Raw genomic sequence first — 60,584 nt, 5'->3', positions numbered from 1 at the left:
GCACATGGAACAGCGAATGTTCAAACTTGGGGAGGCAGGGAAGGCCCCACTCTCCTCCCAGCTCTTTGCCCTCAGTGGGTCCCGCCAAAACAGTGCCAGCTCCCTTGAGCCCCCAGGAGCTTCCTGTCACCTTGAAGCAATGGAGGGAGACGGGAGGGGGCTACAGGGAGGAAGAACAAGCCCGGGGGGCTGCCACCTTGCCCCCCACACACCCGGGAGCCTGAGGCAGCCCACCCGACTGCCTCACAAGCCGCGTCCCCTAGGGCCACTTGCTTCCTCTTTCTGGACTCGCTTTTCTCTTAAGGGGCAGTTAAACCAGTTAGTCCCTAAAGCCCCCAAACGGAGCGGGGAGCCTCCCCAAACACCCAGGGTGCTGCAAGCGGCCTGGACCCCTGGCTCTGCCCCCCGCCCCTGCCACCCCGGGCTCTCTCCCGTCCAGGATTCCACCTCCTGCCAGTGGCCAGAGGGAACCCGAGCCCTCTCCCCGCCACCGCCTGCCTGCTGGGGACTCAGACGACCACAGAGTGGGGGGCCGCCGGCCGGCTGAGGGCCCAGGCCGCCGTGAGCAGGAGGGCGCCGCTGAGCGCCTCCGAGGCGCAGGAGCCCCAGGCCAGCGCCACGGACCAGCCGAAGCTGATGCGGACGCTCTGCACGTGCTGCAGGCCGTACTGGCGGGCCGTCTCCGCGAAGGCCAGGTGCGAGTAGCTGATGTAGACGCTGATCCCCGCCAGGGTCAGGGCACCTGGGGGAGAGGGGCACACGGCTACTCCATGTGTCTGCACCAGGTGAGCTGGCCTTAGGCAGGTGCCCTTGGGGTGACATCCCTGCCTCAGAGCTCTCTGTGCCTGCCCTGGCCCTACCTGGACCACCTAGGGTGGCCCCTGGGAGTGGTGTGCAGCCGACCCCGTCCCACGGGGCCGCCGTGTGAGGGAAGCAGTGGCAGGAACCTGAGCAAGGGGAGCTGGTGGACTGTCCTTCAAACAGGCCAGCCTTGGACCCCACCTCCAGCCCTCAGAGGGGGACACCTCCTGCCTGGGGAGCCGCAGTGGGATGCCCCCCTGCCACCTGCAGATCCTCGCCCCCTTGCCAGTGGCTTTGTGGCCCATGACGTCTCCTAGTTATGAAACCAACCTAATTACTCCGTGGCTGGCTTCCAAGGGTCCTCTTAACTGGATTTTGAACAGTCATAGACAGTCTCCAGGGTCAGGGGCACAGCTGACATTTTGGTTCCCCTGATTTCTAGAGGAGACCTTGACTTCAATGCTGGTCTCATGTGGCCTGCGACCAAATCCAAGGCCACGGGCTTCCCCGCTGTAGGCTCCCAGTCAGCGCCCCACAAGGTGTCCCAAAGTCCAGGGAAGCAGGCCCGCCTGTAGGACGCCCATCCCCAGTGGTCTGGTCCCCGTGGCCACAGCTTGAGAGTGGAGCTGGCCCGAGACACCACCCAGCTCAGGCCTGGCCCTGGACAGCAGGCGAATCCTCGGACTCCTCCAAGCCTCCGATCTCTCCCGTGTGAGGTGGGACCGAGGAGCCCTGGGGAGCACTAGCCCAGCACCAGCAGGCGCTCAGTGCTGGGTCCGGGTCAGCTGGGGGACCCTCACTAGTAACACCTGGGCCTGGGCTGGGGTCAGTGCTAAGGACTCTGATGCCCCCTCTCACCCTGCCTGCCCTGCTCCTCCCAGGACAGTCTAGGAAGGAGAAGGGAGTGGTGGGGGCTGGCCCCACGCCCCCCCCACCATGATCTGACCCAGCAGAGCAGGTCCTGGGGTCCCTGTGTGGCTCCTGATGCCCCCACATCCCGGTACCAATCCTGTCCCTGGCTCTGACCCCACAACTAGAAGCCCCTGTCAGGCCCCAGGGCCACCCAGGTACCGCCCTGTGGCTCCATCCCCAGGTGGGCCTAGGTTCTGCACCAGCCCAGAGGGGAGTGGGCGACGGGGCAGAGGGGAGGCAGCACCCGCTCCCAGGACCCGCCCAGCTCCCATCCTCCCAGCTGACCGCCCAGGGGCCCCAGAACTCACCCCCCAGCAGGAAGTAGCAGCCTGTGAAAAGCAGCAGGGGGGCGCTCCGGGCCAGGGAGCTGAGCAGGCCGCAGACCCAGCCACACACGAGGAGGACCAGGCTCAGGGGCAGGACCACCATGACAGTGCGGTGCAGCGCTGCGGGAGAGGGGACTCAGGCGGACCCTGCCCCACAGGACAGTGGAGGCCAGCTCGGCGCCAGTCTGCCCGGCGACAGCAGATGTGGATGTGCTGCCCTCTCCCCGTGCACAGGAACCGCCAGCCCCTCCCAGCGGCCACCTCTCCACGGCACAGGCTTCCTGGGGCCAGGGGAGGCTGCCCAGGCACTTTCCCCACCCCCACCCCGGGCCTCTCTGGGGCAGCAGACACACACGTGTCCCCCGGCCCACCAGGGGGGAGACGCCAGCCAGGCAGACCAGCAGCCCATTTGGAAAGACAAAGGAGAGTTCCAAAGTGGGGCCACAAGACACAGCCACGCTCAGGACTGCCTCACTTCCCCCAGTGACAGAGGGGCGAGCCATTGCCACTGTAAGGGAAACTGAGGGACAGCGAGGGTGGGACAGGCTGGGAGTCAGGTGCCTGGGTGCCCACAGCAGAGCACCAAGGCGAGTGCGTATGGAAATGTCCCCTGGGAAGTGCAGGGGCCAGCCCGAAGCAGTTCTGCCGGTCTGGGATGGGGGTGCCTCAGAGCCTTGCCCAAAGGCTCTGGGAGGACAGGGACAGGCCGCCCCAGACTCACCGACGAGACGCTGCACTGCGGTGGAGACGTCCAGGCTCTCACTGGCGAAGGGGTCGACCAGCGGGATGCAGCTGTTCCGCCCTGGAAAGCAGGGATGCAGAGCCCGGCCAGACACCGGGGGACCCACCGGAGCTGAGGGCCGAGGGGCACCACAGGGCCAGCCTCTCCCGGGGACGCGGAGCTGGGGCTCCAAGGGGGATGGGGGGCCTGAGGACTTTCCTCTCCTTTATTTCCACACCCAAGCCAAGCCCGCATGGAGGCTCCTTTAGGGTCTCAAACACTCCATGGAGACCCCTCGGGAATCCCTCAGGCAGGGCGCCTATAACGTGTTCGAGTGTGGAAATCAGACCTGGCTTGAAAGGAAAAACATGTGCAAAATGGGCTCGCCGGGAAGCCTCACGCTAGGAATCTTCACGGCTCATGTCACTGGGCATGCGTGCTGACTGTCACATGTGCACAGTCACCTGCATATGCACACATGTGCACGTCAGGAGGCACAGTCTGCCAGAGGGAGGAACAGCTCAGTCCCTGGTCCCCAGCTGCCTCTACCACACACACACTTCACACACACATGCTCACTCACGTGCTCACACACTCACACGTTCATAGTCACACATGCACTCACACGCGCTCACACACATTCGTGTTCACATACACATTTGTTCACACACACACACATGCATATCTACACACACATTTGTTCACACATGCTCACACACACATTCATATCTGCATACACATTTGTTCACACATGCACAGTCACACACACGCTCACACACACATTCATATCTACATACACACTCATTTACACATGTACACACAGTCACACAGTCACACACACATTTATATCTACACACTTGTTCACATGCACACACACGATCACACACTTCATATCTGCATAGATTTGTTCACACACAGTCATATCTGCATACACATTTGTTCACACATGCACAGTCACATGCTCATACACACATTCATATCTGCATACACATTTGTTCACACATGCAAGTCACACATGCTCACACACACACTCATATCTACATACACACTCATTTACACATGTACACACAGTCACACACACATTTATATCTACATATATCTACATACACACTTGTTCACATGCACACACACGATCACACACATTCATATCTGCATACACATTTGTTCACACACGTCATACACAGGCTTACACACATTCATATCTACATACACGCTCCTTTACACATGCACACACAGTCACACACATGCTCACACACATTCATATCTACATACACACTCATTCGCACACACTCACCCGCATCCTTGCCACCCCAGCACCTGCCCTGTGCCTGGGAAGCCCCCAGGCTACCCCCACTTGGTGAGGAAGGAGCTGTGAGGGGCAGCAGTGGGGGGCACGTGGCCCCTCCAGCCGGCTGGGAACCCCTCCTCCCTCCTGGACCAAGTGTTTGAAACCCCCGCTGGGCACTCCTCAGGCGGGGAGGCTGCCGGGTCCAACCCCCAGGCAAGGTGAGCAAGAACCAACTCCTGGTCACTGGGTGGAAACCCTGCAGCTGCTCCAGAGGACCCCCAGCTACACACATGGGGCCTCCGTCCCTGACACGCACTGCCACAGCCCCCTTCTCCAGGAAGGGTGCACCAGGGTCTCCATGGAGACCTGAAGAACAGCCACCGCACCTGCACCCACCCGCACCCAGGGGCCCAGCCTTTCCCTCCCTCCTGCGATGACCCCGTCTCCCAGGGAGGCAGTGGCCTGGGCTCCTGCGGACGCACCCTTTTCTCCCCATCCCAGGGACTTGGAGGGTGAGTCCCTGAACAAGATCTCAGGTCACCCAGCAGCAAGTGGCAGAGCCCCTGCCAGCTTCAGGGGACAGCCCCAGGTCCCGGTTTCCGCTCTGGAAGGTTCTCATGACCCTGACCTTGACCCTTTCGGGGCCACACAGTGCCCGCCCACTTCCCGCCCCTGGCCTGCCTGGGCAGGAGCCCCTTCCTCCGCAGCGCCCCTCAGCCCGACTGTCGCGGCCACAGGGTGGGGGGCGCCCGGAGAGCCAGGGCGGTGGGGAGGGAGCCGAGAGCCCCGGGGCCGCGGCGCGGGGAGGTCTGGAGGAGGGGCGTCCGCGGGCGGCGCGGAGGGGAGGGTCGCTGGCGGGGCGGGCGGGGGCGGTTACCTTCGCAGATGCGCCACAGCCCCGAGTGCGAGGACAGCTGCTCGGCGAGCCCGGGCCCGCGGCTGCGGTTGCCGGCGTCCGCCACCTCCAGGATGTACCAGTAGTCGCTGGCCACCGCGGCGGCCAGCAGCGCGAAGCTGAGCAGCGCGCCCAGGGCGGCGGCCAGGAGCAGCGCGCCCAGCCGGGCCATGGGGCCGCGCCGGGCCGGGCGGGCGCGCAGAGGCTCCCCGGGCACGGCCGCTCCTGCCGCCGCGGCCTCGCGTGGCCCCCTCGGTTCGCCGGGAAGCCGCTGCCACCTCCCTGCGGTCGCCCGCCGAGCTCGTCCCTTGGGGAAGGAGCAGGAAGTCGCAGAGTCGCAGGTGGCCGTGCCGCAGTCTGGGTTCAAATCCCAGTGTCCCCACGGCTGGCCGGCCGCAGGTTTTCCCAGGCGTATCTCCTTTTTTGGTTTGGTTTTCTTTTGAGACGGGGTCTCGCTCTGTCGCCCAGGCTGGCGTGCAGTGGCGTCATCACAGCTCACTGCAGCCTTGAACTAACTCCTGGGCTCAAGCCATCCCCGCGCCTCGGCCTCCCCAGTGGCTGGGACTACAAACGCCCACCACTATGCCCTGGGCATATTTCTGTTTTCTTCTTCTTTTTCTTTTTTTTTTTTTTATAGGCAAGATTTATCTCTCAAAACCTCTGGTTCTCCAGCAGCGGAGGGGACGAGCCTGTCTGGCCAGGCTGTGCAGAGCTCGAGAGGAGGAGGAAGGGTCTGGCCTGAGACAGGCCCAGAGGATGCTCAGCAGGACCCCGGCCCCCGTGCTTCCTGGCAGCATCTGAGCCCCAACATGGCAGGGACATGTGGTGCTGGCTGGCCCTGGGGCCCTGGTCTTAGCCCTGAGCACCAACCAGATGGGACCCAAGGAAGTGCAGTGGGTGGGCCAGGGCCTAGGCAGGCTGGCCAGGAGGCTGCTTCAGAAGGAAAACGCCTTGCTTGAGATTAGTTCCTGATTACAAACGCACATCCAGCAAGGCCAGCCTCTGCCACATGGTCACTTCCGGACCAAACATGCATAAAGAACCTTCAAGAACAGGTGTGGAGGGAGGCAGAAGAGCCAAGAGGAGGCCTCCACCCAGGAGCAGGTCTCTGCCAGGAACCCATCATGGTGACAGTTGGGAAGGACGGGCCAGGCAGCCCTGGTGGGGAGTCTGGGGTTAAATCTCAGATGCTCCTCTGGGTTACTGCACTGGGCTGGGCGGAGCCTGCAGGTAGGGGGTCGACCCAGGGCTCTCATCCCAGAGTGTTTGTCTGTCCATTTTTTTCTCTGCTGGGCTCTTGTTGGTTTGAGGAATGTAGTCAGAAGGAAAAACAATCCCAGCGGTTATTGAAACAGTATTTCAAACAGAATTTAGATCGAGTAGCATAGACTTGCTGGGGTATTTTGTAGGCTGTCCCTCTTTCCACACTCCTGCCCCAAAGACCGTAGGGGCACGTGGGCCGCCCCGGGCTCTCCCGACAGCCCCTGGAGCTTGCGCTCCCTGCCCACAGCCCTTCTCTCTCGGGAGCCGCACCTGGAAGGTGTTCAGAGGGCAGCAGCCCCTACAAAGGCAGGAGGGGTGGGGGGCAGGGCAGCTTCTCCCTGGGCCTCCTTCCAGCCCCAGACTCTGTTACGGCTGGGGAAAGAATGGTGAATAATGAAAACTCTAGTCACCTAACGTTCACCCTGCAATAAAGCAATATAACAAGGATCAGTATTACTTTAGTTGGGTGGAAACCTCCTGTGTGTATGAGGGATGAACTGACTATGTTTCCGGAGAAAGAACGACAGGAACCTGTTTGGCTGCATGAGCCATGCGCCTCCCCAACGACCCCTGCCACTTGAGCTGAGCTGGTTTGAGAGGGTCTGTCCTTTGCACCCACATAAAGCTTAAGCAGGACAGAATCCAGTGGTCAAGACCCCAGACAGGCACTGTTTGAGGCCCTGCTACCTAGGGGGAGGTTTTAGCAACAGGCGACACAGAGCCACACGCCTCTGTGGAAGGGACGCGTGTTTCACGCATGCTGCAGGGTGGGTTAGTAGGCCACACCCTGTCTGCTTTGAAGGCTGGGTTCAGTGTTTTAAACTCAGATTAGATTGTCCCCTCAGCAGCAGCACTGCCTTGTCCTCAAGGGCTACTTTGATGAATTCCACTAGTTTACTTCCCTTGAGATAGACCCAAATTACACCTAGTGCAGTCTGAAAGGTACTGCTTTAGAACGACCCATTATTTTCCATTATCCATCCTTCTTTCATCAACCTAGATGAAACGCCAAGAGGCTGGCAGGACCGCTTCAAAGCCAGCGTCAGACCACTGCCACTGAAGTCAGGGGCAGGAATGGCCTTTTGAGGAGGACATTCCAATTACAAGTGACAAAACACAAGGCTGCATCCAGGCCTCTTTTCTTTAAAAACACATTTAACTACTGCATGCCAGCGGTCGGAGGAACAGGATGCCAGCCCTGGCCACGGCCATGGGCAGATGAGCCCTGCTTCAGCTGGTGACACGTCCCTGCCTCCAGCGAGGGGCTGGGGAAGCAGCCGAAACCATCAGCCAAACTCCTGCCCCTGCAGCTCAGCTCAGCTCAGCCACACGACCAACATCACTGCTTTTGGCAAACATCCTGCAACAGAAAACGAACCTCACTGAATGCCCCTACCTGACAGGTCAAAGTCATTCACTGAGAGGCTCTTACGCAGCTCATCCATCCTGGAAGCCTTGACACTGTTCTACTCAAAACGAAACATTCCAAAGGGCTCCCAGATGGCTGTGGTCACAGGTTGGAAACCTGCCTTCCCTTCTGCACAGACAGCCCTTTGACATGTGGCCATGACTGGGAGGCACAACTGGGTGGTCTCATCCCCAAGCACAACTCACAGGCCTGAGGGGCTCAACGCGGCCGCCCTGGCCTCACCTGTCCAGAGAGCCCGGCAACCTCCGATAGGGTTTTGCTAACGGGGGATCAGGCAGAGGCTCCTCGGGCCACATCCCTTCTCCCCTTACAGGAACGCACACCTGTCCCTTCCTGTCCACCCAGCAGCCTGCTCCATAGGTTTGGACAGACACAAGCTCAGTGAGATCCTGTCCTGTTGCCACCCAAAGCGGTTAATCGCTCTCGTCTTGGTATCCCGTAGGCCTTTGCTACCTGCTGACCTGTCTTCCCACCATTCGGAAAACAAGAACAAGAAACCCCTGAGCTGACTCCAAGACCCAGCTCTCCTGGGCTTCAATCCTGGATGCGGCACCTGTCGCACGGTGGGCCTGGAGGCAAACATCTGGGGGAACACATGGATCGTTGTCACCACTTCAGACATGCGGTGGAAACCCCAGAAGCCAAGGGCCCAGTCTGGTCCCATCCAGCTGAAAACAGGTACGAATACTGTAGGCCAAGTCCAGCGGAGAGAAGACCCACAGGCCAGTTGGTTCTCTGCTTCAAGAGCTAGATTCACCCAAGTCAAGACACGTGACTGGGTCAGGGCAAGCTGGGCTCCTCCTCTCAGCACGGACCGTGTGTGTCAAGTATGGATGTCGTGCTGTCACCGTGGTGGGGAAATTAGGGAAGGGTACGCAGGACCCCCCCCCCACCCCGCAAATACCTTCTTTACTTCATGTGAATCTTAAGTTCAAAATAAAAGGCTAAAATGTTGTACGGGAAGGATCTCTGGAAGCTGTGGAAAGTGGGCTTCTGTTCCATTTGACTTTCTGAAAACGGAATGGGGACACTTTAAACATAGCCCGCCCTCCCTGGAACCAGGCGGCTGACCACACCTGAGGCCAGTCATTGTCAAGCAGTGAGGGCCCAGCTCTACGACTGCCCGGTTCAAACTGCAGCCCTAAGACTGTTAATACTAGTTCTATAATCCTGGACAGTTATTTCACCTCTTTAGGCTCCATTTCTGCATTTTAAAATGCAGATAAAATCACATTAGGCCTTACTGGCAATTGTGTTCTTTTTAAGCGAGCACAGCCACAGTGTGTAGCTCCCGCTTGGCACGCTCTCAGCTGGCAGGCACGGTTTTGCACAACACCCTGCCACCTCTGCTCCCTGTGAGATGGAGGAGTCTGGCCCGTGGGGCTCTAACCTGCCATTCGAAACCGACTTGGCAGCCTGAGAGTCACCCTCCCAACTGCCAGCCCAGAGCCCCCACTTACAACCCTCCCAGACCCCACCGACTCAGAGAGCCTGAGAAGCGGACACATATTTGAAAGAAAGTTGAGGTGGTTGCCCTTAGACATGGGCCTCAGGCTTTATTAATAGATGTTGATTAACCTTTCAGACACTGGCAGTCATTGAGGTCTGGTGACAAATACGCCTTTAGAAAACAAGTTTCTCTTCAGGTCGTATATGGTGATCAAAAAGAAAAAGAAAAAGAAAACAAGTTTCTAGGCCGGCACAGTGGCTCACGCCTGTAATCCTACCACTCTGGGGCCAAGGCAGGAGGATCGCGTGAGATCAGCAGTTTGAGACCAGCCTGAGCAAGAGCGAGACCCATCTCTACTAAATAAATAGAAAGAAAAATTAGCTGGACAACTAAAAAGAAAAAAAAAAGAAAAAATTAGCTGGGCATCATGTTGCGCACCTCTACTTGGGAGGCTGAGGCAGGAGGATCGCTTGAGCCCAGGAGTCTTGCTGTGAGCTAGGCTGATGCCATGGCACTCTAGCCCAGGTGACAGAGCGAGATTCTGTCTCAAAAAAAAAAAAAAGAAAAGAAAAAGAAAACAAGTTTCTAGAAGAGGAAACGTGTGGGAGGGCGGACTGAGAGGGGCAGCTCCAGCTCAGCCTCACCCACGGCAGTCTGACAACAGCCGAAATCTGCATCATCGCCCAGCATGCAAGAGGACTGAGGACAAAAACGCTTTCTTCCAGCTTCTCTGCAAAGCCAATTTGTAAGCACCAGTTATTAAAGTCAAGTATGCACTTACAGACTGGCACAAATATAAAAAGCAAGCAGCTTAGATGAGCATAGTGGCCGGAGTGCATTTTTCTCCTAACAAAAACCACTGCGATATTCTCCAAGTTCAGAGGGAAAAATACATCTCACTCTCTGAGACGTGGCAAAAACACATAAGCCAGCGGTGGTGCATTTCCACAGGAGTCCAGACGATACGAATGGGTCTGGGGTCAAGTGACGCTGGCCGGGCGCCCAAGGCTGGCTTTGCTCCTGCATGGGAGGCATCCTCACTGCCACCGTCCAGGCGGGAGGCTCAGCTTGCAGGCTAAGAGGGCCGGCCACCAAAACCCGACAATATTTAAAAAACCCAGTAGGGTCTGCAGCCCTGTTTGAAATGACATGCTTTTATTTCTCAGAAACAACTGAGACAGTCTCCAGAGGTTTCCAGTGGAGCTGTAACAACCCACCCTGCAGCTTTACTTGAAGGAGGGTGAAACCAAATTATCTTAACATCAGGCCTCAGCCCGGGGGAGCTGCCTCCAGAGGCCCGTGGGGACAGGTGCAGGGCGCGCCTCCCACGGCCCGCTCTGTGACAGACATGCGGACGGAGCAGCAATGGAGGCGGCCAAACCTGCGCAGCCCCGTCCAGGCTGACAGTCACGCGGCCTGCAGCAGCCCTGCCGGTCTAAGTCATCTAAAAAGGATTCAGGCCACTGCCTTTTTCAGGGAGGGAACAGCTGGCATGTGCCCTACGGCTCACGAGGCCTGTCTAATCCTGCCGCAACTCATAAATGAGATCTGCTAGATGTTTCCTGCTACCTCACTTCATCTCCAGATCCACCTAGCGCTCGCCCTTGTTTCCCCAGGGACTTAGAACGGCTTTGTGCTCGCTCCCAGCTGCAGTCTGCACTGTTTTGTGAAATAATACTTCAAACAAAAATAGGAAAACCATGTTCAGACATTAGGAGGAGCTGGGGGCTGTGTCTCAATTCCCCCCTCATCACACAAAAATCAAGTAGGGGGTGGTGTGGGAAAAAGAAAGGAAGGAAGGAAACCCGCTGAAGCAGCACAGGCGTGTGACAGGTGAGGCACCTGCAGCTCAGATTCAACAAGCACCGCCAAGTCCACACTGGGGCTGAGAGTGACAGCGAGTCAAAGACCTGAGGTCACACAAACAAAGCCATCAGCCCTGGCTTCTTCCTCACCCGCGTCTTGCCTGCCAGGTCCAGGAATTAAAAAAGCAAAACCACCAAAGAAAGAGAGAGAATCGGTTACTGTAATTGGCAGCAGCAGCTGCACAGGCGGAAGCAGCCTCTGGTGCCACTTTACAAGAAAACAGAAATATAGTCGGAATATCTAAATTCAAAGTTCTGATGTTCTCTTTCCCAAGACATTGCTCAGGGGTCCCAAGGAACGGCTGGAGACACTGGGAAGAGGCCTTGGAAACGAGGACCTCGGGGACCAGGTGAGCAGGTCGCAGGCCTCACTACAGGGCAGCGAGCTGCTCAATGGCACAGCGCACTTTCTTTGCAGTTTCTTCAAATTCTTTCTTCTTGTTGCTGGTTTCCTTTGCCTAGAAATAAACGATAAACACACAAAACTGAAATAAGAGCTTCCAAATCACGCTCTGTAAGTAAGAGCAAAAAGAAAGAAACAAAAGGGAACACTTATTAGCACCTAAATAAACTGGGCGCTGAACAAGGGTAGACACCAAGCCATCTGGGCCCAAAGATCCGATTCACCTCAGCTGCCTGCAATTTAAGCTGCCTCCTAATCGTTCCGTACTGAAAACACGCACAGAACACTTCGTACGTGCCAAGCGCCGAGCCACCTGCCTCACCATCTTAGCTGTTTATTGCTCACAGCGTCCCCACGAGGAAGCGCTCTCACACTGTTACACAGCTGAGGAACCTGAGCCCAGGGTGACGCGGCCCACCCCAGGCTACTCTGCAGCTCTGCTCTCAGCCACCCCTACCTTGCTTCTGAACCCCCAGAGGGAAAGTCCAGAGCCTTCCTCCTCTTATCCAATTAAACAGAGCCTGTCAAACATCAGCTTTTTCCTCAAACAGAAATTCTTTATGCTTCCAGTCCCTCCAAGAATCTGGCTTCCAACCATTTCATTCTGCCAGCAGCGCTCTCTGAGGGGCAAATGACAATCACATTAGCAAACCCCAATCCAGGGAACTCCTCCCTAACCTACTTTTTATTCTCCCTAACTTCTCAGCCACATTAAAAAGCAAACCAAAAGACCTTTCTTGGGTTAAATTTTTTTCTTTCTTTTTTTTGAGATTGAGTCTCACTCTGTCACCCCAGCTAGAGTGCAGTGGCGTCAGCCTAGCTCACAGCAACCTCAAACTCCTGGGCTCAAGTGATCCTCCTGCCTCAGCCTCCCGAGTAGCTGGGACTACAGGCGTGTCATCACACCCAGCTGATTTTTTTATTTTTTGTAGAGATGGATCTCGATATTGCCCAGGCTGGCCTGGAACTCCCGGGCTCAAGCGATCCTCATGCCTCGGCCTCCCAGAGTGCTGGGATTACAGGTGTGAGCCACTGAGCCCGGCCCATTTCATACATTTTCTAATAAAGGGAGGGGAGTAAAGCAAAAACAGGAACTCTCACTATTGAAAAACAAAAATAAAACTCACAAAACCTCTGCCACCCAGGGCTATGACTGGCTTCTTTCAGGGCTTCATTTTGTCCCTGTCACAGATACTTACAAACTAAAGTCTTACGAAGTAAGTTTCTCTGTGGCCATATTTTGCAACAGGACTGTGTCAGAGCTCAGTGTCATCCCACTTGCAACAGCCACGGACCTACTCCTTTGCCCTTCTCAGTACTCCCCGAGCTGGCTGCCACCCTGCTGCACCACACCGCTGTCCCCCACTGAGCTCAGGCACCTGCCTTGTGACAGTTCCTCAGGGGCATAAGCTGCTCTGCCTCCTGGAACAGGGCTTGGCAAACCCGGGCCAACAGCCAAATCCATCCCGCCCATCAAGGCCTTTTCCTGCACAGCCCACAGGCTAAGAGTAAGAGTGGCTTTTACATTTTTAAATGGTTATGAAAAAACAACAAAGAATAACATACAACAGAGACTATGTGGCCTAGGGGTAGTTTGCTGACCCCTGACCCGGAAGGCTCCCCTTGCCCACTTTCCAACACTGCAGTTCCCAAAACCTCAATCGAGTAACTAGCTTCCCCACAACACACTTGACTGGCCACTGATTTCTTTCCCTCTTCCTGACAAAACACAATTTTAGTCCTCAGCATTTAAAAGCTACTATATTAGATGGAGTTATTTTATACTGATCTCTAAAAGGGTACACAATTTTCAAGCTGAAAAGGGACCACAGAAACCATGGGGTGGGGGTCAGGGGGTCCTATCCTCTATGTAGCAAGGAAAGTGCGACCAAGACTGGCTTAAACTTGCAAAGTCTGTAAGTAGCAGGAATAGAACTAGGGTGTCCCTGACTCCCTGCCCAGTGCTTCGCTACAAGGACATTACCCCCTCCCCATATCTGTTCTCTACAGAGCTGTCTGATTTAGCAAATAAGCGTCTAAGACCTCACAGGGCCTGGTGACTCGATGCCTATGATCCTAGCACTGTGGGAGGCCAAGATCTCTTGAGCCCAAGAGTTTGAGACCAGATTGGGCAACAGAGTGAGACTGTCTCTACTAAAGACAAAAATGAGCCAGATGTGGTGGCACGTGCCTGTAGTCCCAGCTACTCAGGAGGATGAGGAGGGAGGATCACTTGAGCCCAGGAGCTTGAGGTTACAGTAACTGTGCCCCTGCACTCCAGCCTCGGGGACAGAACAAGACTCTGTCTCTAAAAAAAGATACAAGCTAACTTTTTAGTAAATACCTACACAAAATGTGAGGATATACTTAATACTAAGAAATGATTCCCTGATTATCTGAAATCCCAATTTAACTGGGAGCCCTGGTTTTCTCTAGCATGCCTCATTCTCCACAGCCTGGCTGCTTGGGAGCCACCTCTTCGTGGACTCATGCCTCCTGCTCTCACGATAACCCAGTACCCCTGGGCAGGAGCTGACTCCCCCCGCAGAAACCCCTTCAGGTTCAGCTGCACTGCTGCCTCTCCCTCCCCCTCCCCCGTACTCCACTGTGCTTCCCCAAATCCTGTGCTCACACCACTAACACATGGACATACAACCACGTGACTCCCCATGCAGATGGTCACCAAGGCATGAAGGCAGTCCTAACACTACTGTGTCCCCACCAACCAAGGAACCTCACACTGAACACATCTTTCCTAAGGGAAGGTGTTCTTCTGACGGCACAAGCCCAAGATTACACTCCAGGGGCTTTAAAAAATCACACACACACACACACACACACACACACATCCTTGGGGCTTTAAAAATGCTTCCTGAGGAAAATACAGAGTCCTTCTAGTGTTTTGGAGGGACTGGGTAGTTTAGCACTAAGACGTCCAGCAGGGTTTGCTTTCAGTTCTTATTCCCAGTAATACATACAATCTTGTTCTTGGCTCTTTCTCTGTCCAGTTTCAAAAATTCACTGAGGGTTAATTCTTCAAACTGCTTCTTGACAGAAAGGAAAGCACAACCAGATGAATGCTTTTTATGTTCCTCTCTAGAAAAATGAAGACATGAGCACGTCAACAGAGGAAATCAGGTAAAGGGAGGAAAGCAGCCAGCGCCTCCCGTTGCCCACCCCCCTCAGGAGCACACCCTGTCCTGCTCCAAGAGTGAGGTGCTAGGTCTGAGCTTGATCGGATCAGTGCTGTGCCCCAAGCACATGCCCACATGGCTTGTCTCAGCTGCTAAGACTTAGCACATTCTCTCTCTGTGGACGTCTCCCCCATACCCTGTGGTTAATGTATTTTATCTGGACTCCTTTAGCAATAGTGGGAAAAGTGTTATATGGTGTAAGTCAAATCCCTCTACAGTCTTCAAGGAACTGTTTGAAGTGGTTTCATTTCCCTAGAATTTTACATAATCCACTGATTCAGAACAAGGGCATCATTGGCCAGGCTTCCCAGGGGACCCCTCTGCCTTATACCATCATTCTCTGTCATGGGAATCTCCCTGAACAGCTGCCTGTCGCCCTAACCAGAACAGTATTATTTAACAGAATGAAAATAGCCACATAAAGTCCACAAGGATGGCCAATAGTAACTATAATCTGAAAATATTATAACACTTAAGAAATTCACCCAGTGATCACTGGTATAATTACCACGCCATTCCAATCAACACTTGATCTTAATAGCAGAAAATATCAAGAAAAAAAATAGCAACTCTTTTCTGACCAAGAAGAGAAACAGTTTCTCTAGGGGAAAAAAAGTTGTGGAAACAATTGATTCTGACAGGAAAACAAGGTGAGAAAAGAACACGGCATTACACTACGGAGAGACAGATATAGCACATCAGAATGTATACACAGCATTTTTTCCTAAATAACTAGGTGTCTTGAAGAAAAAAGTACCTAACACTGAAAGTGTGCACTTTAAAAGGGTGATTTTTGTGCTGTGTGGATTACATCTCAATAAAGTTTGTTTTTCAAAAAATCTCAAGAAAAGCACTAGGAAATTCCTGGGAGTTCAGGACAACAAGATCTGCTAAAGTATTTCTGTTGAACCTTAAAGGCATCAAGGACCTGCATGAATGAGACTTTCTTCAACCTCCACCCCGGGACCTTCTGGCCAGATTTGAAGAGGGTGCGCGTCACCAAGGCACCACAGAGAGGTATCCGTTCACAACAGCGTCTAAGAAACAGCATGAGCCTGGGATGCCTTCGCTCCTGCACTAAGTGTCGCCAATGCAAAACGTTTTCGCGAGCCCAGTTCCGAAAACATAGGGCCAGGGAAGCCCATCGACGCTGGCTTCAAGGGACTTACATAGGGTCGTCATCGGGCTCCCAGCCCTCCAGCTCCTTGAAGCAGAAGAAACACTGGGCTAAATCGGGCTCGTTCTCAGTGGGACAGTGGATGAAGCCGGCCTCGGCCATCTGCAAGGGACAGCACAGTCGTGAGTGGACGCGGCGGCCCAGAGCCCCGGGGCCCAGCCACAGTGGCGCCGGCAGCCCCCGGGAAGGCCGGGGCGGGCCTGGAGGACCCCGAGGACCCGGGCAGTCTCACCCGCTCTGGGGTGCAGGCGCAGCCCTCCAAGAAGGGCCAGTTCTTGAACGTTGAGATGCGGTGGTCCTTGAGAAAGAGCTGCCAGGCCGGGGGCAACGTCGGGGCGCCCATGCCGCCGCCGCCGCCGAGCGGTCCCACGATTCAAATCCGGCTGTTAATGGCGCGCCGCGGAGCACGTCGGGAACGCCCAACCCCTTGAGCGAGCCGCTCCCGCGGCCTTCTGGGAAAGCGCGGCCAGGCGCGGGGCGTGCCGGGAGTTGCAGTCCGCCCGCCGCGCGGCTCCGCCCCCGCCCGCTGGAGACCACGCCCCTTCCCACGCTGAGTGACTCCCGGGTTGCTCTCAAAGAGGGGTGCGGAGGGGGAGGGGGACGTGCTGGCGTCCCCGCAGTGGGGCCGGGGATGGCCCTGTCCGGCGCATAAGTGCACCCCCTTTCGGCCTGCAAACTCGCCTTAGTTTTGGTTTTGGTTTTGGGGGCTCCCCACTCCTGGAACAGCCTCGTGCCGCTCCCCGCCCCTTGCTCCGCAGCCATGTGGAGATCCCGCTTCTGCGGGAAGGACGTCAGAGAGACTGAATAAATCCACAGCGAACCTTCACCCTCAAGAGAGCTACTAACTAGCTTATTGAGACTTTTCACTGAAGCTTCTTGAAGTCCAGAAGTTGACCCTTGGAGGTTTGTTCCTGCCTTCCCACCGGAATTCCACCAGAGTTAGCCATTCCTAAAGGTCGATAGCTGGAGCTCTCGCTGTGCCGCAGCAGCAGCACAGAGCCCAGATCCGAACACACTCAGTTATTCAATTAGAACCCCTTCAGCGGGCAAAGGACCCCTAAAGAGGGGTCCGATTTTGTGCCACTACAAATAACACTGCAGTAAATATCTTTGTATGAATAGTCTTGTGACTTGGCATTTTTGCTCCTATAGGCTAGTGTTTCAAATGTGGATTGCTAAACTGACTGTGCATTTAAAATGTTAATGCTGTGCATTTAAAATGTTAATGCTGGCTCAAGCCTGTAGGTCCACCACTTTGGGAGAAGAAGGCATGAGGATTACTTTAGCCAGGAGTTCAGACCAGCCTAGGCAGCATAGCGAGACCCTATCTCTACAAAAAAAATAAAAATTATCCCGGTGTGGTGGCAGAAGTCTGTAGCCCCAGCTACCCAGGAGGCTAAGGCAGAAGGATCACTTTATTTATTTATTTGTTTGTTTATTTATTTTTGAGACAGAGTCTCGCTGTTGCCCAGGCTAGAGTGCCGTGGCGTCAGCCTAGCTCACAGCAACTTCAAACTCCTGGGCTCAAGCAATCCTCCTGCCTCAGCCTCCCGAGTAGCTGGGACTACAGGCATGCACCACCATGCCCGGCCAATTTTTCTATATATATTTTTAGCTGTCCAAATCATTTCTTTCTATTTTTAGTAGAGACAGGGTCTTGCTCTTGCTCAGGCTGGTCTGGAACTCCTGAGCTCAAACCATCCTCCCGCCTCAGCCTCCCAGAGTGCTAGGATTACAGGCGTGAGCCACCACGCCCGGCCTACATTATTTCATTTCTATCCAGTTCCAATTGTCTGGGGGCCAAATTTTTAACATATAAATTTAGTAGCTAAAGAAACCTTGAGGTTTTTATCCTCTTTAGTAAAGACATTTACCATGTGCAGCTTTAGCTCTTACCAAATTAATTTTGTTTTGTTCATTTTTACCAGTAACAGTCATTATGCATCAGACGAGAGGCTGGTAGCTTATGCGAGGCTGAGGCAGGAGGGTCACCTGAGCCCAGGAGTCCCAGCCTGCAGTGAGCTAGGAGGCTGAGGCAGGAGGGTCACCTGAGCCCAGGAGTCCCAGCCTGCAGTGAGCTACGATTGCACCACAACATTCCAGCCCGGGCGACAGAGCCAACTGAGCAAGACCCCATCTCTAAAAAAAAACAAACTGGTAGCTTGGGTTTATTTATCAGCTTAATTGGCAAGACAATTGTGAGCGATTTTGTGAAACAGAATTGGGAAAGAAAACGAGGGAGAGAAAAACACAGAGATTGACAAAGAGAGACCCCAAACAGGGGTGGGAAGACAGCGCGAGGTCATATCTGTTCTGTTGGTTGCTGAGTTTTCAGGGTCCAAGTTCTCCCTGGTCAACCTGAAAAGGTCAAAACCACTCTTGAGAGCTCTTGTTTTCCCAAAATACAGACTAAGGGCTGGGCGCAGCGGCTCACGCCTGTAATCTCGGTACTTTGATGTTGGAGACCAGCCTGGGCAACATAGCAAGACCACATCTCTACAAAAAAATTTTTTATTAATAATTAGCCAGACGAGGTGGTGTGCGATTGTAGTTCCAGCTGATTGGGAGGCTGAGGCGGGAGGATCCCCTGAGCCCAGGGGTTGGAGGCTGCGGTGAGCTATGATTGCACCACTGCACTCCAGCCTGGGCAACAGGGTGAGCCTGTCTCTAAAAAAATTAAAAATTAAAAATTGAAAAAGAAAAACTGCTGGGTAAGCTAACAGCAAACAAAACAGCATGTGTTTAATTTGTCTTTCTTCACGTAAAAGGGAGGCTGATCACTTCTCAGCTTCACTGGTAACGGAACTTCATTTCTGCGAATTGCCCGTTCGTGCGTGTCCTTTGCCCACTTCTCTGCTAGATTAGGGACATTTTTCCAATTGCTTGCTAAGGGTTTTTATACAGAGGGACTTAGCTTCACTTGTTACGCCCCAATCCCGACCCCATTTGTTACTTGCCCTTTGACTTCGTGGTACGGTTTTTTTTTTTTTTTTAAGTACATTCCAGAGAAGGGCTGGGTCAACTCCCAGGAGTGGAGAGGACTGTGGTGTGGTTTTTCCCTACAAAAGGTTAAAAATTTTGTGCAGTCATATTATCAGCTTCTCTCTCTGAGTTTTGGTTTCTGTTTTCTGGCCGGTTCGTTGTGCCTTGTTTCTGCCCTGCCTTGGATGGGCTTTTCCACTCTAACATGCTTTAGAAAAGAGGTTCTTTCCTCTGGGTTTCTCCTGGTTTTGTTTTTTTCTTTTTCTCTTGTATAAACAGAGCCATAGCTTAAAAATCCTGGTTTTGGTTTTTGTGTTTGACGTCTGTCTCCACCCCTCTGGGAAGAACGTCAGTGGAAGGTGAGTGAAAAGGGTTCAGATTGACGTGTCCCAAGGTCTGGACAGTTTGTTCAGTAACCGGCTTTGTACAACAGGTTGAGCATGCGTGCTGTCCCGTGTGGGCTGGGCCTGTTCCCCAGTCCGGTCCCTCATCGATCTGTTTGCCGGCTCCTGCTCCAGCCACTTGTTTCATGGGGGCACGAATGGGGACCCCAGCCATGGGCAGAGATCTGGACGGTGCCAGGAGTTAGGGAGTGAACTCAGGTGCTGGGAGCAAGTCCTCAGGCAGTTCCTGGGCGCTGGGCCACCAGAGAGGGCAAGATGGGCCCTGCCCAAGCCAGACAGGCACGGTTTATAGCGCTCCACCTCCGTGGGAAGGAAAAGTCCCTGTGGGCGCAAAGGACTCATGGAAGGGAAGGAGTGCAATCGCTGACTGCAGAGACGTGGGTTTCCGAGAAGGCCAGGGTCCAGGTGCTGGGTCACCCCGTCACGAGCCGGGGCAAGAGTGGGCCAGGCTGGGCCGACCCACAGTGCAGATGCCCCCTTTCCTTCCTCCAAGCAGGAGGCCTCAGCATTGGTAAACCCTGCAGCCTGCTAAAAAGAAAACCTGTTGTTTAAAACAAAAAAAAAATCAGTGGTGTCCTCTGTTGGAACAGGGTGTTCTGAGAGTCACTTCCCCAGCCGGGAGGTGAAGGGGTCGGTCCGCCCATCCTCGCACTTCCGTGGCCAGAAATTTGTGGCCGCCCCACGTACCCTCTAGCCCCGTGGCCCACCGACCTCTATTCTTTTAATGTTTTAACTTTCTTGTAACTTTTTATTTTGATGTCACTTTAAGGAAAAGTTACAAGAAATAGTACAAGGATCGCTCACATGCCCTTCACCCAGATTTTCCGTTTATGTTTTTGCCATTTGCTCTATCACTGTCTCTCAGCCTTCTCTCTATCCACACACACATTCAGGTGTGTATATAGCATGTAATGCACATGTATATATATGTATCTGGGTTCTGCACCTGAAGCATTTATGAGTAAGTTCAAGGCCTTGTGACACTTTACCCCTAAATACTTCATTCTCTCACATAACCACAGTACATTTATCAAAATCAGAAACATTGACACAGTTATCAAATCCAGTATATTTAATATAACTCTATATTAAATAAAAGTCCAGTGGAATGAAACAGTTGGCCAGGTACAGTGACTCAGCCTGTAATCCCAGCACTGTGGGAGGCCAAGGCGGGAGGATCTCTTGAGGCCAGGAGTTCAAGACCAGCCTGACCAATATTTTGAGACCCTGTTTCTACAAAAGGGAAAATTAAGGCTGGGCACCGTGGCTCATGCCTGTAATCCTAGCACTCTGGTAGGCAAAGGCAGGAGGATCGCTTGAAACCAGGAGTTCGAGACCAGGCTGAGCAAGAGCGAGACCTCATCTCTACAAAAAATAGAAAAATGAGTTGGGTGTGGTGGCTTATGCCTGTAGTCCCAGCTACCTGGGAGGCTAAGGCAGGAGGATCCCTTGAACCCAGGAGTTCACGGCTGCAGTGAGCTGTGATACCGCCACTAGAGCTTGGGTGACAGAGTGGGACCCTGTCTCCAAAAAGAAAGAAAGAAATATAAATAAGTTAACTAAAATATTGAAGCAATGGGCCTTGCTAAAAAAAAATTTAACAATCAAAAAATAAACTTAATGTAAAAATGTTTATTAAATAAAAGGAAGAAAATTTAAATTGCCCACCATGTCACCCTGGAGGTTCACACGTGCGTACCCTTCCAGTCTTGTCTTCTGTACCTACATACGTGGAAACATGCCTGCCACATGCCTGTACACATGTCTAGGTGTTCACTTGTCTTTTGCTTACCTGAGTGTTTAACCTCCCGGCACAGCCCAGGGAGCAAGGCTCAACCCAGGTGTGGTGAGGAGTGAGTTTCCCGCAGCCTGAGGTTCTCGCAGGCCAGTTGTTACAAATATTAAATGACGTCCTACAGTCTGTGAGTCATTTCCTTTAACACATTGACTGCCACACTAGAAAAAAATATTTTTTCCCTGGGGCCACGGTGTTTTATTGAAACAAAGCGATCCTTTTTAATTTGTTATTTTTTATTGTTTTCTGTGCAAGAGTTATGTGAAACACAATCCACATTTTTAGAATTAAATTGTCAATATTAATTGTAATAATAAGAACATCAACAAGTAAGAGTTTCACCAACCAACTGCAGGGTTTTGCTTCACGCCGCCCTGGGTTCAAAACTAGCCTGAGTTAAGTACAATTCACGTGGCAGTCGATGTGTTAAAAATCGAGAGTGAGGCTGTGGGGTCTGTATACCCTATATACACCATGTGTGTTCCTACAGATGTATGGCAGTCCTCCCTGATGTGTGGGGATATGCTCCAAGACCTCCACTTGGAACATATGCCTGAAACCAAAGACAGTATGGAACCCTGTATCATGTGGTATATAATCATATAATCAATAATGCCACAGGGGACATTTTTTTTTTTTTTTTGCTTTTTAAAGACAGTCTTGCTCTGTCACCCAGGCTGGAGTGCAGTGGAGTCATCATAGCTCACTGCAACCTCAAACTCCTGGGCTGAAGCGATCCTCCTGCCTCAGCCTCCTGAGTAGCTGGGACTACAGGTGTGCGCCATCACACCCAGCTAATTTTTCTACTTTTAGTAGAGACAGGCTCTTCCTCTTGCTCACGCTGGTTTCCAACTCCTGGCCTCAAGGGATCCTCCTGCCTTGGCCTCCCAGAGTGCTGGGATTATAGGTGTGAGCCACCATGCCCAGCCCACAGGGAAAATTCTTGAATTGCTGAGGAGGTGGGCTGGGCTGGGGTGGGGTGTGGGTGGGGATTGGGAGCCACATACTGGCTCCTTGGGAATTGCACGCAGACCTGGGGTGGGCAGAGGAAGCTCGTCCTACCTGTGGATGGCGCTGTCCTCACTGTCAAGGTGTTAGCCTGAAGGCTAAGATCCCAGGGTATTCAGGGACAGACCCAAATGTCAAGTAGGACCTAGGACAGAGCAGACAGAAGACAGAAGCAAAGCAAAACAAAAGCGGTTTGGGGAAGCCCTTCCTCACAGCAGCGTGTCCTGTAAAGGCCAGGATAGGCAGTGCCCTATGCGCTAGGGCCAGGCTTGAAGCTCTGCTTGAAGCTGTCACACAATATGTAAACGATTGAGCAGGGCTGTGTCCTATCAAAGAAAAAGAAGCCAAACTCTGTAACATAATTTTAAAGAGATTTATTCTGAGCCAGATTTGAGGACCATGACCCGGAGCCACGTCCAAGAAGCCTTGAGTAAGTGGACTCGCTGTGGTTGGGTTACAGTTTCAGGGAGACAGGGGTCACAGGTAAAGTCATAAATCAATACATGGGAGGCATACCTTGGTTTGGCCCTAAAAGGTGGGTCAAAGTGGGGCTTACAGGTTATAGGTGGGTTTAAAGACTCTTTGGCTTTTAATTGGTTAAAGACATAACTTTGTCTAAAGGCTTGGAATGTTAAGATAAAGTAAGTCTGTAAATCGGAGACAAGCCACTGGACATACATTTGTTGTGTAAATTGAGGACCTGCAGGTGTGTCTTGCATAGCCTTAGGCCTGTTAATGGGTTACAAAGGATGTCCCCAGGAAGGGAGGGGCCATGATGAGGCTGGCAATTTAGTTTTAGGATAGCCCCTTGGCCAGGAGGGGGGTCCATTCAGTCACTGGTTGGTGGGGGTGGGGGGGGGCCTTAAGATTTTATTTTAGTTCACAGTTCTAATACAACTTTATGCATGCTGAAATTTGAGTTTTACATAATTTTTACATGTTATGAAATTTTTGGTTCTTTCTGAACACTCTAAAAATGTAAAACCATTCTTAACCTAACGGTCATACAAAAACAGGTGGCAAGCTGGGGCTAAGTCATTTTTGACATGCCGTGTCAGAGAGGCAGCTCTGGGCGTGACCTGTGGACCTTCCCCAGAGCAGGATCCAGGCCAAGAGGAGGGAGGACATGGAGACTGTCACAAGTGTCCACAGAAGTGGGAAGAAGGAGCTCCTGCTGGGGAGCGCCCCCCCCCCCCGCCGCCATCCTGGGCGCCGTGAGAAGCCGGCTTCGCTCTGAAGGCCGCTTGAGTGGGTACCCGGAGTTGGGGTGCACTCGGGCCGGGGCCCGGGTGTTGTCAGAACTTCTGAAAGATTGTTTTCAATATAATCTGCAGCAGGAAGAGACAACACAAAAGCCTCAGAATTGGAGCTGCTCTCCCCAGGAATTAAAGAAATGGGGTGTCTTTCTTAGGCTCGTTCCTTTCTTATGTGGATTTTTAATACCACGGATAAATGTTTTTTCATATGCACACATGTACCTCCACCGGCCTAGCTGCTTACGTAGTATGAAACCAGGAATACACTAGATCAGTTGTTTCTCGGGTTTTCGCTCTCACAACATCTGCTCTGAACCAGTTTCTCATATCCTAAGTAGCTTTCACAAATGTGATCTTGTTGCCTGATTATATCATAATTCAGTCTTCCTGGATACTTAGGTTGTTTCCAAGTTCTAAACATTAACAAAGAATGTCCTTGAGTGTCTCATTGACAACACCCAAGTGCCATTCCAAGGGGTAGAATTACTGGGTCAGTGGGTTTGGATGCACTTTGCCACACTGAGCCCCAGACATGTTGGGCAAATTCAGGCTCCCAACAGCAGAACCCCGGGGAGCTCAGGGCACTCATTTTTCTTTTCTTTTCTTTCTTTTTTTTTTTTTTTGAGGCAGAGTCTTGTTCTGTCATCCTGGCTGGAGGACAGTGGTGTCAGCCTAGCTCACACAGCAACCTCAAACTCCTGGGCTCAAGTGATCCTCCCACCTCGGTCTCCCACAGTGCTAGGATTACAGGCCACCGCACTCATCGGGCCTTTGCTTTTATTCCTAGACACGGACAGGCCAACACTTTCTCCACCTGTCTCCCCGCCCCAGGTAGCCACGTGCAGATCCCCCGTGTGCCCAGGACCAGACCCCCCACAGATCAGCCGGGGCTGCTCCAGAGGGAGGTGAAGTGTGTAGGAAGCAAGTGCAGCATTCAACCCCGGCATCAGCACCCAGGGGTCCCCCAGCCTGCTGGATGCCAAAGTACCATGGGCTGGCCCCTTTGTGCAGCGCTGCCCACCATCCCTGCTTGTGTCTAAGGACTGGGACGGGAGCCCCACTGTCCACCGTGAGGGGGGCTGCTGGGCGGCTGGGAAGGGACAAGGCCCCACCTGCGTGAGCACGTCGTCCTTCTGGGTCAGATTCTCAATGATTTCAAAGTGATCCACATTGCGGAGCTCTTCAAACGAGGCTTTCCACCCCCCTCGGCGCAGGGTCTGGGCAGGAGAAACGTGGGAAGGGGAAGGGTGAGGCTGCAGGAGGGGAGGCTGGGGCCCTCCTCACCAGGCCCGGCCTGCTCAGGAGCTCAGTAAGTATTTGTTGAATGAACGACTGATAGTCTTCGGGTCCACTTGGGTGAAGGCAAGAAGTTAATGAGAAGATCACATGACCCTTGACCTCCAGCTGCAAACTGGGTGCTGGGAGTACCTGATAAAACTCCCTGGACTGTCGCTGGAATTCGGGGGAGTCGTGCTGGCCCACGATCACCAGCACATGGCAGGTGGGATCCGACGGCTGCGTCAGGGCCGTCAACAGCTGGGGGCTGTTCCTCTGAGCATCCTCTCTGGTGTGAGGGGTGGTAGGAGTCAGGGCAGGGGAGCAGCCAGGCTCCAGGTGAGCTGGGGCTGGGGTGGGTGGGGGACTCACAGTGTCAAGTGGAGAGGGGCGTTCTGCGAGGTGCACAGGATGGGCTCCAGGTCGTAGACCCCACTCACCAGGAAAAAGCCTGGGAAGGGGAAGAACAGTCCCATGGCCAGGCTCAGGTGGAGCGAGACAGGCAGCCCACCCTCCAGGCCAGAGGGGCAAACCTGGAGAGGGGCAAGAGGAAGCAGAGAAGGCCCTGCTCGCAGGGCTCAAAACCCTCATGGTCAAGCTACTCCCAGCTGTGGGGATTTGGAACAACTGGTCCAAACCCTCAGGCCCGTCTGGAGGGTGAAGGCCGCCCAGCCAGGCTGCAGTCCCCGTGGGAACCTTTGAGGTTGGGCGTGACTCCAAGCTTGGTCCAGTCGGCCAGGAGCATCATGGCGGCCAGCTGGGCCCCTGCTGAGTGTCCACACAGGTAAATTCCCCTGCAATGGGTCAGCAAACAGCTGCATTTGCATTAAGTTTCCCCAAAGTGTCAGGCTAGTACCGAGAGGTCCCACTTTGCCTTCTGCTTCACAGGCCAGTGGGGCAGTGTGGCTGCGTCCAGTGGGCATGGTCCTCCCACCCAGCATGGTCCAGCAAGCAGGAAACATGCAGCAACACCCACTCATTGCACGGGTACCGCTTCTGCACAAAGGCGGTGCTCCGCGCCACCTGGTCTACCATCCGGTCCAGGTTGCCTGCACAGAGAGCACGAGCCAGGTTGGGGGCTCCCTCCGCATCAAAGCCCACCTGCCCTCGGACCTTCAGCAACCACCCCTGTTACCTCTGGGGGCAATATCATAAGCCACTGTCACCACGGCCACTCCTTGTGCTGTCAGGGGCTCCACCATGAAGGCAGATTCGTCTTTACTGCAGAAAGAGACAGAGATGGGACAGCTGGAGGCAGCTTGACCACTGTGCTTCTTCCCCGTGTCCTGGGCACGCCACATGCCCGACGTTCGGCCATGCAGAGTGTGGCCTCTCTCACTGCAAGCGCACGTCCTGGGAGAACTCTGCTCGGTCACTCTGGCTTTTCCCTTGACTGGACAGTGGGCTGGACGTGCTTCTCACTGTGGGGACTGGGTTGAATTGTGTCCCCCAAAAAGACAAGTCCAAGTCTCAACCCCCAGAACTTATGAATGTGACTGTGTTTGGAAATAGGGTCTTTGCAGACGGCATTAAGAATCTTGAGGTGAGATCATCCTGGATTAGGGTGGGCCCTGAATCCAACGACTGGTGTCCTTGTAAGAAAAAAGAAGGGGGATTTCAGGCACAGAAACTCAGAGGGCAGCTGTGGATGGAGCAGACTGCAGGGTTGCAGCCGCAGGCCAGCGAGCACCTGGGCCAGCGGAAGCTCAGGGAGGCAGGAAGGGCCCTGCTGAGACCTTCGGAGGGCGCCCGGCCCTGCCCACCCCTTGGTGTCTGGCATCTGGCCTCCAGGATGTGGGAGGACACGCTTCTGTTGAAGCTGCCAGTGTGTCGTGTCGCAGTTTGTTGCAGCGGCTGCAGGAGACCAACCCAGCTGGGAAAGAACAATCTCCTTTTTGCTCCAGGATCCGAATGCCCCACTCACCTTCCACACTGCCAGTATCCTCCGTGGACAAACACGAAGATAGGCAAGGCTGTAAAACCAAGGGGGTGCGTGGGTGGGGCTGGCCCCCGAGCCCTGCGGCAGAACCCCCAGCCCCTGCGCTGACCTTCAGGTGCCTCGTGGGGAAGGTAGATGTCCAGTGTCTCCCCTTTGGCATCTCCGTAGGGGACGTGCAGCAGGCTCCTCCCGGTGGCCCGGGCCCTCCTGGTGGCTGTCTCGGAAACAGACACGTCACTGTCAGCACAAGCTCAAGCGGCGGCAATTTCTGATTCTGCTGGGGTAGAGCCCTTTTGGCTGAAAGCTTGGGTTGACAAGTCAGCTTCAGCTGTGAGCACCTCCCAGGAAAGAGGACTCCCCAGTCCTGGAGTCTGTCTCCGAGGGAACCGGGTTCTGGGAGAGACCTGCCAGCGCCTTGTTACCACGTGCTTATGGTCTGCACTTCGCTGTGCTGTGCGCTCTAGGAAGCACGAATGTTCCCAAATATTTAGAAAAATGATCTTCTAGGGAAACAGGATAGAAACTCACTTGAAACCAACAAAGAATGGAGCAATATGAATATATAATGAGTGCCGCAATGGAAGAGCTCAGAGCAATGCGGACATTGGCTGCGGCCCAGGTGGGGAGAAAGGACGAGGGCGCCGCGAGGGAAACAGGTGTGGAGGCGGGAGCAGCGCTGCTCATGTTTGAGTACGGAAGTGCCCTCCAGATGTTCCCCGACATCACCAAACCCAGGCAGATGAGCTCCTCCAACGCTGGGCCGGAGACAGTGTAGACTCTAAACTCTTCGGGAGGGCAACTTGGAAATATGCAACAAAGCCCCCAAGTCCTTATCTGCATTTATTATAAGGAAATAATCAGAAATATTGCCAAGGGTTTGTTTTAGGGATGCTCGCAGCAATGCTGTGTGTAAGAGCAACAGCGCTGGACACAGCCCACGTGACCTGGAACGGCCCCGTCACTACGGTACGGGGCACCCTCCCTCTGTGCTTTCCATCCGGGCATTCATCGTTCTTGACAGACACTCCTGTCCCCCACCATCACTGGAGCAAACTCTGCGAGGACAAGGGCTTTGTTTTGCCCACCTCTGTACACCCAGGACTGGATACACAGTAAGCATTTGAAAGAAAACTGTGTAAAAAGAAAAGGAAATTGTGTAATGAACCTGTACTTCAGTAAGCAAGGCTGGGTCAACTGAATATCCAAATGAAAAGAAAACGTTCTTGACCCCTACCTCAGCCCACACAGAGAGCCACTCCAGACCGGACCAGAAAGCTTTTAGAAAAGAAAACAGGAGATCTCCGTCACCTCCCAGTCAGCAAGGACTGCATGAGCAGGACTGCAAACGTGCTGATCAAAAAGGAAAAACGGGAGTATTTCGTTATGTAAAGTGTCAAAACGGGTCCCACAAATACCACATGGCATGAGCTGAAGATAAATTCTGAATCAATCTGGCCAGGCGCGGTGGCTCACGCCTGTCATCCTAGCACTCTGGGAGGCCGAGGCTGGAGGATCACGTGAGGCCGGGAGTTCGAGACCAGCCTGAGCAAGAGCAAGACCACCGTCTCTACTAAAAATAGAAATAATTAGCCAGGAATTACTAAAAATAGAAAAAATTAGCCAGGCATGGTGGTGCACACCTGTAGTCCCAGCTACTCGGGAGGCTGAGGCAGGAGGATTGTTTGAGTCCAGGAGTTTGAGGTTGCTGTGAGCTAGGCTGACGCCACTGCACTCTAGCCGGGCAACAGAACCAGACTCTATCTCAAAAAAAAAAAAATTCTGAATTTGACTGGGTGTGGGGTGGCAGCCAGCAGGTCAGGGGCAGATGCAGCATCTTTCTGAGTAACTTCCCTCTGCTCCCCCAGACTGCAGCTGGGCACAGCGACATTCATCACGGGGTGGGGGACACACAGAATCTGGAAAGGTCTGTTGCTGCAGCATCACCAGTTATGGACTGAACTGTGTCTGCCTCCCACCCCAAATTCCTGTCCTAACCCTGGTACCTCAGAACATGACCTTATTTAGAGATAGGGTTGTCGCAGATGTAATTAGTTAAGATAGTCATTAGAGTGGACCCGTAACCTAATATGGCTGGTGTCCTAATAAAATGAAGAAATTTGGACACACACACACACACACACACACACACACACACACACACGCACACACAGGAATAGGAGCTACCAGGATCTCAGAGGTTGAGGTCTTCCCTGGCGCCCTAAGAGGGAGCGCCGCCCTGCCAACACCTGATTTTGCACTTTTGGCCTCCAGCAGTATACGAGAATTCTCTAACACTTCTAGGACTCTGTAAAATTTTTTAAAAAATAAAACTAAATTAAAAAAACCCAGCACTGTGAGAGAATCCCTTTCCGTTGCTGAAGCTGCCCAGTTTGTGGTGCTTTGTTATGGCAGCCCCAGCAAACTGATAACCACCCCCCTTTTCTTCTCGGAGTGCACAACATTGTTCTGGAAGGCCGCACCCACTTCAGGGGGTGTTGGCAGATACAAGACTCTCTGGCTCTTGAGACAAATCTCCATCGGGGGGCCCCTGACCAGAATGTTGGCTTCCACCCCCTTCCCTGCAGCCCACCCCCACCTGGACTGAAGAAGGACACGCTGATAAAATGATCCCCAAGAGATGTTAGTAAGTGGGGCGCTGTCAGGGGACCCTTGGGGTGCTGGGTTGATCTCCCCAAGATACACAGTCCAGCTCCTAGCAGACACCTGCAACTTGGGGTCCCCGACCTCAGTGGCCACCGGGGGCCTCCAAAAACTATGCTTCCCTCAGGTAGGGGATTGATTCTGCAACTCCAGAGGGGTGAATGGTAGGAGGGGAGTAAGCATCAGACTGAGAGCTCACAGAAGTGGTGTTTGCGCCAGCGTGCACGAACTGTCACGGTGGCTGTCTGCACTCCAGCTGCACTGCCCAAAGCCAGGAGAAGTCAAAGTGACGGCAGATGCCAAGTTTCCCTGAGTCTGCCTTCCCAGGACACCAAAGCGGTTGCAAAACCAGTTTTGCCAGCACCAAGCACGTTAGCAGCCCCTGCCTTCAGAGGGGCTCTGAGTGAACCGATAAGGAGCTCTTTGTGTACTGATAAGGACAGGTCTCCAAGAAATACTAAGTGAAACAGGGTGGCAATGCCTTTACCATGCTGCCGTCTGGATTAAAGGGAGGGGAGCGTGTCCTTGTCAACAGCAGCCGCCTTGGAGGGGTGGGAGACGCTGGGCGGATGAAGAGGGCAGGGAACGCTTCAATGATACGCTTTTGTGTATTTTTTAACCGTGTAAACATATTATTTCTTCAAGAGAAAGTGGCATTCACTTATTTTTTAATCAGTGCTCAATTATTATATTATAGCTCATGACTTTCACAGGTGAAATTCCTCTAAACCTTTAAACATAGTTACAAAATAGGATTAAGTTCTAATAAACACTTCAAAGTATAATCACAGGTCAGTGTGGTGGTGGCTCAGGGCTTGGGTGGCCTGGGTGGGGAACCGCCTGAGGCCAGGAGCTGGAGACCAGCCTGGCCACACAGCAAGACCCGGTCTCTACAGTAAGTAAGAAGAAACTAGAATCACATACTGGATTCACTAAACAGAATCTTGTGGCTCTAATCAATTAAAACGTACCCACTTGGAAATGGCTTGATTGTGCTCAGGGTGTCCTGTGCATGAGGACGCACAGACAGCTTCTCTTTATTTCCTCTTTCCCAGTTACTCGATCCTCTGTTCATGGCTGCATGTTAATTTATTCAACCAGCCACTCTGGTTGTTCTGGACAAACACCCTGGGGTCACTGAAGACCCCGCTCTTTCTCAAACTACATCTGATCCCCGAGAAGTCCTGTTGGCTTTTATCCTGAATCCAGAGTCTCCTTCCCACCCTGGCTGGACCTCCCTTCACCTGTCCCCTGGAAGGCAGGGACCACCACCCTCCCCATGGCTGTCCCTGCCTCTACCTAGACTCCCTACAGCCACAGCGCCAGCGAGTTACAACGTGCTCAAACCCCTCCCGGGCCCTGTCTGAGTCAGCTCAGGCTGCCATAACAAAATACCACAGCCTGGGTGGCTCTAATGACCAGAAATCTATTTTCTCACAGTTCTGGAGACTAGAGAGCTAGTGTCTGGTGACGGCCGTTCCCTCGCCTTGCAGACTCGCAACCCATCCTTCGCTGAAGGCGTCTGGGCTGTCTCCAAGGCCACGAAATCACAAGCAACCCTGCCGTGAATAGCCTTGTGCATCCATTACTGCACCGTGAGCAAGCGTCTGTAGGAAGTGCTCTCAGGAGCGGCATTCTGGGTCAAAAGGTAGATGCATTCGTCATTTTGAGGCCATTGCCAACTGCCCTCCCTGAGGGTTTGCCAACAACCCTGCCCTGGCACATCGTGAAGGTGCCTGAGCCACACATTCTCGCAGGAACAGGGTAACCCGAAGGTAGTGATTTAATTAACACAAGAGTTCTCAAAGCATATGAACAGATTGTGTTAATGTGCTAAAAACTAAGAAAAGATCATGAAATTTATGTTCTAAATTGAATAGCAATTAAACCAGGCAGCTGTAGGAGTTCATTAGCACGTATAAATCTCCCCAGATATTAAAAACCTTTACTGACCCTGAGAAAGGTAAATCGCCTCTCTCTAGGAGGTGGCTCAGCGGGCAGCGGGTGGGAGGGCAGCTGGGGTGCAGAAACAGAAATGAGGTGACCTGTGGCCTCCCTCCAGAGTGTGACTCCTGCTAGCCCCCCGGGCCCTGAACACAAGGGCAGGAACACAGGAGGGCTTCAACGAGAAGCCCCAGAATAAACCTTATGGCAAACTTCCTTTCTCATTAAAGCAAAAATTGGGTTTCTATTATTCACAACCCAAAGCCTCCAAATTCTTACAGATAAAAACTCCAGGTCCTGAGAAGCAGTTTCCATGGGCCTGACCTGAGCATTGTGTTAGAGCTGTTAGGGGAAGTGGAGGCCAGAACCCCTGAGAGTAACCCAAGTATGGACCAGGGAGGCCAGGCAGATGGTCACAGAAGGCTGAAGCCCCAGGGTTTATTACCCCATCTGGTTTCAGAGGTAATCACTCCCAGTTTCCCAATTCGTTTAGGAAACAATTATTTACATAAGCATCAGCCACGGGCCTGCACTGCTCCAGATGTTCGAGATAGAGCGGTGACTAAAATAGTCCAGAATCCCTACTGTGCGCAGCTGGGTGCTTAGTGAGGGCGACAGGCCCTGAGAGATAGGATCAGGTAGGGCCATGGAAGACTGGGAAGGAGATGCTGGGCAGAGACCGGAGCCACCCTTGAGCAAGGAGGCCTCGGGGATCTCACCTCTCCCCGGGCAGAAGGGAGTGCCTTTGGCCTGAGCGTCTGCCAGGCCCCGGGGCCAAGCTGGACAGGCTGGGCGCCAGCTCAGGGCGGAGGGGAAGGTCTGGGGCTCAAGTCACAGTGAGTTCTTAGCCAAATCCCTGAGAACCAAAGTGAGAAAAGCGGAGTGTTCCGGGAGAAGGGGAGGAGCGCAGCAGAGGCTGGGAGGCAAGGGCTGCGGGACCAGGGGCAGGGGTCCGAGAAGACAGAGGCCTGGCCCCCAACAGCCAAAGTAGGGAACGACCCAGTGTCCGTGGGGTGAACAAAGTGTGGAACACGGCTTGGTCACAGGAAGGAGTGAAGCACTGACACGTGCCACAGGAAGGAGGAGCCTCGAAAACCCCGAGCCAGAGACGCCAGACACAGGCCACCCCGGCATAAGGATGGCATGGTCCCACTTACAGGACAGGCAAACCCGCGGGACTGAAAGCAAAGGGATCGTGGGGGGAGAGGGAGCGCCCGCGCATGAACGTGGGGTTTCCTCTGGGAGTGATGAAAATGTCCTGTAACTCGCTAGTGGCGACGGCTGCACAGCGCTGTCAATGTACGAAATGCTCCTGAATTTCCAAATGGTTAAAATGGTAAATCTTAAGTTATGAGTATTTTACTACGGTAAAAAAAAAAAAAAATGGGGTTTGTATTTCCTACGCCTTCCTTTCCTTCCTTTCGTTTTTCTAAAGAGATGCAACACGCCAAGGCAGGAAAAGTCTGGGGAGACCCGAGTCTGTCAATCATGAGGCCACGCCCACCACACCGGCGATTGGCTGTCCCGGGGAGGGGCGGGGCCTGAGCACGGGCATTCAGGGCCGTCGGCTCCCGGATCTCGGTGACCCGCGGGGGTCTCCCGTCCCGGGCGCCCTGCGGTTCGGGGACAGCGGGTCAGTTTATCCAGGGCCTCCCTAGAATGGCCCCAAGCCCCCACTTCCCACTGCGGGACAGGGGTCGCGGCGCGACACCAGCATCCCCGCGGCCCAGACCTGCCGGTGTGTCGCGAACCGGAGCTCGCCAAGCAACGTGATGAGCACCAAATAGTCTGAGAACGCGGTAGAAAATAACGCGTCGCCCATCAAGAAGAGTTTTGTGCAACCTTTTTAACGTATGCATGTGTATTAAAATAGCATGTAAACTACTTTTTAAATTGTGGTAAAATATACATAAAATTTACTATCTTAACCATTTTTAAGTGTACAGTTCAGTGGCATTAGGCACATTCGCATTATTGTGTGAACAACTCCAGAACCTTTTTCGTCTTGTAAGACTGAAACTGTCCCCATTCAACAATAACTCCCCATTCCTCCTGGCCTGCAGCCCCTGGCAACCATCCTACTTCCTGTCCTTATAAGTCTGACTCTTCCAGGAGCCTCATTTAAATGGAATCATACAGTGTTTGTCCTTTTGCATCTCAAAAAAATATATAAACTGCATTTCGTGTATTGTAAAGTGTATGTTTAGTAAAGGTCACGGTGAAACACATTTAAAAGCTATTGGTGTAGGAAATAGTTCTTAACACCACCCTTTGCTGGCTTCCTCCTGCTGTCTGTCCACTCAACAGCAATTAGACTCTGTCCCCCATGTCCCTGCCAAGGGAGGCCAGGCTTTGGTGGGGGATGAAGGGAGTCAGTGAAGAGAACATCCCCTGCTGCAAGCTAACACATCAACGTTTTAAGGATGAACGCAAATCAAAAATAAGAAAAAGATTTGCTTCTCTCTGGTACAAAAAAGGAATGGCATTTATATCCCCTCCCTTTTCTTAGAGCATTTATTTTAGGAAAGTTATTATTGTAAATCTTTTCTCTGCTTCTTTGAGAGGGACGTAAATATTTTTAAAAGCTAAATAAGTCTCTGGCCAGTTTTGCAGTCTAGGAATGTCTTTCTCAAGGACCTGGGGCCATTCTGAAATGCAATTCTCAAAGAAGATAACTTCAGATTCCGTGGGAGGGTAGGAGCAAAATTAATGCCAAAAAATCCACGATGAACAAAATATAAAAATTTTAAGCAGAGACAGGCTCCAACCTGGCACGTGCTTTACTTGCCTCACCCTAACCCCTGCCCTGTCGGGCTTGCAATCTTCATCTGTGAAACGGGCCAGTTGTCCTTGCAGCAGCCCCTGTCTGCCAGGGCTGCAGTGAAAGGAAGGCAGGCAAAAGCTGGTTAAATCACAGCACTCCCCGGCCTACCGAGATTACTAAACAGTGTTTCTGAGCACACAGGCAGCACACTCTTAGCTCCTGCTTTTTACATCGCCCTCCCTTTCTCAATGGGGTCAGCTTTTTTATCCCTCAAAACAATTAAGGTCGGCAAACAGGTTTCCTTCAAAATCATGTATGTTTCACCACATGAGCTTCCATCTCTATTAGGCAAATGGAGATGTATTTGGCACAGAGTTGGGCACAGCAAGGAACCCTTATCTATTGGGACAAGGGGGATGGTGGAATGTGCTGGAAGAAATCCCCAACAAGTCTGTTCCTCCTCCTGTGTTATCTCTGTTTAGAAAACCACTAATCCCAGGAGCCCAGGCAGCTGCCTCTGAAAGCCTGGTCCAGCCTGCTGAAGCACAGCAGACTCGCCAACACCCAGTGTTCCTGACTGAGCAAACACAGGCTGGCTGTGTACATAACCACGCTTCTTCCTTGGGGCCTGCTGCCCAACCCAGCACAAACACTTCCCCAAGTGTTCAAATCGTGGTGCAGCACTCTGCAGACACAGGGCAGAGATGAAAATTTTCCTTAAGATTTTACTAGTTTATGGGTTCCCAAGCCCTGATTTTATTAAAAAAAACAAAGGCTTCATTGCTTTTTATAAATGGCAACAGCATTCCACATCAGCAGTGGAGGGGGAATCTTCCTTTTTCCACTTTACCTTCCTATGAAACCATGGCATATGGCCTCATGGGCCTGGGTATGGTTGGCTGAGTAAGAGGGGAGGTCGAGCATGGTCAACCCAGCCCTGGACTCTACCCAGGCCTCCCCTGCTCCATTGGTCCCTGCATTGAAGGGCCCTGGGCACCCACCCATGAGCAGGGGAAGCTTACAAAGCACCTGGTGGCTGGGAAACGGTCCTCAAGGCTCAGGTGGTGCAGCACCTCCTCCCTCCCCAAAGCATTCTGAACCACTGCCACATGCACCCATGCCACCCAACTCGGCCACAGAGAGGTTACACTAGTACCCTCGATTCCTATCTGTGAGTGAGTCCTCAAGGCTTCCTCTGCTCCCAGTCGGATGACCCATCTGCTCGGGGAGTATTGATTCTCCAACTCCTGTAGGACACAGACACAGGCTCTGTAAGACCTTCATTCTCAACACAAGAGTGTGCCTCACCCCTGCACATGCCTGGATGTTCCTCTCTGCCTTTAGAAGTCCCCTCCCCAGTATCCCAGGCTCCTGAACACGCCCTCAGCTTCCTTCAATTCACTCCAACCTCTAGCCTGGCAATCGCTCCCCACCTTCCTCCCGCAGGGTGCCCCATTAGCTGCCTCAGACACAACATTAAAGATGCCCTCACATCCATGGTCTAGAGGTACCCCAGCAACAGCTGTGCCTTTAACCAGCCAACCGCCTTAAGAGGAGCGAAGGTTCCATAAATGTGTCCAGTTAATGCCATCGAGTGGGCACCACTCCTACTGCAGCTAGGACCATAGAAGGCCAGCCGGCTGGGGTGGCCACTGCAAAGAAGGAGCTCATCTTCCTGGAGGGGGTGCAATTCTGACTGCAGGAGGACCCAGCACAGTCAAAGGCACAAAAGTGAGGGGGAAGGAATCAAAGGTCAGTTTGCAAATGCTGAAGCAGTCTGGTAAGACTGGGAAGCTGAGGCTGGAGGAGGGAGGGCCGTGGATGTCAGGCCAATATGTTCAGCCTTAATGCAGAAAGTAACAAGGAACAGAGTTTGGGAGAAAGGCCTCAAAGCCCACATCATGGGAAAACTGAAGACAGGGGGCCTCCTGGAAAGGCCTGAGGCCAAACACCATCACTTCCTGGTGTTTTATCCTGGGCAAGTTAGGTAGTCTCTAGGACTCAGTACCCTTATTGGTAGAATGGACATAATGGCCGCCTCACAAAGTTACAGAGATAAGGGACAGAGAAGGGAAGCGAACACCCAAGTGTGGCTTGCCTCCTCGGCCAGTTGAACAGGGCTCTTGGTCAGAGGTCCTTGGATCTGCACAATCTATACCTGTGAAGTTTATTATCCGTAGGATGCTTACAGCCACACCTGACCTACTCCGTGACTGCTACTGTCATCTTTATTCCCATTATTTATGATAATGATAACGCAGTCGGTTTCTGAGAGTCCCCTGATCGTATAGGCAAGTGTGTGTGTGTGTGTGTGTGTGTGTGTGTGTGTGTGTGTTTGAGAGAGAGAGAGAGAGAGAGAGAGGGACAGAGAGGGACAGAGAGAGAGGGAGAGAGAGGGAGAGGAGAGAGACAGAATATGATTTCTGGGGGCAGGATCTATAGCTTTCGCCAGATTTTCAGATGTGTCCACGACTGGTAAAAGAACCACTGCCTAAAATGCAGGAACACTAGTTAGGAAATTATAATCGAATGATAATCAAAACAAGTGCCAGGTACCGTACCATGTACTCTGCGTCATTTCCAAAACAGACCTGAACACATTGCATAAGCTCAGCTCAAGATCGGAAACTTTGGCCTCTAACCTCCTGTGGGCCTGTGGATATTAACCAGGACTTCCATGTTCTCTATCCTTAAAATCGGGCTAACAAAAATCTGCCTGCGGCGAGAAGCAAAATAGATCACGGTGCTCAAGCACTGGCGACCTGGCACACAGTAGGCGCTCAACGTGCCCCAAGGAGTAATCTAGAAGACTGCTGAGTTTCCTTCTTGGAATTCCAATGTAATCACTGAGCCGATGACAGTAATCAGCTCCCAGGTCACCAATGAGTGGAGCTCGCGGCCCAGCCCCCCGCCCCTCCCTGCAGCCCGCCTACCTCTGCAGTCATGCTCTTCCAGGGAGCCTCGGGCCCGCGGCCCGCCCCGCGCACGTCCATCACGCGGTCCAGCCAGCGGCGCGCGTCCAGGCACTTTATCCTCGGCGGGTGAGGCGGGGCTCAGACCAGGCCCCGCCTCGGGCCACGCCCACTCCCGGAGCCCGTCCGGTCCTAGCGCGTTAACCCGCCCTCTCCTGTGGGCGGGACCAATATCCCGCCGCGCCCGCTGATTGGCCCTGAGCGGCGGCTCGCGATTGGCCAACGTTCGGTGCTTAAAGGCCGGCAGCGCGGGAAAATGCGATCCCCTGGGGCTCAGACAGGAGGGTCTCGGGTCCTGCGTGCTTCGCGGAGGTGCCATGAGCTGCATCAGCCTGCCTGCCGTGCTGCCCGGCTCCCCGAGCAAGACCCGGGGACAGATCCAGGTGCGCGAGCCGGGCGGGGCCGGGCCGGGGGGGCTGGGGATGCGGGGCCGGGCGGTGGCCCGTGCCCGGTGTCTGTGCGGAGCGGGCCCCGAAGTGACATCTTCTCTCCTAGGTGATTCTCGGGCCCATGTTCTCAGGAAAAAGGTAACGGCTTCTTGGGGTGGGGCTGGGCCACCTCCTCTCCAGGGATCCCCGCCCTCCTCCCTGCCTGCTGCCCATCTCGGAAGAGATGCCCCTCCGCGCAGCCAGGCCCTGCCCGGGGTACTCCTCCCCCTGGAATCCGGTCCCGGAGGAAGCCCCGCCCAGGTCGAACCCTCCTCCGGTCGTAGACACGCGGTACCGCCCCAGCTGGTCACGCCCCCACCCTGGGCCGGGCATGCCTGTACACCCCCTTTCAGTGTGACAGTCTCCTTACGTGGCCGAGAACCACTCCCTGACTGAGGCGGGGCTGGTGAGCCCCCTGAATAAACCCCGTACCCCAAACCCCTTTCTCAGGAGGTGAGGCTCGGGTTGGACTTCTTGGACCCAGAAACAAGGGCTTTGGATGTTGCTCACAAAAGCCTTGTGAGATTAATTCAGAAAAGCTCTGAGCTCTTTGAACAATTCTGTGATGAGATTACCTTGGAATGCGATCTGCAGGCACCCTCTGCATGTGACCTTTGCCTCTGGCCACCTTCCCCATCGTATCCCTGAAAAACTTACTCCTCCCACCCTTCCTGGGACCATCTGAGGGCCATTCCTGGCCACCCTCCCCAAACCCATTCCGGGGAGTATTATACGCAGCACACTGTGCCTGGCTGCCTCTCCGCGCTTTGGGGTTGGGCAGCTTGTGCCCTGTGGTCTTCCTCGTCCTCGATCCTGTGGTGGGCCTCACCAGACCCTCTACTCTTGCAGCTCGGAGCTGATGAGACGGGTCCGTCGCTTCCAGATTGCTCAGTACAAGTGCCTGGTCATCAAATATGCCAAAGACACTCGCTACAGCAGCAGCTTCTGCACACATGACCGGTCAGTCCTTGCCCCTTTGGTCCTCTCCAGGCACAGGACACACGGTCAGAGCTCTCTTTAGTGGGGTGGTAGACAGTGCTGATGCCTGGCACTGAACAGTTCAAATCAGCAAACTTTCCAGCGTGCCTGGCAAGGCAGCTGAGGACCCTGCTGTTCACAGGGCTCTAGCCCAGTGGTTCTCACCCAGGGGCGATTTTGCCACCCAGAGTCCATCTGACAGTATCTGGAGACATTTCTAGTTGTCACAACTAGAGGAGGAGGGGACTCTACTGGCCTTTAATGGGTAGAGCTCAGGGGTGATGCTGCTAACCATCTTGCAGTGCACAGGGCAGACCCCACAACAAAGAATGATCCGGCCCCAGATGTCAGTAGTGCCTGCCGGCGGGGAGAAACTCTGCTCTAGAGTTTATCCTATACAGAGGCTGCAAAGTGGTTTTGTTTGGCGTGCACGTTGATTTTTTTTTTATTTTGAGACAGTCTCGTTCTGTCGCCCTGGCTAGAGTGAAGAGGCGTCATCATAGCTCACTGCAACCTCAAATTTAGGATTAAATCTGAGTTCTGCCCATGTGTCACAGCTTATCTCCAACACAGGCTGCAGAGGCCGGCGGGCTGGCGGCATGGACACGGCGCCAGAGACACTGCCCTTGCGGAAGCCACAGCTGGCTTGCTGCCTGTCCTCTCTCTGGCTTTCTCCATCTGGGGAGGGAAGAGGGGACTTAAAACACATGAAATATTGTTTCATTCTCTTCCCAAATCTTGAAGTAGGATTATAGCAAGATAATAACTACGCAGTAGTTGTAAAGTATTTTTTTTTTTTTATAAATACAGCCACAAACTGCTGAGGTTTCAGGAAACTGCCTGTTGCTCTGAAGGCTAGTTCAGAAGAGCAAGCAAAAATGGGAACAAAAGAAAACAACATTGTAGGAAAACACAGAAGCTATTTAGAAAGGTTTAGAAAGGCAGAGGACAGAGCACAGCATTCCTCTTCAGAAAAGGCCCTGGGCGTGTGACCATAATCCCAGCTACTTGGGAGGCTGAGGTGGGAGCATTGCTTGAGACCAGGAGTTTGAGACCAACCTGGGCAACATAGTGAGACCCTCAAGTGTTAAAAAACAAAAAAGGCCCTGGGCCGGGCTTGGTGGCTCATGCCTGTAATCCCAGCACTATGGGAGGCCGAGGCGGGTGGATCGTTTGAGCTCAGGAGTTCGAGACCAGCCTGAGCAAGAGCGAGACCCCCGTCTCTACTAAAAATAGAAAGAAATGATTTGGACAGCTAAAAATATATATAGAAAAAATTAGCCGGGCATGGTGGCTCATGCCTGTAGTCCCAGCTACTCACGAGGCTGAGGCAGGAGGATCGCTTGAGCCCAGGAGTTTGAGGTTGCTGTGAGCTAGGCTGACGCCACGGCACTCACTCTGCTAGGCTGACGCCACGGCACTCACTCTAGCCTGGGCAACAGAGTGAGACTCTGTCTCAACAAAAAAAAAAAAAAAAAAAGGCCCTGGCTATGGGGATACAGTGGGGTTCAAAGTGTCATTTAATGGCACTGAACATTCTTACACACCACCTCTCACCTTCAACCTCTGCTGGGTAGGATTCTCCCTGCAGGCCGGGGGGCCCTATGACAGCAGACCCACATTCAAGTCCTGAAATCACACTAATTGCATCCTGGCTTTGCCAGTTAGTAGCTGTATGATCTTGGAGAAATCCTTTAATCTGCTGGGGGAGCCAAACAGGAATTCTTCTAGGTCATTGTTCTGCCTGTTGGGGCTCCAGGCTTATCTCTGCTGGGGCAGGGCTCCCATGGTCTGGAATCTGGTATTAAATGGACTGCCCAGGGCCAGCCCCCTCCGAGTCTCGCTCTGTCTCCTGGGCTGGAGTGCAGTGGCTTCATCACAGCTCCCTGCAGCCTCAAACTCGTGGGCTCAAGCCATCCTCCTGCCTCAGCCTCCGGGCAGCTGGGCTGGGTGGGGCTTTCTTTGATTCTGGACATTTTTGCCTGCATGGACCCCTTCCTCCATTAAAAAATTTTTTTTAATTCTATTTTTATCACAGCATTAATATAAAGACAAATATAATGCAGATCAAGTTATACTTACTTATTCTTCTGAATTTTAGAAGAAATGAAAGCATTTTGCTGGCTCCTAACGGCATCACCGGCCCTGGGCGCTGTGCCCGATAAGGAAGTAGGCCTTTTCTGTCCCCGTGTCCGCTTTGTCTGGACAGAAACATAGCAGAGTTTTTGAGTCTCTGTTGAGCTTTATATTGGACATTGCTAATTTCTAGTCTGAAGCATCAAGTGCAATAGCTTGTATTAAATAACTGGTTTTCTGAACAAGGGCCTTTGTTCTCCCCACGCCCTTTCCGTAGGCGCTAGCCTCTCAAAGCGCTGCTGTTCCCGGCCCCCATGCTGGTGTCTGGTCTCCCGGTCCCCCTTGCTCACGCTCTGGCTTCCTCCTCCCAGGAACACCATGGAGGCGCTGCCAGCCTGCCTGCTCCGGGATGTGGCCCAGGAGGCCCTGGGCGTGGCTGTCATAGGCATCGATGAAGGACAGTTTGTAAGTTGGCCTGGCCTGGCCTGGCCTTGTTCTTCCTATGAGCTCCTCCCTGTCCCTGCTTTCCCCCTGCTGGTTTGGAAGTTTTCCATTCTATTTCAGATCTTTTAGTAAAAGTAACAAGGTTAAGTTGCTTCAACCAGTGTCTGAACCCTCTTTGAATTCCCCTTGCTGCTTTCCATGTTATTGTCATATAGGATATATTTTACGTTTTTTTAGAAAAAAATATGTACAGTGGAAAAACAGAGATTTCTCAGGCCTGGTGCATAGGGGGTGTTTTGTTTGGTTCATTGTTGCTTTTGCTTGTTCCATATGGGTTATTTGGAAGCTTTGCCAATCTTTGCACGAAAATGTGTTCATTGTGTCTTCCAGTTTAAGCTGGTAGCAGATGTTAGGTTGAGCTGGTTACTTTGAAAAGTAAGGGGAAGGCTGCTATCAGTCCAGTGGTTACTCCCTGGGCAGATAATCGGTCTATTCTCAGAACAGTGTATCCAGGGGAGATTTTGCTTTTATTTATCCTGTTTTGTATTTGGTGGGTCTTTTCATTTCTGGGAAGGAAATTAAGCAATTATCACTTCAAATGTCTCTCCTCATCCCTCTGTGTACTATTTTCCAAAGTGTGTTCAATAACTCTATTTCTATATCTTCTACTCTAATTCAGAATACTCATTTTTGTTTAACAATTTACTGTTTTTTTTTTTAATTTATCCTATTCCTTCCATTAGTTTTCCAAAAATCTTGTTTCAGCCTTTTCCAGCTAACTCTTTCCATTTCTTTATGAGCACATTCTCTGGTTGAGTTTGTTGGTTGTCTTTTGTGGTCTTAATTTCTCTCCTGTGCTTTGGAGTTTTTTGTTTTTGCCAGTTTATCAAAACTAAAACCCACTCTCGAAGGGGCTTAGCTCACTTAACCCCTCAGGCAGTTTTAGGGTTGCCCCTGGCACACTGGGGAGGGCAAGAAGAGCTGCCATAACAAAAAACACCCCAAATTGCAGTAGCTTAACATGGTAGAAATTGTTTTAGAAATAATTGTCAAATAAAGAGTGAATACATTCCAGGTATACAGTGTGATGATTTGATACAAGTATACAACACAATGGGGATTTATTCCTTGCTCACCTACTGCTACGTGGTTCCACGGCAGTTGACGGGCAGCCCGGCCGAGAGGCTCACCACCACCGTTAGCACATGGCATCGGTGATCACCCTGGGTGGCTGCTCCAGATGGCAGGAGGGGACAGACGTGGTGGATCCCCTGGGTGTGAGGTTGTCATGAGCTAGGCTGGAAATTGTACACATCACCTCTGCTGACCCGAAGACTGGAACTTGGGCACATGGCCCCCCAACTGTACATTTAGTCTAGCTCCACACCCTGGAGGAAGAAGAAATCTGTTTGGTGAGTGGTTAGGAATCTCCACCTGCCCTGCCTCCCAGTACAGAATCAGGCGCTCCGACTGTAATATCCTACAGGGACGGAACAGGTCCTGTCCCCCGGGGCCAGTCCTGCCTTTCTGGCCCTGTTCTTGCCCAACATTCTCGATGAATCACAGCCCCAACTCCATCCCCACGGGGAGGCTGATGGGTCCCCTGCACCGTGCGGGGTGTCTCTGGGGAGATGGGCTCCAGGCCAGCCGGCAGCTGACACCTGCCCCCCGCTGTGGGTGCCCGTTCCATTTCGGATCCTCAGAGGTGTGCTCCTGGGCACCCCTGCGTCTGCACACACTGTTCCCAACAGTGAGCCCAGGCTGGGAATGAGGTCACAGCTCTTCCCTTTCTCTTCCAAACTGTGGCCTCCGAATGGATGCGGGATACTGCATCACCGCTTGGGGCATGGCCCTCTCGGAGCGCGGCGGCTCCGACTGTGGGCGGGCGCTCCCTTCAGACCTGCTGCTGCGAGTTGGCCCACAGCTCTGCTCTCCTGGCATTGCGTAAACCTCGTTCGCAGAGGCCGACCCGGACATCCCAGGCAGGGACCTTTCTCTTCTTACTCCTCGTTGGTTGATGTCCAAATGCCCCAGGAACAAGTGAACCAAGTCCTGTTCCCCATTGTAACCTGTAGGAGGGATTTATTTGTCTACTTCCTCCCTGGCAAGCAAACATAACCTGAGTTCATTCGGCGAGTGTTTATTATACCCACTGTGCAAACATCACCGTTCTCCCCATTCTGCCCTGGCCTCTGCCGGCCTTATTCTCGACCAGGTCAGAGTCTTCCTGTTGCTCCTAACACGGGGCCCAGCAAAAGGACTGCCCCTACCCCGCTTTACCCTCTGCGTGGACAGTGAACGAAGCCAAGCTTTGCCCGCGTTCTGGGTCTGCAGGGAAGGAAAGGCTTTTCACAGAGCAGTCGCCGTGCCCTTGGGTCGGAGCTTCAGTGCTTACTCGTGCCCCTGGGCAAGGCACAGCAGCACTCGCCCTTGCGCTGCTTTGTAGGAATTGTTGGCATCGGGAAGCGATTCATCTGGAGATCCCGCGGCCACAGGCTGAGGGCGCTGGGCCCCGGGGTCTGCCCCACGTACGTGTTCTTTAACCAGCTACATAGCACGGTGGTGGCAACAGTGGAAGCTATGATTTTTTAAAAACAGTTTTTTTGTGTTTTATTTCTGTTTTACTACACAAGTAATACAGGTTGAGTATCCCTTATCCAAAATGCTTGGGACCTGAAATGTTTAGGATTTCAGATTTTCTCAGGTCTTGGAACACTTGCATGTATATAATGATATCTTAGGGATGGGACCCAAGTCTAAACACAGAATTCATGTATGTTGTATATACACCTTATACACATGGTCTGAAGGTAATTTTATACAACGTTTAATAATTTTGTGCATGAACTAAAGTTCTGACTGACCCGTCACATGAGGTCAGGTGTGGAATTTTCCACTTGTCTTGTGTTGGTCGTGCTCAGAAAATTTCAGATTTTAGAGCATTTGGGATTAGGGATGTTCAACCAGTAACAGAAGTTAGGACTACACATAAGAAAAAAAAGTCCGTAATTTGCCACAAAGTCTTCTAGAGACCACCAGGAATTCCCCTCACTTGGGTTTATTCCTCGGGGCACCATGGGGAGGGTGAGATGGGGCTCCGAGGACTTGGCTGCTGCGGCCGTTCTGCGGAGGGTGCGCGAGGCTGGCTGTGCTGTCGGGCAGGCGTCCTGGGCAAGGTGATTCGTACCTTAAGCCGTATCCGCGGGGAGGGCAGGTGAGAACCAGGCTGTCGCTGCAGTCAGCAGCAGCAGCTCCTCGGCCAGGAGCGGGGGGTGTTCGCTGCTTTGTGGCTCGGACACTGCCGTATTTTTGTCTGTGCTCAGACGTGATTGTGGAGGGGTCTCGTTTTCGTCTTGACTCCTGGTCACAGAATGGCCTTGCCTGATGCTGGTCCCCCGTGACATTGAGGACATCCCGTCAAGCCAGGGCCCACCCTGAGTGCCAGGCCAGCCGCTGGCTGCTGGGGCTGCTCTCTGCTCTTTCTCCCCTCCCAGAAAAACAACAAAACCCCCATAACATGTTGGCTTAGATCCTTCTAATCTTTATACGTGTATTTTTTTAATAGATCAGGCGCCTATCACACGCTGTGACTATTTTTCCATGTCCACAAATACCCATCCCCACGAATACACCATTTCTTGTCCACGCTTCCTTGTCTGTGGCGTTTAGACACACAGACGTCTGACGCTGCTGCCTGATGCACGGGGACGCACCTGCTGAATGGAATGGCTAGGCCAGGGGGGCAGTCTCTTTCATTGAGTCAGTTTTTCAACCTCGTACCGTACGGCAGCAACATCCTAGGTACTGGGGGTGAAAACCAGAGCCCCCGCCCTCGAGCGTACACTCTAGCTAGGGGAGAAAGTATGTGTCAGGTGGTGACAACTGCTATACATTAGAGGAAAAGGCAGAGTGAGGGGCACACAGTTAAGGTGGGGGGATGCTTCATGGGCCTGGGGCCAGCAGGAATCTGGGTGCCACAAGCAGGGGCCCGAGGCAGGAACGAGCCTGTGGGAGCCAGTGAGGTGGAGAGGTAGCCAGGGCCCGGTGCCCGGGAAAGATGTGGGCTTAACCCTGGGGGAGACCCAGAGGGCAGTGGTGGGACCAGCAAGGCCAACACCTTTTCCCACATTTTATCAGCTACTTATATTTATTTCTCCCTCTGCAAATTGCCTGTTTCGGGCTTCCACTCATTTTTCTCTTAGTTTATCTTTTTTCTAGTAGACATGGGAGCATTAGAGTCGCTCCAGGCTAATCTGAGTGGCTGGAGTTGTCGGACCCGGCAGCATCTTCTCTGAGGCCCCAGGAGCTGCTCAGGGAGACGCTCACGCTCTTCCTCCACCCGCTCTCCCCAGTTCCCCGACATCGTGGACTTCTGTGAGACCATGGCCAATGCCGGGAAGATCGTGATCGTGGCTGCACTGGACGGGACCTTCCAGAGGAAGGTAAGGGGTCTCATCCAGGTCTTGGGGTGGGATCGGAGGGAGGAAGGGGCTTCTCGGTGGGTGCAGGGACGTGCACAGAGACACCAGCCCAGCACGCCCTTCCCCGTCTCAACTCAGCGCTCCCTGGGTGACCTGGGCTCGCCACTAAGGGGCATAGCCGAGCTGCTCAATCCAGGCCTTGCCCAAGCCCAGGGACTCCCTGGTCTGCTCAGGAGTGAGTCTGTCCAGACCAGGTGCCATCTGCCGTGGCAGGTGCTTTGAGCTGGCAAAGGGACAGAGCAGGGCTTGGTGCTCTTTGGGGGACCAAAGTCAAAGCAAGCTTTCCTGGCTTCAGTGCTTGTGAATCAGAGGGTTTAAAAGAGAAACCCACCCGGCTGTCTTTCCGCGGGAGTGCAGGCTTTCGGGGCCATCCTGAACCTGGTGCCCCTGGCCGAGAGCGTGGTGAAGCTGACCGCGGTGTGCATGGAGTGCTTCCGGGAAGCCGCCTACACCAAGAGGCTGGGCACGGAGAAAGAGGTAGCTCCACCTGCCTTCTCCCCGCGGGGCGGGCAGGGGCACAGCTCTGCCTCCTTCCAAGTCCAGGCCCTTCACGTCCTTTCTGTGTCCCTGTGGCCAGGTTGAGGTGATCGGTGGAGCAGATAAGTACCACTCCGTGTGTCGCCTCTGCTACTTCAAGGCCTCGGGCCAGCCCGCTGGGCCAGACAACAAAGAGAACTGCCCAGTGCTGGGAAGGCCGGGGGAGGCGGCTGCAGCGGCCACCAGGAAGCTCTTTGCCCCTCAGCAGATCCTGCAGTGCAGCCCTGTCAACTGAGACGGGCCACCTGCTCCCCCTCCTGCTGCCACCTAGCGGACGCCTGCGCCCAGCCTGCTGTGTGGCCCGCTAGGGAGGAAGTCAGGGAGGGCTACCGTGCCTGGGGGACTTTCTGAGGCTGCCCCACACGTCACATGTCCCTCCTTGCCTGCCCACCGGCCCTGTCTTGGTTCCCTTGCTGGCGCTGGGATGATCCGCCCCAGGCTGGAGCTGGCCTACGGCTGGCCCGGGGTCTGTCTGCTGCACACCCACCCCTCCTCCTCTGGGGTGCGGAGCAGAGCCACATGCTGCTGTGACATCAGCGCTGCTGGCTTCTTCCCCCTTTGTGGCTTTCACTGTTGAGTTTCTGTTCTCCCTGGGAAGCCTGGGCACCTGCACTTTGAGCCTCAGCCCTCTGCAGGGCCGGCTCGAGCCCTCCTGCTCCCCTTGGGCTCAAAGCACTTCCTACACTCTGCTGGTGGCTTTCTCCAGAACTGCAGCACCTTCCACCTTGGTGGCACTGTCCCTGCTGGGGGCAGGGCCCGTGCTTCTGCTGTAGTGTGTGGAATTAGTAATATTAAAATTCACTAGCTGGTGAAAGCACATTTAACTTGGGTTTCCCCGGGTCTCATTTTGGACGGCTCAGATGTGATTTGGGTGGGGATTATTTTCCAGATCTTTCTGTAGTACTAGTGATCTCTTAACCACCACCCCTTTTAACTGAGAAAGGATCGTGGAGTGCGTCCTAAGAGGAACGCTCACCTACCTTCCTGTCTGGGGCAAGGCTGGATCGAGGACGCTGCTGTCCCGCTGCCAGCTGGGGCTGCGAGGTCAGGTTTTGTTTGTGAAACAGACACTTGATAGTTGAGGAGCCGAGAAGATGCAGCTCAGCTGTGCCTCGGGAGATGGGCGGTTGGCAGCTGTTGGCAGCTCGCTTGGAGGTAGGAATCCACGGGGGCGGGCGGTGCTGAGACCAGGTGCCTGCCCATGTGTTCCCAGATGGCCTCCCCGCCACTCTTCTTGGCAACACCCCCATTGCTAGTGATCTGCCCCAGGCCACAGCTGTGGGGTCTCTTGCAGCAGTAAGGCCTGTAATTCCTGGAGTTGGGTCCTATTGGCTCGCACTCAGGATTTTGAAACTATGAGGGCCCACTGTTGACAGCTCCCTCTGCCATTGCTCAAAAGGGGAAGCTAGAGTTGCTTCAGGGGCCCTGGCCTCTCCCACCAGAGACTGGCTGGCGCGCTTGGGTGGGCTGGGCGGCCAAGCCCTCAACACCACGGCCTGGGAAGGGCCCCAGACCCCGGAAGTGCTGCACCCGGGAGGAAAGTGGAAACCTGGCACCCCCGGGGTACCCCTCACTCTGGAAAGCTGGCACCCCCAGGGTACCTCTGGAAACCTGGCACCCCCAGGGTACCCCTCACTCTGGAAACCTGGCACCCCCGGGGTACCCCTCACTCTGCTGTGAGAGGGGCAACTCCCAGGTGCCCTCCTCCAGCCCAGGGGAGGGAACAGGACTCTGGCAAGGCAGTCCAAAAAAATCATCTTGTTTACAAGCTGAGCACAGTTGCTATTTTAAGATGCTGATGAAAGGCCTGTAGGAATGGGACCCCAGACTGGGGAGGGGCTGCCACTGCTTTGTTCAAAACACAAGTTCCACAAAGCTGGCCCTCAACACCCCTCTGGGGTGTTCCCAGAGCGGAATCTCTTCCTCCCGTCCCAAGGCTAAGGCGCAGCCAATGACAATGGAGAAAACATTTATTCCATCTCCAGCCATCTAGCAGAATCCACTGAGGGAGGGCAGGGCATCTTCTCCAAGGCTTTATAATACATTCTGCACAGCCCCTGCCCCTCCCCACGTTAACGAGCAATGGCGGGATATTTACATAAAGCTGGGTGTCGTCAGGCAAAGCCCCTCCCTGCTGCCAGGGGGTGGGGGCAAGAAGGGCACCAGCCCCGCCCCCATGCCACCAAAGGCAACGCAAGGGCACTGGCACAGGGTGGTGACCCCAGACCAAACAGCAGTGAGCACGAGGCCCAGCCCGAGGCCAGGCAGGGGCAGCGGGGTGTGGGAGACAAACCTGAGTGAGGAGGAGGCAGGGAGCCGGAGCCCAGCACCAGCAGCAGGAGACAGGCGCGAGCCCCCAACCTCTGTCTTTGGCAGAGAACCCCCGCAACCGCAGCTGCCGCAGCCTTGACCTGGGCTCTGCTCCTTCACGCTGGGGGAGAAGCTAAGGCACTTGTCGAAATGGCACAGGGGGCACCTTCCCACTTCTAGCTACTCCAAGCAGGGCTGGGGTCATTTAAAGCAACAAGGAAACCCAACTAGTAAAAACCCTCTCCTAAAAAATGCCCTTGAGTGAGTGGGTGCCTGGGAAGCCCTCTAGGCACAGCACTTGGGGGCTCTTTAGCTGCGTGGCAGCCTCAGCAGGCACCGGGGAGGGCTGGCAGCTCCGGGGGGCAGGCCATGTGGGGAAAGTCCAGGGCGGAGGGCAGGCCCAGTGCTCCCTGTCCCCTCCCACCCCCTGCTCCTCAGTACACAGGGGGCGGCTGGTAGCCCTCGGTGGTCTCGGCGCTCTGGGTGAAGGGCGGCTGCTGGTAGGTGTCCACGGGTGCCCCCGGGTAGGAGGCATAGGCTGTGCTGGGGTCCGGAGTGGGGTCCACGTAGTTCTGGGTGAAGTCGTCCACGCCGGCCTTGTAGCGCTGGTAGGCCAGGGAGGCTAGCACTCCCTGCAGGGAGCCCCAAGGCCTGAGTTAGGGAGAAGGGGTGCAAGGGGAAGGGGACCTCGGGACTCCACAAACCTGCCCGCCGCAGGCCCACCTACCCAGGAGAATATGGAGAAGAAGCTGAAGGCGATGGCTGCCCGGGCTGAGTCGGCGCCCACCAGCACGTCTTCTGACCTGGTGGCTACCCACTGGTTGGTAAGGAAGCAGAAACCAACAAACCACAGGAAGGTCCAGAGAGCTGGGGAGAAGACAGGCAGGGCTGAGCTCCTCGGAGGAGCAGGGGCTTTCCAGGGCCTGGGGATGTGGACGCTGCAGAGGCAGGAGGGAGGCCCGGGTGGAGGGCTCCGCAGGGATTCCACCCCGTAGGCCTGACTCCCAAGCCCCGAACTCATGCCCCAACACCAGTGGGTTTCAGCAGATGCTCAGAATTCCTTATATGCCAGCCCAGGGAATAAAAGGGACATAGGCAAAGCCTGTCCACTCAAGTGGGTCTGGGGACCCCGAGCTGCTCCCAGTTCCTCCCAAGGGGGCCCCTCGATCTCAGAACCCTCGAGCTAATACCTCCCACTCCCGTTCACCTCCCAAGCTCAAACGTAGGTGCCACAGGTGGATACCTGAGAAGAGCAGGTCGCCAATGACCAGGTACTTGCGGTCAGTGACGTTGCTCATCTGGGGGAAATACACATCGACCACCAAGAAGAAGGCCGAGGCCAGGAAGGCCAGCACGCCAATGGCACTGCCGTAGCGGCAGGCGTCCTCGTTGTGGTTGAACACGCAGTACATCTGTTTCGACGCATGGGTGTTGCTGTAGCCCTCGCCGAAAATGCACGAGAACACGATCAAGGCAAAGACCTGTGGGAGAGGAGGGTCCAGTAGGGCTGCGTGGCCGCCGGACAGACCCCCATGGGGGCACACAGCAGGGACGCCTCCCGCGACTCAGACAGGGGACACTCGTCTCCACTACTGCTGTCCCCTTTTGGAGGCTGGCATCTTGGCCCCTCTGGACTGGCAGGCTGAGCTGGTGAGCACAGGACTTCCTGGTGCGCTACCCGATCTCGCTTCCATCACAAGGTGGGGGACCGGACCTCAGCGGCCTGCCCTGCCCCAGCTGCCTGCCTGCACGGTCGCCTTGTCTGGGAACCTGCGGGGATGAAGGGCAATCCCCCCACCCCCACTTTGAACCAGTTTGGAGATTTGTTTGTTTTGGGGGGTTTTTTATACATTCAGTTGCCTTTATTGAACCAGTTTTTTTTTTTTTTTTGAAACAGTCTTGTTCTGTTGCCCAGGCTAGAGTGCCGGGGCATCAGCCTAGCTCACAGCAACCTCAAACTCCTGGGCTCAAGCAATCCTCCTGCCTCAGCCTCCCAAGTAGCTGGGACTACAGGCGTGTGCCACCATGTCCAGCTAATTTTTTCAACTTTTAGTAGAAACGGGGTCTCACTCTTGCTCAGGCTGGTCTTAAACTCCTAACCTCAAGTGATCCTCCTGCCTCGGCCTCCCAGAGTGCTAGGATAACAGGCATGGGCCACCGTGCCCGGCCTATTGAACCAATTTTAAACAAGAGGGGCCACAAAGTCACAGAAACCCAAGCTTGGGGTCTCACCTCTGTAGTGCCTTGAGTCACCTCTGTAAGTGCCCAACCTCTGCCTGAACACCCTGGGGAACACCTCAGGAAAGCCACGCTCGTGCCCCTGGGGCTCCCACCTCCTGGAGCCCCCTCCCAGCCTCGGTACCCTCTGACACTCCCCACTTTGGCCAGCTTTCTTCATACAAGGACTTCCGGCCTCTTTGGCATCCCTGTCCCTCCTTGAGAGCCCCAGTTTGTCTCCACCCCACAGTGGGTCCTGCCTGGCCCCAGGTCTCATGGTGAGTGGGCGTCTGACCAGCAGGCCTAGGGACACAGCTGTGAACTCAGACCCCTGGAGGACCCGGGGTAGGGGTGGGGGAGTCCAACCCTTAGAAACAGACACATGCCACCTGTTGAAACTTCAAGGCCTACCCCACCTCAGCACATGCAGGAGGGACCCCTGCCCCTGCCGCACAGGGCTCTGGGCGGGCAGTCACAGGCCCCACCCCCAGCTGGAACTGAAGCCGGAACTCCGGGATGCTGGGAGCAGGGTGCCCATCCAAGACTCCTGGCACTGCTGTCCCGACCCACTGGGCATCTGTTCCTTGGGCACAGCCCAGGACAGAGGCTGTCAGACCCCACAGCCAGGCTGGGAGAAGATGTGGGTACTATGGGGGGCACCTCAAAGGCTCGGGTGTTAGGCTTGATCCCAGCAAAGGAGGCACACCCTCTGCCTGTCCCTTTCTGACACCGTGTCCAGCTTCCAGCGCTAGTTGTCCAAGAACGTGGACCAGCATTGAAGGGTTTGTCCCGCTTATGGGGAGGGGGTACGCCTTGGGGACACCCGATCTTGGGTGGGGAAGCAGACCCCTGGCTTTCTCCTTAAAAGGAAGGAGACCTTGTTTCAGGGCGCGAGGCCGCCCCCACCCCCACCCCCCGCACCCCACGTGGCTTCGGAAAGCCCCTTCCAGGTGAATTCCCCAAGCTGGGAGTCGCGGCGTGCGGGCCACCTGTCCAGGAGCTGCCCCCAGGCTCCTCCCACTCCGCTGCCAGCGGGGCGAGGGCCTGCTCCCCGCGGCGCCTCCCGACTCCCCGCGCCAGGGCGGCGGGGCCGGGACCGGGGAGTGGTGTAGGCTATGGGACCCGCGGCCGGGACCGGGGAGTGGGGTAGGCGGCGAGACCCGGGGCCGGGTGGGGGGCTGGAGAGCGCGACCCAGGGCTTAGAGGGAGGGAAGGCGGCGCCGGGACGCTGGACGCCGGCCCCACTCCGCCGCCAGGCCCGGGACGCGCGGCCGTCGCCACCTGTCGCGCCCGCGGGCCCGCAGACTCGAGGGCCCCGCCGGAAGCGTAAGGTGTCCCCGCGGCGCCCAACCCGCCCCCGGGGCTCACCATGCACACGACGCGCGCCACCACCTGCGGCTGCGTCAGGAAGCGCCGCAGGTCGAAGGAGCCGCCCGCCTTGGCCGCGCCGTAGGCCCCGCTCTCCATGTCGCCGCCGCCGCCACCGCCGCCGCGGAACGCAGAGGAACCGGCCGGACGGCCCGCGCGCCCCGCCCCTCGCCCCGCCCCTCGCCCCGCCCACGGGGCGTGGCCAGCGGCCGCCGCGGACCCAGGGCACAGCCGGGACCGAGCGCACCGCGAGGCTCTCGCGCGGCGGGCGGCCTGCGTCTCCAGCCGTGCTCGGCTCCACCCCGCCTCCTGGCCGGGGACGCGCCCTCCTGCTGCGCTGTCCCGCAGCACGGCCAGAAAGGGGCAGGGAGTCCCCCCTCGCCGTCTCGCCCCCACCTTCCCGTCTCCTCCTCCAGGAAGCCCGCCAGACGCCCGTTCCGGATCCCCCCAGCCCGGGACCCAGGCTCCCATCCCACTCAGAACCCCAGGGCACAGCCTGGGCCCCTCCGTGCCTGCCGATCACTCTTCCCTGCTCCCTGGGGTCAGCCTGGGGCACTCCTGCGAGGCTGGCCCCAGGCTGTGAAGGGCCGGGCGGCTTCGCGGTTCCAGGCTCCAAGATGGTGTGCAAACAGAAACCGAGCTCCCGGAGCCACGGGCAGGGGGCGGGTTTAATCCAGTTCTAACCGCCTCCCCCATCCCCCAAAACAGGTACAGAGTGTCTGGAACAGGGAAGCTGGGGCTGGGCTCTGTGTGTGTGTGGTGGGGGGTACGTTCTCCGGGGGCGCAGGCTGAGCTGGCAGGGAGGAGTCCAGACACCCTTGGCTAGTTGCAGGTCAGGATTGATGAGGGCAGGTGCGCCAGGTGGGGCTCAGTCCGGGTGAGGACAGCGTGAGCTGAGCCAGAGGACTGGGCCAGCAGGAGATGGGGTGCCCCTCCAGGGAAGAGGGGGAGAAGGCATGGGGGAGGGGCTGGACCTCTTCACAGTCTGCCCCCCACACCTGGGTAGCCGGTGACAAGCGGCTCAGAGGTGAGAACAGGGGCCCACACAGAGCCTCCTCCTTTCTGTGCACCTAAAAGCCTCACACCAACACCAGGTGTGCTTGCTAAAGACCACCAGGCCTCCACGACTCCCCACTGGGAGGTTTTCTGTTTGTTTTTAATAAATTTTACTGTGTATGTGCGAGATTTACAAGATGTATGGAATACATATAGATAGTAAAAAGGTTACTATAGTGAAGCAAATTAACATATGCATCATCTCACATAGTTAGCCTTTTTTTTTGTTTTTGTGGCAATAGAAGCTACAACATACTCATTTAGCACGAAGTCCAGATATGCACAGAAGAACAGCGTTACTACCTGCAGTCCCCGTGTTGTGCATCAGGTCTCTAGACCTGTTCGTCCTACATGTCTGCTGCTCTGTGTCCTCTGACCTGCGTCTCCCCATCCTCCCACCACCCTTGTCACTTGAATAGTGGGTCCTCCTGTAGGGTGGCCAGGCAAGGCCTGGGGTGCTCCTGGGGGGACTCTGCCAAGCCTGCATCTTCTGGTCACCACCTCGATGACAAAGGCGTTGAGACTCCAGATGCAGCCAGCCAAGCTCACCTCTCCCAAGGCCCCGGGCATTTTATGGGTCCGGCGCATCAGTGCCCAGGCAGGAGGAGGGGCGTGGGGCTTACTCACCCCACTAAAGGAACGGGGTGCTGAATCACCGAGAGGGCAAGCGCTGGCCCCTGGTCAGATGGCGAGTGGGAGCCAGGTCTCCGTACCCCATTTGATAGGAGGAAAAACAGAGGTTCAGAGGTGACATGGTGCCCATCACCTGGCCTCTGGAAAGGACAGACTTGATAGGAAGGGACCCAGAGGTGAGGCGAGGAGAGTACCAAGGAGAGACTCCTGGCAAAGCCCACTGGTGGGGCTGGCCACGGGGAGCCGGGGAGGAGGAAGACAGGACAGGGCAGTGTCTGTGAAACCAAGGGAGGTCAGAAGGTCAAGCAGGCAGAGGTGGCCACCACGAAAGGCCAGACAGGTGGAGCATGCAGAGGCCTGCGGTGCCTGGGGTCAGGCAACTGGAAGGCCTTGTCACTTTACATGTCAGTGAAGTGATGACCAGAGTGTCCTGGAGAGGCATCATCCCCGCATCCCTCCTCAGACCCTGAAAGCAACTTGGGAGAGTGCCCCACCCAGAAGCCAGCGGACTCCATGGCCGGCACTGGGAGCAGAAAAAGCCAGGACCGTGCAAGCCTCAGTCAGCATGCGGCACCCCGTAGGCCCTTAATAACTTATTTGAGTCACGTATAAGCGGTATGGCCCTGTCTGTGCCCCGGCGGCAGCCCTGCCTGCAAGCCCACTGCCCAGCCAGGGCCCCCTGTTGACCACTCACCTGTGTCTGGACCACGCGGGGCGGGGCCAGGCACGGGGCGGGGCGCCCTACCTGCAGTGTGTTCCACACAATTTCACATTTGCTTTTATTCTTGTGTAGTATATTTCAGGTTGCCAGATTTAGCAAATAAAAATATAGTTACATTTGAATTTCAGAAAAACAATTTTTTAGTATAAGTATGTCCTATGCAAAATTTATCTGGCAACCCTAATTATATTCTTTCAGTCTTGTCTATTTTACTGCAAGGCAAGTTCCTTTAGGGCAAGAACGGTCTCTTAGAAGATTCTAGATTCGAGGATCCCCAGACCTTCAGCCTGATGCACCAAACATTCTTATAGATTAGGAACAACCACCACCCTTGGTTTCATACTTGCCACCTCCTAAAAGCTTTCATTTAATCCTTTCCATACCCCCAGGGGCACCCCCTTTATCTTTGTTTTGCAGAGGAAGCAGTTGAGGTCCAGGGGTTGAGTGACAGCCAGTTAGTGTAAGGATTTGGACCCTCGACCTGTTGGGAGGAAGATCACGGGCTCCTCTCCCCACCCCCAACTGTGGTCTCAGTGTGTGGGGCAGAGTGGGTGGGGGGCCTTCGTCCCACCATAGGTCAGCAGCACTTCCTGGGTCCCACGCCCGCGGCTCCCTCCAGCCCTGAGCTAAGATGAGGATGGAAATGGGAAGAAGGCAGGTTTGGAGCTGGACAGAGTGGGGTTTGAGAACAGCCTTTGCCACTGGCCAGCCATGTGGCCTGGGGCCACTTTCTTTACCTCCCAGAGCTTTAGCTTCGACATCTATAGACCAACCCGGAACCTGGAACCCCACCCTCGGGCCTTCTGTGAAGATCAAATGAGATAAAGCACAAAAAGCGATTAGTTTATCAGCTTGTCTAGTTTATCAGCTTGTCCCCTGAGCTGGCAAATCAGGGCCCCAGGGGCCCTGGGTCACTTCTGCCCTCAGGCCACTGCCAGAGGACTGTGCGTGGCCCTGGGGGACTTTGAGGAAAACTTCCAGGACTTTGTAGGCCGTGGAGACCTTCAGGCTGATTTCTGGGAGGCAAATGGTCCGAGGAGGAAGAAAGAAACCAACATTTATCAAGTACTTAAGAAAATACTATTTGTTGGTTCCTGAAAAGGTTAAAGAATTACCATACGACCCAGGAATTCCACTCCTAGACAGGTACCGAAGGTACTGAAAACGGACACGTGTATGCACATGCTCTCGGTGGCATTATTCACAACGGCCCAAATGTCTGTCAACAGAGGCGTGGCAAACGCACGGTGCGCTGCCACACAGTGGGATATTGTTCAGCCTTAGGAAATGAAGCGCAGGTCCGGGCCGTCACGTTACTGGACCTTAACAACACGGTGCTAAGTCAAAGAAGTCAGACGTGGAGGCAGCCAGTGCGTGGTTCCGTGGGTGTGAGCTGCCCGGGCGGGCAAGCTCAGAGGCGGAAAGCAGGTCGGTGAGCGGGTCCCGGGGGAGGGGAAGCCGGCGTAACTGCACAATGAGCCTGAGGCTTCCTCCTGGGCTGATGAACGTGTTTTGGAACTAGACAGAGGTCGGCCGCGGTTGCACAACACTGTCAATGTGCTCAGCACCACGGCATCATCACTTTAAAATGGTTAACTTTTTGTTACGTGAATTTCACTTCAAAAAAAGAAAAAAGAAGAGAAAATACTGGGAAAAGGTCTAACTCCTGGGTTTAGGCTCTTTCTGCCCAGAATAGCTATAAAAATAAGATGCAGTTTGGATATGAGTAGTTTAGAGCACAGGTTAGGAGGGCTGAGACCCTGAATCAACAGCTTTACGGACTGTAAGCTGCCAGGGGCAGGTGCCGTGTCCCTGTCCCGTGTCACTGCATCTCTGGCCTGAGGTAGGAGACCAGAAATCTACTGTTTGTTGGCTGAACAACTCCTTTAAATTAAAAGGCAGTTACTCTCAAGTTGCATGCAGAAGCGGGGCCTGCACGCTGGGTCTAGGAATCTGTTTCCATGGTGAAGAGTCACACTTTGGATGCTGCAGTCAAGTGTTCTGGAGGAACACCGGAGCTGGGATGCCCTCATGGGATGGGGACAGTGAGAGACAAAGTGCGCCAGGGACCCCCTGAGCCGGAGCCAGCCCTGCCTTTGGGAACTCAAATCTGCGTCCACCCTCATGTATCAGAGGCCTGGTCATGTGGACCCGCCACGGGACTGGGGATGCACCCAGGGAGGTCAACATCTGGCATAAAAGGACAGTCCAGAGGCAGGGGGCAGAAGGGCATGACCAGGTCCCAGAGAGGCATTGCAGGAGAGGGATCCCAGCTGCGAAGGGGTGGGCTCAACTGGTCAGAAAGAGGCAACTTCAGGAAAGTAGGACTTTCGAAGAATGAGTCCCCTGTAGGAGAGCAGCGTGCTCACAGCACCCAAAGGACTGTCCTCCCCACTCCCGGGGGGGGGACCCGCCCTCCGGCCTGTTCCAGCAGACCTTCACCCACCTAGACCGGCTCCTGGCTTGCAAGTGACTGTTCTGTTTTGTAGGCAGATCCTGGAGTCGACTTCAGTGCAGAAAGTGTCTCTGAGATCTTCCTACTGGGCCTGGTGCCGCCTGTACTAATTCTCCAGACAGCGACTGGGGTTAAACAAAGATGCCTTCTGAATGGGGGCCGGCGGCAGAGGGTTGAACCGATGCTGGGGACCGACTTGCATGTTCAAGGACAGTGTGTGTAGGGGCAGAGCTTGGGTGGGGGCAGCGTAGAGAGAAGGGTCTATGAAATCTAAATGTCAAGAGACTTCATAAATCGCCCTTGCTGTGCTGGGCACGTCTGACCTGGAAACCTCACTGCAATCAGAAAACTGCTCGAGCAGGGAGTTGGAACAAACCAGGCTGTGATGTTCTTCGGAGACATTTCCTGGGGGTCCTGAAGTTTCTGACCGCTGAGCATGCTTCGTTCTAGACCAGCATCCAACCATGGGCGCGCTTCCCTCCAGGGGACCTTTGCGTCCAGAGACATCTTGGGTTGTCAAAATCGGGGGTGGGGGGTGGGGGGTGTCCTGGCACGTAGCGGGTAGAGGCCAGGGATGCGGGTACACGTCCTGCAGTGCACGGGACAGCCCCACGACAGACACTGTGCGGCCCACGTGGCCGAGACCCCCAGCAGCCCTGAGTCAGGACTCCTTCCCCTGCTCAAGGCTGCACGGACGCCAACGGTGCTTTCTCATTCGCGCCCTCTTTCAAAACCGCATGAGAACTCCCACTTGAGGGGCAGGAGGGATATATATATATTTTTCCAAACAGGCTTTCCTGCAAAATCTTTTTTATTTTTATTTAAATTATTTATTTACTTATTTTTTCCTCAAGGCTGCCTTCACAGGATTATGCAAAAATCTTGGGTGAAATTACGCTCTAGGGCACCCCTTTGCGCCTTCTACCGATAATCTCTCCCCTGCGGCCTCAGCCCTAAAGGGCTTCTCGGGGCTGAAGTGCCATTAGCCCTTTTTCTGTCCCTTCATGAGGGAAATGATCTCGACTTATACAAGTGGAAAGACAAAACCTCCCCGCCTCATCTCTGTGTCCGCGGACAGTAATAGAAGCTTGGTTTGCATAAGTTCCCAGGCGGGAGCGAGTTTGACGCGCGCCGTGCAGCGGGGCGTTCACCTTGACCCCAGCAAGGCCCTCGCGGTCCTTCCTTGCCATGATTTCCTTTACGGATCTAGCCCACCTGTGAAGCGTGGGCTGACGTTTAATTTAAAATTCATCTCCTGTGTCAGGACGTTTGAATGATGGCATGGCACGGTCTGAAATTTGATGAAGTGACAACCAGGCCACCTTCGGGACAGGAAGCTAAGCGAAGCGCCGGCTGGCTGAGGGGTCGCTGCACAGAGCTTCCTTCCCAGGGCAGGGCCCACAGGCCGCTGCAGGCACAGGCGGCTGCCCAGGGCCCGTGTCCAGGCCCCAGAGCGCGACGCGGGTGCCCGGCAGGGCTGGGCCCCGTGGGATTTCCCGCACCTCTTTCCAGACTTGTCTCTGGATAACTGGAAGCTCAGAAATCCTCACCCCAACCCTAGAGATTGCGGTTCCTCAGACCAGAGCGGGGTCCAGGGATCTGATGTTGAACAGGCCCAGCTATTGTGGGCTGAATCGTGTCCTCCACAAAGATGTGTTCGGGTCGTGAGCTCCAGTGCCCACCAACGGGCCTCGTTAGGAAAGAAGGGCTTCACGGATGTGACCAAGTTAAATGAGGAACTTAACTCCAGCAATCCCGGCTGCCTGCGGGTGGGGTCTAGCGAGCAGAGCACAGGAGACAGACTGCACGGGGACACCGGCCCAGCCGGCAGGACAGAGCCAGGAGCAGCTTTTCCCTCCAGAAGGCGCCAGCCCCGCCCACACTGTCAGCTCAGAGTTCTGGCTCCTGCCCCTGGGACAGGAATCCTTTGTGTCATTTTAAGTCACCCGGTTTGTAGTTCCTTAGGGGAGACCCAGGAAATTCACAGGCCACCCCTCGTATGTGATTCCTGTGCAATCTTAGAGTCTCCCTCTAAGAGATACTGAAATTGATCTCAGGAGCAAGAGCTGGACAGCCCCCCCCAGCCCCTCTGCACTCTCTCCAGGGAGGGAACTCTAGTTTAAATCTGTCCTCCAAACAGACATTCCTCCCTCGGAACGAGCGCATGGTCACTGTGTCCATATCAGTCCCACAAGAACCCCGGGCCCACAGGTCACTGCCAGCCTCCCCGCCCCAGCCCTGCTAGGGCTCTGCAGGTTCCTGTGTGCCACCTCCCACCTCCCCATCCTGAGGTCCTCCCTCTGTGTCCCCTGGAGTGTGGGCTCAGTCGGTGTCAAAGTCCCCTATGCCCTCAGTCTTTCAACCAACATCTTCTCGTCCACACCTCACGGAAACCAGCCCCGTCCTCCCCAGGGGCTGTACACCTGCCGCCCTCTCAGGTGGTGGTGGCCCCAGGGCCCTTGCGGCACTGGGCTGGGACACAGGGGTCAACATCCTCTTGCTACTTCTCCCTCCCTAAACCATCCCCACCCCCCAAACAGCACTCATGTCTTTCAGCACATTCCGTCCTGCTCCCTGGGCCACAGTGATCCACAGACATCATCGTTCCTGGCGATTCCCGTCCTTGGTTCCTGCCGGGCTTAATACCACACTGGCTGTGATTCCTGGAGATTTCAAAATACACAGAAATCATCTCTCCAGTATCCTGGCCCTTCAGTTTCTTAACTTCCAAAACCTCGTGTCCACCTTCCCACTCCCACTGAAGTTGTTCCAGCCCATAATATGCTGTTGTCAGGCTGCACCTTATTCAGCAAGTCCTTCCAGATGCTTGGGCCAAAAACCTTAGCCCCGCTTCAGTGGCTGTCCTCCCCACCCCAACCTGTCTGCCAGCAGATGCTCTGGGCCTCCAGAACGGGCCTCCACCCCGCCCCCGCCCCCGCCCCCCCTGCATGCTCTGCTCTGGTCCCGGGAACAGCCTCCTGGCTCCCTGGGATTCTAGAAGCCTTTGAGCCCCATCCCAGCACGGTGGCCAAATGACCCCATCAAGGGCAGATGAGATCGGGTGCTCTGCTCCACGCCCTCCCACAGCTGCACCCCACAGGGACCTCCCCGGTCAACCCCCTGCCCAGACCTCTGACCTCGCCCGACACCCTGACCCCGCTTCCTGCACTCTGGCCACACAGGGCCCTGGTCCAGGCACACTCCCCTCTGCTGCCTCCCTCCAGGCCTTGCCTTGTGGCCTCTTCTCAGTGACGAGGTCCCAAACTCTACCCTCTCTCCCTCCGCCCACCTTGTGTTCCCCTTCCCTCTCCCCTGCTTGCTTCTTCTAGAAATTCTAACACACTGCAGAACGTGCTGACTTTTAGCATCATCTGTCCCCCGGCCCCACTAGAATGTAAGACACACGAGGGTTTTGTTTCCACAATTTGCTGAGTCCTCAGGGCCTGGAACAGTGCCTGCCACCAAACATGTGCTTAACAAATCTGAGCAGAAGGCAGGAGCTGGGGGGCGGGGTGGGGGGAGGCGGCCCCTGCACGGGGACTTCCCCCAGGCCCCTGCCTCTGGCTCTCTTTTTAGTGGCCGCACCAACGACATGTTGGGTTTTAAAGCAAAAGAGGAAATGGCAGTTCAGCCTGTGCCTCATTCAAGCAAGACGGGTGTCACCACTACCCAGCACCTGCCCTTAAGTAGAGAGGAGGGGGATGCCCTGCTCTGTGGCCTGGTGACCCGGCGACACAGGGTAAGGGGCTGGATGGGACAAGACAGGGAGGTGACTGAGCACCTTTACCTTAACAGACACAGGGCTAAGCTAAGATGGGGCAGGGGAGGGGAGGGAAGGATGGGGCAGGGAAGTGTAGGCAGAAAGACGGAGCGGGCAAAGGTGGGGAGTGGGCCGGGCCAGGGGCTGTCAGGGACCTTCCCTGGCGTCCCCTCCTCCCTGGCCCTGTACTGCCCGGGCTCTCGGAGAGCGAGACCCAGATGCTCTTGAGTTGCCTCCAAGAGTAAGGCAGGCTTCCGCATGCCGGGCACTGCCTCTTCCCGGCCTGAGGCCAAGGTGCCCCGCCAGAACTCCCCAGCCCTCTCTGGGGTCCTGCCCACTGGCTGGCGGTGGGGCTTCCACAGGAGCTTGAGCTCCAGATCAGGGACCTGGGGTAAA

General features: G+C 54.7%; 5 protein-coding genes and 1 long non-coding RNA gene across 9 annotated transcripts in view; 1 reads left to right on the top strand and 5 right to left on the bottom strand.

The window, feature by feature from the left end:
• The window catches only part of TMEM235 (transmembrane protein 235), a 5,199-nt gene extending 84 nt beyond the window's left edge, over positions 1 to 5,115 (bottom strand). The window contains exons 1-4 of one of the 2 annotated variants that reach the window (XM_045569578.1): positions 4,926 to 5,115; positions 2,761 to 2,841; positions 2,022 to 2,159; positions 1 to 742 (exon numbers count right to left, since the gene is read on the bottom strand). The exon at positions 1 to 742 is cut by the window's left edge and continues 84 nt beyond it. In XM_045569578.1, coding sequence (XP_045425534.1) covers positions 510 to 742; positions 2,022 to 2,159; positions 2,761 to 2,841; positions 4,926 to 5,115 — 642 coding nt within the window. In that variant the 3' untranslated portion in view covers positions 1 to 509. The remainder of the gene's footprint in view (positions 743 to 2,021; positions 2,160 to 2,760; positions 2,842 to 4,925) is intronic. The other variant, XM_045569580.1, reaches the window with a different exon arrangement.
• A 5,104-nt stretch (positions 5,116 to 10,219) lies between these two features.
• Positions 10,220 to 16,177, bottom strand: BIRC5 (baculoviral IAP repeat containing 5). Its single transcript, XM_045569577.1, has 4 exons — positions 15,957 to 16,177; positions 15,717 to 15,826; positions 14,332 to 14,449; positions 10,220 to 11,408 (listed from the first exon to the last, which is right to left on the bottom strand). The coding sequence occupies exons 1-4, from the start codon at positions 16,065 to 16,067 to the stop codon at positions 11,322 to 11,324; spliced, it is 426 nt and encodes a 141-aa protein (XP_045425533.1). The 5' UTR covers positions 16,068 to 16,177; the 3' UTR covers positions 10,220 to 11,321.
• Positions 16,178 to 22,550: 6,373 nt separating this feature from the next.
• Positions 22,551 to 36,808, bottom strand: AFMID (arylformamidase). Of its 2 annotated transcripts, XM_045569566.1 has the most exons (11): positions 36,686 to 36,779; positions 34,909 to 34,999; positions 26,493 to 26,597; positions 26,369 to 26,417; positions 25,580 to 25,665; positions 25,421 to 25,493; positions 25,141 to 25,238; positions 24,817 to 24,895; positions 24,598 to 24,733; positions 24,282 to 24,386; positions 22,551 to 23,241 (listed from the first exon to the last, which is right to left on the bottom strand). In XM_045569566.1, the coding sequence occupies exons 1-11, from the start codon at positions 36,743 to 36,745 to the stop codon at positions 23,209 to 23,211; spliced, it is 915 nt and encodes a 304-aa protein (XP_045425522.1). In that variant the 5' UTR covers positions 36,746 to 36,779; the 3' UTR covers positions 22,551 to 23,208. The 2 variants fall into 2 exon arrangements, with proteins under 2 accessions (XP_045425522.1, XP_045425523.1); XM_045569567.1 differs by lacking the exons at positions 22,551 to 23,241; positions 24,598 to 24,733 and having other exon boundaries at positions 24,308 to 24,386; positions 36,686 to 36,808.
• Positions 36,809 to 36,998: 190 nt separating this feature from the next.
• TK1 (thymidine kinase 1) lies at positions 36,999 to 46,492 on the top strand. Its single transcript, XM_045569574.1, has 7 exons — positions 36,999 to 37,107; positions 37,220 to 37,251; positions 38,002 to 38,112; positions 40,578 to 40,671; positions 45,003 to 45,092; positions 45,489 to 45,608; positions 45,709 to 46,492. Exons 1-7 carry the CDS (start codon positions 37,042 to 37,044, stop codon positions 45,901 to 45,903), a joined length of 708 nt encoding a protein of 235 aa, XP_045425530.1. The 5' UTR covers positions 36,999 to 37,041; the 3' UTR covers positions 45,904 to 46,492.
• On the bottom strand, positions 38,579 to 43,262 carry LOC123650644. Its single transcript, XR_006739449.1, has 3 exons — positions 41,787 to 43,262; positions 40,213 to 40,331; positions 38,579 to 38,808 (listed from the first exon to the last, which is right to left on the bottom strand). It is a non-coding gene; the product is annotated as an uncharacterized LOC123650644 (long non-coding RNA).
• A 1,128-nt stretch (positions 46,493 to 47,620) lies between the features above and the next one.
• Positions 47,621 to 51,731, bottom strand: SYNGR2 (synaptogyrin 2). 2 transcript variants are annotated; one of them, XM_045569575.1, is made up of 4 exons: positions 51,564 to 51,731; positions 49,222 to 49,459; positions 48,706 to 48,845; positions 47,621 to 48,610 (listed from the first exon to the last, which is right to left on the bottom strand). In XM_045569575.1, exons 1-4 carry the CDS (start codon positions 51,660 to 51,662, stop codon positions 48,413 to 48,415), a joined length of 675 nt encoding a protein of 224 aa, XP_045425531.1. In that variant the 5' UTR covers positions 51,663 to 51,731; the 3' UTR covers positions 47,621 to 48,412. The 2 variants fall into 2 exon arrangements, with proteins under 2 accessions (XP_045425531.1, XP_045425532.1); XM_045569576.1 differs by lacking the exon at positions 48,706 to 48,845 and having other exon boundaries at positions 51,564 to 51,704.
• Positions 51,732 to 60,584: the final 8,853 nt, after the last annotated feature.

This window comes from Lemur catta, chromosome 15 (genome assembly GCF_020740605.2).
Source record: "Lemur catta isolate mLemCat1 chromosome 15, mLemCat1.pri, whole genome shotgun sequence".
NCBI lineage: Eukaryota > Metazoa > Chordata > Mammalia > Primates > Lemuridae > Lemur > Lemur catta.
Note: the sequence above shows the minus strand (reverse complement) of the source record. Positions and strands in the feature narration are given on the sequence as shown.

Bases quoted from the DNA above. Each gene is read 5' to 3' on its own strand.
- BIRC5 (XM_045569577.1), bottom strand. From the start codon at position 16,067: ATGGGCGCCCCGACGTTGCCCCCGGCCTGGCAGCTCTTTCTCAAGGAC. The intron at 15,827-15,956 runs GTGAGACTGCCC...TGTCCCTTGCAG, and splicing joins GCGCCTGCACCCCAGAGCGG to ATGGCCGAGGCCGGCTTCAT. The intron at 11,409-14,331 runs GTATGTATTACT...GTTTATTTCTAG, and splicing joins AAAGAGCCAAGAACAAGATT to GCAAAGGAAACCAGCAACAA.
- AFMID (XM_045569566.1), bottom strand. From the start codon at position 36,745: ATGGACGTGCGCGGGGCGGGCCGCGGGCCCGAGGCTCCCTGGAAGAGC. The intron at 35,000-36,685 runs GTAGGCGGGCTG...TGTGTCCTACAG, and splicing joins GGAAGAGCATGACTGCAGAG to GAGTTGGAGAATCAATACTC. The intron at 25,666-26,368 runs GTGAGTGGGGCA...CTCTTTCTGCAG, and splicing joins GGATACTGGCAGTGTGGAAG to TAAAGACGAATCTGCCTTCA.
- TK1 (XM_045569574.1), top strand. From the start codon at position 37,042: ATGAGCTGCATCAGCCTGCCTGCCGTGCTGCCCGGCTCCCCGAGCAAG. The intron at 37,252-38,001 runs GTAACGGCTTCT...CTACTCTTGCAG, and splicing joins CCCATGTTCTCAGGAAAAAG to CTCGGAGCTGATGAGACGGG. The intron at 45,609-45,708 runs GTAGCTCCACCT...CCCTGTGGCCAG, and splicing joins GGCTGGGCACGGAGAAAGAG to GTTGAGGTGATCGGTGGAGC.
- SYNGR2 (XM_045569575.1), bottom strand. From the start codon at position 51,662: ATGGAGAGCGGGGCCTACGGCGCGGCCAAGGCGGGCGGCTCCTTCGAC. The intron at 49,460-51,563 runs GTGAGCCCCGGG...CCTCTCCCACAG, and splicing joins TGGCGCGCGTCGTGTGCATG to GTCTTTGCCTTGATCGTGTT. The intron at 48,846-49,221 runs GTATCCACCTGT...TCTTCTCCCCAG, and splicing joins TGGCGACCTGCTCTTCTCAG to CTCTCTGGACCTTCCTGTGG.